We start from the raw sequence: 61,547 nt of genomic DNA on the forward strand, positions 1-61,547 counted from the left end.
AAAATGAAAGTTTCTGCATTACATTTAGGAGTATCTTATCAGTGAATATGTCATGGTGATGTCTATATGGCAGGACAGTATTCTTACAAGTGTGTAGATATTGTTTTGTCTTGTGCAATAGTGGCCATCCACACTGCATGTTTTTACCCCCTGGTGCAGATAAGGTGCTGTTGAAATGAAAAAAATGCTATTTTTGTTCTTTGCTCTTTTGTTCTTAAAAAAATAGCAATTAATAATTATAATATCAGATTTTCAGATCAAGATAAGAGAGATATTTCATACTGTATAAAAATTTTAATCGGGCTAGAAAAAAAAAATTATTAGAATAGGAAAAAATAATAGAAATGGATTTAATAATAATAATAGAATAATTTGATATCGGTCTGGAGATGTGATGTAATTATATCTTCCATACAAAAAGCACAGAAGAAACCATATGAAATAATGATGCATATCTTATAGAAATAAAAGATCATTATTTAAAATATATATAAATGATCACTTAAAATATATATACTGATATGGGAGACTCGTGTTTTGCAGACTACCTTATAGCTCTGATAGGCCAACACTGATGTTACACAACTGTATTTCTTGAACACCAAAATAAGGATCATAATAGGATCAAAGTACACAAATTCCCTTGTTTCTTAAAAATACCTACGTTTATAGACATACACACCTCCTTGCCCTGCCGCAAAGCATGCACACATGTCCCCTACACAGTACACACATATCTAGATGCACACAAAGATTAGCACAAAGATTCCAGGTACAGTAACTATCATGCACTGTGTCCCTGACCAATGCTTTTTTATTATTATTACACCACAGATGTGATGGGAAAAAATGAATAGAAAAAAAAACGATTGGCAGAAAAATGTTATTTTCTTAATGAAGATTATAATTCTTAAGTAAACATTTTCTCAAAAACTTTGGGTTGGCTTACAAAACCAGTGAATGTTTTGTGATTTAACACAAAGTTCATGGGAATGCAATACTTTTGTAAGCATACAGAAAGTTTCTCTGGGAAAGTGTTGCCATTTTTGGAGCATGTCTAAGCATCAGATACTTTAAATTACACATTGCATTTATCAGGAAATTAAAATTCCATTTTTATTTTGTCATTTTATATTCAACAACTGGTTGACAACAAAAACAGCAATGGTTTAAAAGCTGACAATGTATGACTGAGACTAAACATAACTCTCTTTCTGTCTCTCTCTCTCATAAACACATAGGTACACAGAGTCAATTCAGTGATCCTCTCACTGGAACAGCAGGTGAACGTCTTCAGGTACACCATAATTTCCTTTGTGCTCCTCAAACAGACGTGTGAGTTCATCCATATAGCGCTGGTGAAACACATCCAGTTCTTCTGGTGTTGGTTTCCTGTTTTTCTCTACTGGAATCGGCCTACCCACTTGAAGAAGATTGAAAGGACAATATATATTACCTTCATAACTGAAAACACAAATGTGAAATGACTTTGAATGCATTTGTTGCTACAGATGAATGAACTGACAGACAGACAAATGGCTAGCTAGATAGCAAGACAGACAGACAGACAGACAGATAGATGAGAGATAGATCTGTGAGGCCCAGCAATCGATTCAACTCACGTTTGCTAATATGACTGTGTTCGACATTTCTCTAGGGTTGCTAAAAAGCAAACAGCATGCTTGAACTATCAAAGTTTAGCAATGGTTTGGACCTGTTTACAGTAGGCTAAAAGTGGTAACAGATAAGACTTGTGCACTGGTACAGTACAACAAATAAAAGGCTAAGAAACGAGAGAGAGGTTATTGCATCTGTCTAGCTTAGGCTGCAAAAAGGTAATGGAACAGATTCGGAATATGGCTTTAATTTACTCTTAACCTTTACCTGACAATGATGATATTTGATTAATATTTGATTGCTCTTACCAACAGTGTTGATGGGTTTTCTGTAGGGCATTAAGCCGAAGCTGTACTGGAAAACTCCTCGTGCATGGAAGAGCGGCAGAGAAATGCCCATAATGCTTTGCAGACGCTCTTGAATATATCGCAGCCAGGTGCCACGAGGGTTCTCCACCTGGTCAAACACCTCATTCTCTCCAAAAGAATATATAGGTACCAAATCTGCACTGGAGGAAAAATTAAACATACAGGTTTTAAACCAATTTCTTTGCTCCTTTTGATAAAAATATAGAGAGGAAATAAATAAGATATAATGTATGCAAATCATTATCACTAAATAAACCCTGACCTGTTTATCTTTGGAACACAGTTTAAGAGAGCTCTCAGTCCCTCCATTGAAGCTGTGTGTACGGTATACTGTCCATGTCCAGAAAGGTAAGAAAAACATCATCAAAGTAGTCCATGTCACATCAGAGGGTCAGTTAGAGGGTCGGATTTTTTGAAGCATCGAAAATACATTTTGGTCCAAAAATAGCAAAAACGGCGACTTTATTCAGCATTGTCTTCTCTTCCGGGTCTGTTGTGATGTCCGGTTCACGAACGAATCATTCAGTTCACCAAATCGAACTGAATCGTTTTTAACGGTTCGCATCTCTAATACGTATTAATCCACAAATGACTTAAGCTGTTAACTTTTTTTTAATGTGGCTGACACTCCCTCTGAGTTCATCTGGCTCGGCTCGGTGTTCATCTTCAGTTCTCTCTTCACAGCAGTTCAGTCAGTGTACTGTTTGAGTGCATGCATTACTCCGGGATATTGGTTTGTTTGAACTCAGATGGAGTGTCAGCCACATTAAAAAAGTTAACAGCTTAAGTCATTTGTGGATTAATGCGTATTAGAGATGCGAACCGTTTAAAACGATTCAGTTCGATTTGGTGAACTGAATGATTCGTTCGCGAACCGGATATCCAGACTGCTTTGTTTTGAACTCTCTCACACAACAGACCCGGAAGAGAAGACAATGCTGAATAAAGTCGTCGTTTTTGCTATTTTTGGACCAAAATGTATTTTCGATGCTTCAAAAAATTCTAACTGACCCTCTGATGTGACATGGACTACTTTGATGATGTTTTTCTTACCTTTCTGGACATGGACAGTATACCGTACACACAGCTTCAATGGAGGGACTGAGAGCTCTCGGACTAAATCTAAAATATCTTAAACTGTGTTCCGAAGATAAACGGAGGTCTTACGGGTTTGAAACAACATGAAGGTAAGTTATTAATTACATAAATTTGCTATCTGGGTGAACTAACCCTTTAACATCACTTAAACTGGTCCAGCAATGTGATTGCGCGGACCACTTGGGAGGTCTTTTCTATAAATCTTTAGGCATTTAAATTTCTGTTTCTGAAAAAGATGTTTTCCGTTATTTTAATAGACAAAGGTTATCACCAATTATGGCTTTTATTGTTAATCTTTGTTTGATTATGGGGAAATACCATATACATAAATAGAAATTGGCCAAAGGAAAGCCTATTTTTAGATATAAAACATTATATTACGTTACTTCTTGGAGTGAAAAATGTAAAGCAACATGGTAAAGCCTTTAGGTTATTTAAATGATAATCTCAAACCTTTGTTTTTCCTATTTGTTAAATATCTGTTTTCAAGAAATTATTATATCATTATATTCTGATATGTAAGTGATTTCTGGCAATAAAGTAGGCTATAAAAAATTTGATCAATTACATCAATAAGTTCTGTCAATGCTTTGGCAAGGTAAGTTTTTTCTTTTTTTTTTCTTTTTTGCCATCCGATGAAGCGGAGTTAAGAGGCCCATTTAAAATATTGGTACAAGTAAAAAGTGAACGAAATCAGTATTTTGTTAGGGCAGCATTTGTGGCATTCGAGAAATCATGCTGCGAAAAAAATTGGTCCAAAAGGTGTGCATTTTTTCGCCAATGCGTTGTTAAAAGATCAGTGTATTGTGTAACACATAAAACTTTAATGAACGTTTAAAAACTATTGGTATAGTAACAAGGTGTTTTATAGTAGTATAGTTATATTTGACAATAATAATGTAGAAACTGACACTTTATATCGACATTTCAAACAAAAACAACAATAAAACAACTAAACAAAAACAGCTAAAGACCAAACTTAGTCATTGGTAAGATCTAAACATGTATCCAAATCCAAATGTAATAAAATTAATTTATGTGCGATGATAATTGCACAAACCTGTTTAAATATATTTTATATAGGGCAATAAAGACATCTAGTGGCTACATAATGATATTGGAGATGATAAATGGTAACAAAAGAACAAATATATATGTATATATTTATTGCAATGTTTCGACCATCAGGTCTTCGTCACAGTGATATAACTGCTCCATGAGAAATGATTTGTGCATAAATAATTTCTTATGGAGCAGTTATATCACTGTGAGGACAATACGTTTGTTCTTTTGTTTCAGTTTTACTTTTTGTCCTGCACCTGAGCCCTCTGTGGGTTTGTGGTATGTGCGCAACTTTTTTATACTTTGGTTAGATGATAAATGGTGCAAAAGTTATATCTTCACAGTCAATTTACAAATAATGACAACTAATGTGAATGTAACAAGAAACTGCAGTCTGAAAAGAAATGATCCTATTAACTATGTATAATGTATTTACTATTATTATGTACTATTAACTGTTTAGGAAAAAGCTCCCGCTTACCCATGCTCTATTGCAAGCTTAATGAAGCCCTTTTTATTGGCCAGGTGTACGGTGTAGTTACCAGGATGGGCATCCAAAGCCTCAGGGGCACCACCAACTGCAATGACCACAGCGTTCCCACCTCCCTTCTGCCGGAGCAGATAGCTGGCACTCTCCTTGTCCGATGGTACCAAGCCTGGAACACACACACACACACATTTAAAAAAATGTTAGAACAGTTGGCATAGATGTATGTAATAATATAAATAATAAAATAATAATTGTAAATGATGCTATTTATACACATTTTGCCTTGTGTAAATAGTTAAACAGTATAAAATGATAGTTTGAGGCACTTTACATCTTAAAGATTGTTTTCCCTGTGATAAGGTTTGCCTAATGTTAATATTTTTTTTTGATCAGGGCAGCTGACCTGCACACATAATGTAGTCTCTGAAGAAGGGGGCTCTGAACCAGAGAGGCAGCATGAGAAGATTGCTTCTCAGCCCAGGGAAGAGTTTGCTAAAACCTGTTGCCTCCGTGCAGAAATTCGTAAATGCACCAGCCACAAGAATACCATGAGGATGGAAACCCAGCACATAGTTCTTTCTAGGGTCCAGATCAGCTGTCTTCACCAGCTAGTAAAGAGACAAGGAATTTTAAAGAATGTGAATAAGTTTTCATGTGGTTTCTTTCATATAAAAGGTCATTGATCATGTGCTGTTCATGTGCAATGCAGTGCTCTATTATGACCTTACACACTGATCTAGGATCTGCTAATACTTAACTATTAATACCAATCACTACACTGAAAGTGTTTACAGAACACTAAAACTATTTATTAGTGACACAGAACAGTACCAGTCAAATCAGACTCAAGCCAGCCTGATTTGTGTATGAGGTAGGCTATAGTAACTTTGGCTTGACATTAACAAATCCAGGAATTTCCAAGAACCATGATTGGAATCTCCAACCCAACAGTTTTTTTCAGAGAAAACCAAATAATTGTTCTCTTAGAAAAGGATGAACTGTACTGTCAGAAACATGTTGAAAACACGTTTTCATACATTCATTGATCCTTTACTATCCATTCCACATTTAATATCCACCAAAGGCGAGAGTTGCAACTTGGTTGTTTAGCGAGGGTTGCATCCACTAACTACTGTATGTTCTCTCTCACACACACAAGATGTTTTTTTTTTGTTTTTTTTTTATGTGTTTCTGACAGCTAACCATGTAAAGTTCTACTGCTACCAGAAACTAATGAAATGAAAGCTGAGATGGGAAATAAAGTAGAGTATAGGTAGGTCTCGTTACACAGCTGACATGTATTGTTTTATCAGGTTAGAAGTGTAATAAACTGACGCTTCTAAATCCTGGTTTGATAATGTCCAATATGCTGTTGTTTCTCTGTAGGGTGTCATATGAGATAACATTTATTCTCATCATTACCATTATTAAGACAGTTACCAATAATGAAATAACACTGCACTGCACTCAGACACTTCCTTTTCTTAAAGGAAACAAAATTCCCACCATCTCTTTTAATATACATGTGCATAAGCAAAGGTTTGCTTTTTCCAAGATCCCTGATATGCTTTCAGATTAGGAGGTTGTGTAAGGATGATGGAAAATTTGCACCGGTGGTTGAAGCAAGGTTTCATCTTAATCAATTATTCACTTTGAATAAAAATGCTCTGTTTAGCTACAGCAAGGCCTCTTTAATACTAATGACGCATTTAGTCATGTGTTGTGCTTCTTGCGAATCCTGGGACAAAGCCAGATATTATGGTGAATTACCAAAAAGGAAAATCTCTTGGAAAAAAATTACAATTGTAAGTAAATGGTTGAGCTCATATGATTCATACAAAGACCATTGAATAATAACTAACTTAAATGATAAAGAAAATATAAAGCATTTAAACCGAATTAAAATACTCTATAATCATCATTACGTTGATTCTTTAAGTTGTTTTCATAGAGATAGGTATTTTTGTCTCACTTCAAGATCATGGCCATGACCCTTGTATTGAACAGGGGTTTAAATCCCCCACAGTGTTTACAGTTACTCATTCACTCCGAACACAGAGTGTCTTCTAGGCCCACATGCCATCTCTGTTGTTCAGAAGGTGAAAAGACTGTCATTATGGCCATGTACATACAGATAAGACAGATTAGTGTATCAAGGGTTAAACTACCAAAGCAATAACATTTCCCTGATATGCTAATCAAATCAGTTTAGTTTTTGATGCACTCTGTTGAGAAAAACAAAGCCTTTCATCAAGATTGACAAGATTTGTATATATCGACAAGTATAGCGAGTTTGGCCACTATAATATTGCAGTACTTATCAGCTTAATTTAAACTTTCCAAATACAAAAAACAAGTTATTTTACAGACAAAACTTGTGGTAGAAATTTTCTCTACTGATTATTAGTGCACTCAGCATTAAACCTCAGATGCATGAAAAATAAACTCTATACTATTCAAAGGTTTTTCAAGAATATTTAATGAATAGAAAGCATTTATTTGAAACTTTTGTAAAAAAATAAATAATAATAATAATAAAAAAATAGGAAAAGTTACTATCACTTTTAATCAGTTTAATGCCTCCTTACTAAATAAAAGTATATATAAAAAAAAAAAAACATGAATTAATAAATAAAAATCGTACTGATACCAAACTTTTTAATTGTAGTGCATAATGTTCACTTCAAAACCGGAATAAAATTATTCTGATGCTTTTTCTTTTCCCAGGATAATGTTTTGTGAGAGGCACAGCAATTTAGAATGTGTGTTGAAAACCATTACATATAACGATCGATTGTAATAATCAAAACTAAACCATTAATGATGATAATTCCACATACATGGGGCAAACATTTGACAAACAATACCATATCTAAATCAATGCAAAATATTTTGCTATATTTAAATTATTTAATGCGTTCCTACAAAGAACATTTTTCAAACAACACGATATTTTCATGTAAATCAACACACTATATTAAAATATTACCATTAGCTTATTAAAATTCGGTAAAATTTTGGGCTTTGCAATATTTTTACACAATAAATAGACAGTAGATGGCAGTATTACATTGCTCTCTCATTATTTAAGACTGCAAATAACTGTTACTCTGTATGTCCAAATGGTCCGGCCTTGTTTTCCTTCCAGGAGCAACAACAATGCATTGGTTTCATTCGATAAAAGCTCTATTATGCTGATGTTCATTAATGCATATAATAGCAAAAAGAAGACACTGTTGACATATAATGCAATTCTGTTTTATAAGCTACATTTTAAACCCTGATCATAGTCAAATCAGTTCATTCACAATTTGTACAAGTGACAAAATCAGCTTCTGATCATATTTAAAAGGTCAACCAACAACCAAGCAACATTTTTGCTAAACTTCATTAGATCTGCCTACTCACCTTTATAGGGAAATAATCTCTCATGTACTCCCACACATGTAATTGACACAGAAAGGGCACTTTTCTACCTCCTCGTGAAGGTGTGTCCCAATCGATGTACCACCAGATGGCATAAAGCAGACTGATGAGCCAGAAACGAGTGTAGCAGAGTAGGAAGAAGAACAGTATAATACAGATGGGGGCTGCAAAAATTAATAAACACACAGGTGCATTAGACATACACATGCACAAGCTGAAAGAAATCACATCAGCATAAATACATGTACTGTCAGGATCTTTCCAACCAAAGACTTTGACCTGGAGGTTTTGACCTGTGTTGGTGCTTTGATAAAGGCCTACAGTCACAAATATAACAAAATATATGCTTTTTTCAACACATAGTGATGTGTTTTCAAGAAAGAGGCATTTGCATGACATAATACTCTTGCACTCATATTTTATTATTTGAGAGTCAATGGAACCAATCACAAATCAGCATACAGATACTCTACGTAATACTCTTGTTCTCAGCTTTTATTACATGAGAGCCAATGGACCAATCACAAATCATCATAAATGCACATTTTATCTAAATGCAGAACATCAATAAAGCTATAATATCTTTCTTAAGGTAGAAACACTGTAAAAGGGATTCTATTGAGTATCTATTTAAACTTAAGTTTAAGTATTTACCTTAAAAAGCAATGACTCTTGCAGTGCATGTAAGAGACAGGACACAGACTGTGATTAGATTTCATTCAAGGTCAACACTTGATGGCTTTGCAAAGAGACTATAATAAAATCACATGCACTTACCGAGCGCCAGGAAAGAGAAGACCCACTGTAAAACGACAGCAGTCTGGATCCTCCTAACCAGAGGCACATTAGCTGGAGCAAAATGAATCTTCATGTCTAAACTAGAAGTCAGCAAGAGCAGGCGAGAGGCCGAGAAATCAGCTCAGCGCTAGGATCTCCACTCTGAGATCAAAGTCTGACACCATGTCTTGGTCTGCTACCCTCCTCTTTTCATCTGCCACCTTATCTGACCAGCCACTGCAAGTGATAGGATTATAGACCAAGAGTACCTTGATATTACACCAATGAGACTTTTGACCCCAGAGACAAAGGGGTGTGTAAAATTAGGCCTTACAACATGTTTATGAAAAGAAGGGACTAATATATAATATATTATACTATATTAATTGTAAAAGACATTATTATTAAAATATATATTTTTGTCATTATATATATATATATATAATAATTTATGAAATAATATACATAATAATAATAATAATAATATATAAATAATGCAATATATACATACATTTATATTAATTGTAAAATATATTATTATTAAAATAGGGTTGATTATTATAAATATTTTTAAAATGATTACTTGTTCATGTAATTCTTGAAAAAAATGCCAAAATGTAAAAAAAACAAAGTATTATTAAAGCACATACAATTCTAATGTTACAAAAAAAAGTTTAAATAAATGCTGTGCTTTTGAACTTTCTATTTTATCCGTATTTTCTACATCAAAGAATCCTGAAAGAAATTATTTTTCTTTTTTTAATATTTTTGTTTAAAAAATACTAATATTTTTAATACTGATAACGATAAGTTTCCTGAGCAGCATATTAAATAGCCTATATTTAACGCGTAGTGACTGCTGAAAATAAAACTTTGCCAACATAGGAATACATTTTAAAATATAATAAAATAGAGAATCGTTATTTTAAATTGTAATATTATTTCACGACATTAATGTTTTTATCAAATAAATACAGCCTTGGTGAGCATAAGAGACTTCTTTCAAAAACTTTAATTAACATATAGTCTAAGCCTATACAGAGAATAAGAATAAGAGTAAGCATAACGTGTTTGAGCTATTCTTGAGCATCTTTCCTGATTTCCAACAGAGATTGTTTTCAGAACGCTTCTTAGTGGGCGGGGATTCGGGCGTAACTCCGCCCATTGTAGACGTTGCGTGATGATGACAGTGGCAGGTGATTCAGCTCTTCTCTGTGGATGCTGAGCAGAGGAGGCGCGCGGGAGGGGCAGCTGTGTCTTCACTAATTATGCTATTCTAACGAGCGCAAGGGGATCAGGACGGAGCAAAACCAGAATATTTCACAGGCAAAAACCCCTCAAAAAAACGGTTATGCCTCTTTTACAGTGGACTTATGTCCTGTCATATTTGACAGCATCGTTTTAAGGAAAAACATTGCGAATCGGACATTTTGTGATACGAGCGCGTTTAGTTCCACAAACTGAATATAAAACAGCTTTGAGGAAAGGAAGATATTGACATAACAGAAGGTAAGACGTTGGCAAACCATCATGGCATGGCCCTGTATCTCCAGAGTCTGCTGTATGGCTCGGTTCTGGAACCAGCTGGACAAGGGCGACATCGCGGTGCCGTTGGTTTTCACCAAGTACTCGGACGTGTCCGAAATGCAGCATCTTCACCTGCAGCAGCCTGCGTCGAAGGTCGCCATAGAAACGCAGCCGCTTCACAGCGAGCGCGAGGCGGTGACCAAAGGACCTGCAGCCCAGGAGGAAAACATTTCAGGATCTGTGATGCGCCAGGACTACAGACACTGGAATGTTCGCCCTGAGCCCAGCTGCAAGCCCAAGAACACGTATCATTGCCCTGAGGTTCCTTTTAACAAAAAGACCCAGTATCAGAAGGACTTCAGAGCCTGGCCTATCCCAAAGAGGGGAGATCATCCTTGGATCCCCAAACCCTCTCTGACCATCTCAGTGGGCAGTGACCGCATCCCTGACAGAGCCAAACACACCTTAGAGATGATGGAGATTGGGGTGGAAAAGAGCGAGATTGCTGACAAGGTGCATGAGAAGGAGATCCTGTCTAGTGAAAGGAAAAAGAGACAAGTCAAGAAAGTGACCATGGTTTCTGAAAAGAAAGCTGGTGTGAAGTTGGATGGGCAGGGCGTGGGAGATGCCCCTACTACAGAGGGTAAAGGGAGGGCAGCTGTGGATGCTCTCAACCAGCAGATCAAACAAGAAGTGTCCTCTGGCAGCTCCTACAGGTAAAGCTGACTGATTATCAATGAATGATTGTACAGTAGTGTTAAAGACCAGGGGTCTGGAACCCACTCAGGGCCTCAGCAAACTTCCAAGGGGGCCTCACGATAACTAAAAATAATTTTAAATAAGACAAATCAATTATTAAAAGAAGTTAAAACAGCTAAAAATTTAAATCTTACAATTGTCATTTTATTTAGGAACAAGGATTTGCTTTTACATGAGCAACATGTTTGAAAGTGTGATGGTATTGTAAATCCTGCAATGATGACGATAATTAATACAATCGCAAAATGTCATGAAAATTTGTATAATTTTCTAGTTATCCAAAGGTCTCAAATATTGAACTTGCTATTTGTAAAATAGTTTTAAATATTAATTTACCCATTTAAACATCTGAAATGATGAAATGTAAGAATCTATAATGATTTCAATTGTTATATGTTATAATATAATTCTTATAATACATTATTCTATTTATTTATTTTAATATATTGAAACCGATCCTTGTTTCTAGAAATAAAAAAGATATAAATTCAGTGGATTTGTCATTACAGTAGAAGTATCTTGATGGGATATTGATCCCTGTCATTGACAGTGAGTCAAAAAGGTTGAGAACTGATGTTCTACAGTGATTCAGAGGCTTGGTTTGACAGTAAAACCTAAATAGAGCTGTTATGCTAAATAATAGCAATGCAAAATAATACAAAATAATGCCTCTAAAAAAACGACAAATGGATTAAGTGGGCATTAAGAAATATAAAATACCACTAGACCAGTATAAAAACAATTGAAGTCAGTGTAAAGTACCAAATGGAAAGTGTATTGTGGAGTGAAAAAGCCAAAAGGAGGTCAGCTGTGGGTTAAATCTTGTGTATACTGCTGTACTAACACCTACAGATGGCAGGACATGCAGGGGGCTGGAGAACACTGGAGCAGAAGCTGTTTTTGGAAAAGGCTTTCATTTTCTTCAGGGTTAGCTTTAGGGTAAAGTGAGGCCATTGTGGCAAAGTGATTGCATTAGGATTAGTTTGCTTCCAGAATAAAAATTCCCTCAACCCCATGTCATCCAAGATGTTAAGTCGCAAAGAAAATATGGTTTTTGAGAAAAATATTTTCTCCATATAATGGACTTCAATGGTAACCAATGGGCTGAATGTCCAAATTGCAGTTTCATTGCAGCTTCAAAGGGCTCTACATGATCCCAGACGTGGAATTAGGGCTTGTATAGCGAAACAATCAGTTTTCTTAAAAAAATAAAAGTGTATATATTTTTAACCACAAATGCTTGTCTTGCACTAGCTCTACTTCATGCATTACATAGTCACTTTAGAAAGGTCATGTATGATGTAGTGGAAGAACCGACTTAGTGTTTACAAAGCGAACGTGCATAGAAAGTCAAATGTCCTTTACAAAAAAAGGTAAACCAACAATGTCGTTGAAGTCAGGGGAGAAAATGAGATGGAGTTTTTCACCTTACTTTACCTTTTTGAACCAGAGTACACATGAAGAGCTAACCGTGCATGACCTTTCCAACGTGTCCACCACTGAAGTCCATTATATGGAGAAAAATCCTGGAATGTTTTCCTAAAAAATCTTAATTTCTTTGCTACGGAAAACAGAAAGACATGAACATCTTGGATGACATCGGGTTGAGTAAATTATCAGGAATTTTTTTTTCTTTAAGTGAACTAATACTTTAATAATCCATTTGTTAAGGTGTAAATAAGTGGTGAAAAATGTTCAGGTTTGTGCAACTCAGAGAGCCCTAAAATAAGCTTTTATTTTCCAGCTTTAACATATAAAACATGGCTTTTTTACTTGCTTTTATTTGCCTGTCTTTGTTTAAAGCAGATGGAGCTGAAGTTTGTATAGTGCTCTGCTGTTCCTGGTCCTACTTGGTATTCAGCTGCCTTTCAATCACTTTTTTTATTACAAACTGTGAACTATAAATGTGTAAAGAAAGAACGTTCTCCGTATTCCCTCTCCGATTTGAGTTCTGGATCTCATTTGAAAAGTCTGTCATTGTTATTGTGGAGTATTTGTGTCCATAATTCACCCACTTATTAATGTGCGCTTGCAAATCACTCCTGCAGCTGAACAAGATTGGGTTTTTGATACTCTGTACAGTTATAATAAATATCTTTTGGTGCCTTGAAGGTTGCTTTGGATATAGATTATATGGTGTTAAATTAAGCCTGAATTGCATTGGAATCTTGCCTTTAGACCTGCATATATGGTGTTATTTGTTGGGTGAGAACTTTAATCTCAAAATGCCTCTGAGGACACATTTAATATTTCCTGTGTGGATTTTTTTCTTTTTGACTTGGAGTCATCAGTTCAGTTTGCATGACAGTGCATGCATGAATTGTTATAGTGTGATTCTTTCAACTGGAAAGCTCAGGATTAGTTTGACTTAATCTCATGTTTAGTCCTGAGTTTTGCTTTGTTGCACTGTCATGCTACAAAGCAGTGACAGGGCTTAAGATGTATGACACAAGCTGATGAAACTGGATATCAAAAATTATCCTCTACTTTAAGAAGCCTTTGAAAAGCCGTCTGTGGTGTTTTATTTTGAGCCAGAAAATATTTAGGTGCGCCTTGACAGGTTGCTGTAAAGAGGAAGTTGCTTCCTTCATTTATCTCTCTACTGTCTCTTGCTCTCTCTCTCTCCCTGCAGATCAGTAATCTTTAGTCTGCAGTTGATATTTCTTGTGCACAAAATATTGTAATAGCTCATACATTTTTGCAGTTTAAGTGTCTAGTAATTATTTTGTATTCGGTAATTGTTTTGGGGTTGTTGTTTTTTAGGTTTTTTTCACTGTTGACTTGACTTGAAAATAGAAAATACCTACGATTCAGAGTTATTGTTAACTAATGGTGCATCCCAAGTTATGTACTTATGCACTATTCTATGCTGTTATGTAGTATAAATTAGGGGTCTAACGATATTCAAACCGAACAGAAAAAACACGGTACATTGTGTACCGCGATGCTCTGCTGAGACACTTCATGTACAGAACAAATCTGTCATATAGGCTATATAAAATTATAATGAGAACATGTCCTGTAAAAGAATATGCCATGTTTCAGCACGTTGTTATGTGAAGAATGCGTCCACAGTGTGCAGCACATGCAACACAAACAACAATGCAAAATATGAATAACTATAACTAGTACTGTGATATGCACAACATTATAATGAGAACACCATTATAATAAAACACTCACATCTTTTATAGTTTAGTTGCCGTGTTTTATAATTTTTATATTTATTATACTTTGTTGTGTGAAGAATGCCCCCACAACAGCAGTAAAACATTCAGAGCAGCACAGACACGTTCACTTGTGCATTCGGGTCATTTTGTGCAGATATGAGTGATAATATTAAGGTTATGTACAGTAGTATAAATAACTAAGTGTATCCTAAATCTGATGAGTTAAATCCCGTTGATTAACAATTACCCCATGGCATGGCAACTAACTGAAAAATAAGTTTAAATAATAAAATGACCAAAGCTAAAACTGAAATATACATTAAAGCTAAATAAAAATGTAAGAAAATGACAAAAGCATACAAAATGTCTAAAACATTGACTAAAATTAAAATGAAATCTGAAAATATGAAATAAAAGGTAATTCAGAGTATGAGTAAATACTATAATGGTATATAAATAATACTTGATATAGATAGGCTTTTTGATACTAGCGAAAAGAAGAAAAAAAAATTGTATTGCGTGTGTATATATAAATATATATATACATATTCTATCATGACAACTCTCTGAAGATTTTAGCATGGTGATATGGTCATGTTTATATATTTGGTCTTGGCTATGCTGCTAAATTGTTGCTGCTGTTGGTTATTGCTGTTGTCGTGGTAGATTATTGCTGCTGCTGTTGCAAAGCAAGTACAGGAACTTATTGCCGATACTGTGCTTGTACATAAGTACATAACTTGGTGCTGTGAGCATTTAAGACATACTGCTGCTGCACAAATAGCATATATAATAGCCCATAGCATAGATCTATACAGGTGGAACTGGGGAAGGTGGAGGGGTTTAAGAGGAACTCTGAAAGTGTGCTGCGAAATGCTCTAGTGAATGCTAACTAGCCATTTATATGTAAAGCAGCAAGCTCACTGGCTGCGCATTAGGGCTGGACGATTATGGCCTAAAATCAAAACCTTGATTAGTTGAACATTTTATTAACGATTAATGAACGATTATTTTGTTTCGGTTTTGTTTTTTTGCCCTCATAGTTCACTGACAAGGTTTGTACTGTAAATATGATTGACTATCAGCAGTTATTTTATCTATGTTCGTTACATTTCTTACTAGGGTTGGGTATCGTTTGAATTTTATCGATTCCGATTCTTATCGATTCCTAGTTTTGATTCCAATAAGATAAAAAATCCAATATAAAAATCAAACATTTAGATGTCAAACATTTTTACAAAGCATTCTGTTGCAGCTGAATAACATGAGCAAAAATAAGCAGCCTACAAAACACTGCAAGAGGAATTTCGCCTGTGATTCAAAAAAATACCATAGCAAAAACAACTAGATTTATATAAATTTCTAATATTAAAGTGTTAAAGACAAGTAATAAGATAGGTCAGTAATAAGAAAGGAACATACAAATCAATTAGCAATATCATAAATAAATACAACTAAACTAAATTTCAGGTACAGAAACTGTAATTAAAAGTTTAAAAACACTGCATAGTTTTCTTTTTATAAATAAAATAAAGATTAATCAAGTAAAGTAATTAAATATATTCAGTCAAGATCAGTGAATGATTTTCTTTTGTTCTTTGATTAACATTAATGACAGGCAGCGTTTATTAGGCTGTTGTCTCTTTAAGCAAAAATACTGTACTGTGTTTTCTTTGTCATCTGTTTACGTTCATGTAAGAAAAAAACGGCTGTGTTTATGATGATATACTGATGTAGTTTTCTGTATCGTAGTTTTGACTCGGAACAACCTTTTCTACAGTTAAAATACACAGAACAGTCCGAGAACGGACACAAACCGGGACCCGCAGCGCGACCGCCGACCGCTACTCTCTGTGCACGCTCTTGTGCTTCATGTGCGCTGCACCTGCACGCATGCATGCTATAATAAGTTTTGAGATTCTAAGCTACTTTAGTGATAAATCACAGGACAGTGCTGTCAACTAGTTTCTGTGTTCCTCTGTGCGCGCAATCTTCATAGCTCCTGTTTATATGAGTGTTGGTGCCACAATGCAGCTGCGCGAACATGGTAGCTCAATATAAGAATACACATCCGTTCATCTAATCGCTTGAATGTCCAAACCATAAAACAAATACAACTGACAAAGTTTAGTGAAGACGCAAGGCTCACCGCTCACGCGCCATCACTATGTGTTGAACCGGCGTTCACCTCCGTGTTTTGCTTATATGCCACTGACTGGACGGGGCAGAGTCATGTGGCTACACACGTGCTAGTAGGCTTTTAAGGGGGAAGTGTTAACAGGATTAAAAAAACAAAATAACCGTCATGGGAAAATTACGTCGGTTGGAGGTTATGAATTTCGGTTTTGATTATTTTTCGATTAATCGACCAGCCCTACTGTGTCACGATCGGGACACAGGAAAACACAGAGAGAGATCCAAGTGCAGGTTCTAATAAGGATCTCTCTCTCAGAGAGAGATCCTTATGTCTTTTATTGGGGTAATCCAAATCGTTATCCAGTCCAGGCAGGGGTCAAAACCAGAGTAGCAATCCACACATAAACAAACACAAAACAATCAGGCAAGGACAGGACTAGAAGTAGCGTGAAAACTACAAGGACTCCGTGATACATACTAAAACAGACAGGGTATAAATACACAGGGAAATGACAATGCTAATGGGGAATTGGCTGAGTGCAATGATTAATGACCAGTGACAGCTGAGTGCAATGATTAGACAGAGATCGTGGGGAATGTGTTTCATGAAGTTACAGACACTGTGGGGAAGGAGGACATCTAGTGGTTACCCAGGGAACACAAACCAGACACTGTGACAATACCCCCCCTCTACGGAGCGGCTACCAGACGCTCCAAAATGAGACTGACAAAACAAGAGACCAGGAGGGAGGTGGACAGGTGGAGGCTCAGGGGGAGGGACGGAGGGCCAGGAAAAATGGGGAAACCAGAGACAAGAGGAACATGTAAATTGGGGAACAGAGACCAGACGTGCAAACACAAAACAGGGAGACCAGGAGGGAGGTGGACCGGCGGAGGATCAGGGGGAGGGACGGAGGGCCAGGCTCACAGAGGGGAACAGGGACAGGAAGTGAACAAAAAAAACAACAACAACAACACAACAGGAGACCAGGGTGGGTCAGGGTGTTCAGGGACCCAGGACAGTGCTGACCGGGCAGGATTCCACGGTGGAACAGAAGACCACCATATCCTTGTGGTCGAGACAGAGACCCACCAGGGCGGCGCAGTGGACCACCACATCCATGTGGTCGAGCCAGAAGCCCACTAGGGCGGAGCAGAAGACCACCACATCCGTGTGGTCAAGACAGAAGTCCCCCAGGGCAGAGCAGAAGACCACCACGTCCATGTGGTCAAGACCGACGCCCCCCAGGGCGGAGCAGAAGACCACCACGTCCGTGTGGTCAAGACCGAAGCCCACCAGGGTGGCGCCGAAGACCACCACAGTGGGAACGAATTGACAGGAGAGCAAGTCTGGTTGGGCAAGTCTGAAACAGAGAACATGAACAAGTTAAGGGTAGCCTCCGTGGCCACCACAGGATCAGTCGAGCGCTCAGAGAGTTCGGCTGAGACGTGACTAGGCTCATTAAGTTCCACAGAGGCGAGGAGAGACTCAGGTAGTTCAGCCGAGACGAGGAGAGGCTCTAGTAGTTCAGCAGAGACGTGGAGAGGCTCTGGTAGTTCAGCAGAGACGTGGAGAGGCTCTGGTAGTTCAGCAAAGACGTGGAGAGTCTCTGGTAGTTCCACAGAGAAGTGACGAGACTCTGGTAATCCCATGGTGTTTATACTAGATTCCAGAAGATCAATGCTGACTTGACTCTGCTCATGAAGATCATTGGTGACTTGCATTTGTTCATGAAGATCATTGGTGACTTGCATTTGTTCATGAAGATCATTGGTGACTTGCATTTGTTCATGAAGATCATTGGTGACTTGCATTTGTTCATGAAGATGAATGGTGACTTGCATTTGTTCATGAAGATGAATGGTGACTTGCATTTGTTCATGAAGATCAATGGTGACTTGCCTTTTTTCATAAAGACCATTGGTGACGTGCATCTGTTTATGAAGATCATTGGTGACTTGCATTTGTTCATGAAGCTCAATGGTGACTTGCCTTTGTTCATGAAGATCATTGGTGACCTGCATTTGTTCATGAAGATCAATGGTGACTTGCCTTTGCCCATGAAGATAGTCGGTGACTTGACCTTGCCCATGAAGAACACTGGTGATTTGCCTTTGTCCATGAATTTCACCGGTGACTTGGCTTGACTCCGGAGTGTCGACGGTGACTAGCCCTGACTCTGGAAGGTCAATGGTGACTAGCCCTGACTCTGGAAGGTCATCGGTGACTAGCCCTGACTCAGGAAGGTCAACGGTGACTAGCCCTGACTCTGTAGGGTCAACGGTGACTAGCCCTGACTCTGGAGGGTCAACGGTGACTAGCCCTGACTCTGGACGGTCAACGGTGACTAGCCCTGACTCTGGACAGTCAACAGTGACTAACCCTGACTCTGGAGGGTCCACGAGCACCTGACTCGACTCTGGAGGGTCCACGAGCACCTGACTCGACTCTGGAGGGTCCACGAGCACCTGACTCGACTCTGGAGGGTCCACTAGCACCTGACTCGACTCTGGAGGGTCAACGGGAACCTGACTCGACTCTGGAGGGTCCACGGAAACCTGACTCAACACTGGAGGGTCCACGGGAACCTGACTCGACTCTGGAGGGTCCACGGGAACCTGACTCGACTCTGGAGGGTCCACGGGGACCTGACTCGACTCTGGAGGGTCCACGGGGACCTGACTCGACTCTGGAGGGTCCACGGGGACCTGACTCGACTCTGGAGGGTCCACGGGGACCTGACTCGACTCTGGAGGGTCCACGGGGACCTGACTCGACTCTGGAGGGTCCACGGGGACCTGACTCGACTCTGGAAAGCCCACTGTAGCTGCCATCCTCTGCAGTGGCTCCGGGCTGGCGGCCACCTTGTGCAGTGGCTCTGGGTCGGCGGCCACCTTGTGCAGTGGTGCTGGGTTGGTGGCCATCTTGTACTGTGGCGCTGGCTCAGCAGACGTGACGTGAACAGTCTCTGGATCAGCAGACGTGACGTGAACACTCCTGGGAATCTCTAGGATTTTGGACAGCATAGAGAAATAATCCAAAAATGTTTCAGCGGCCATCCTGGGCAGTGGCGTTGGGCTGGCGGCCATCTTGCATCGTGGCGCTGGGCTGGTGACCACTTTGTGCTGTGGCGCTGTGCTGGCGTCCATCTTGCCTCGTGGCGCTGGGCTGGCGGCCATCTTGTGCAGTGTCGCTGGACCTGCGGCCATCATGGGCAGTGGTGCTGGGCCGGCGGCCATTCTGCGCAGTGGCTCTGGGCTGGCGGCCATCTTGTGCTGTGGCGCTGGGCTGGCGTCCATCTTGCCTCGTGGCACTGGGCTGGCGGCCATCTTGTGCAGTGGCGCTGGACTTGCAGCCATCATGGGCAGTGGCGCTGGCTCGGCAGACGTACGCTTCCTCTCAAGGACAGGACTAGAAGTAGCGTGAAAACTACAAGGACTCCGTGACACAGTAAAACAGACAGGGTATAAATACACAGGGAAATGACAATGCTAATGGGGAATTGGCTGAGTGCAATGATTAATGACCAGTGACAGCTGAGTGCAATGATTAGACAGAGATCGTGGGGAGTGTGGTTCATGAAGTGACAGACATCGTGGGGAAGGAGGACATCTAGTGGTTACCCAGGGAACACAAACCAGACACTGTGACATACTGCGCATGCAACATGAACCAATCGGCTTTTAACGCTGTGAATATCATCAGACTGCCAACAGCCTGCACCATCTTTATATATAGTAAATCATATAAGTACATTTGTGCAATATGATGTACAACAGACATTGTATAGCATTAAGCAGTAAATTAATATACTTTTATGACTTTTCTCCCTTCATGCCTTTCCTTTTATCCCTTTTCTTGAGTAGGCCTAGTGCAGTAATTGAAGATGCTGTAACAATTCAAAGACCGGAATCGATCAGTATAACAGAGGAAGCAGCAGAGAAAGAGAATGAGAAAGAGAGTTTTGCCTTACAGGGCAGAGTTAGAGGGATAATCTCATTGGGATTCACTTTGGTGTCCAAAGTGAATGTCAGAAGGAATATGTCATGCTATAGGTACAGCAGGAAGATGGTACCTCTATTGATCTGACAGCAAGGCTGTTACTAGAATAAGAAAGGACAATAAAAATATAAATTATATAATCTAATTATTTGCAGTGCTAATGGATTAATAGAATGAGTCAGTTTTACAGTGTTCATTAATCCAAAATACGCTGTCTATTTTTGGTAACATCAAGCACTGTTGTCATCTAATAGGTCTAGACTACAAAATAATCAGGATGTTGTTTTTGGATCCAAGTTAAAAGCAAAACAGCTTTACATGCTTCTGTTAAACACCACGTTACTCCAATGTGCCAAGTCTACCCATGGTGCACTGCTCTGGCTCCCCACAACACAATTCTCTAGTGCCAGCATATCACCATAGTGACAAAGGCTGCTCACAAAAGTTCAATGCCTGGGGAGAGGAAAAATATCAACCTCACTGTATGCTCAAATCTACAAATGATTTTTGATGACAGCGGTTAATTATATGAGTGAGCTCATCTGAAAAAATACTGTGCTTTTTCCATTAAATTAATTCTGTTAAATTACAAAATAAACTGGTGTAATACAGCATTGTAGAACAGTGTTGATGCTCATTATCAAATGAATGATTTGACAGCTGGTACCAAGCACTTATTTACAATAAGCACACTAAACTCATTGTTAGGAGTCCTGTTGTATATGTGTAACAGCCTTCTCTCTCTGTCTTTATGTTTTTGTCATTCTCTATCTGTCTCTGTATAATGACATGGGTATGACACATGTATTACAAGGAGAGGGTGACTTATGAGGACATAACCCATGTCCCTATTTTTCAAAACGCTTATAAATCATACAGAATGAGTTTTTTTGAGAAAGTAAAAATGCACAAAGTTTCCTGTGAGGGTTAGGGTTGGTGTAGGGCCATAGAATATACAGTTTGTACAGTATAAAAACCATTACGCCTATGGGATGTCCCCACTTTTCACAAAAACAAGTGTGTGTGTGTGTGTGTGTGTGTGTGTGTGTGTGTGTGTTGCTGTATAAACTCTTGACTCCTTCTTCTTCTGTCATGTTTTTCTGCTGAGGTTTCAAGCATTCTGATTGGACTTAATTTATCTTATGTAACAACTTTCACTTTTTTTCTTTCCGCTCCCCTTTCTTTTCTCAACAGGGAGAGAAAGGAGGCCTCCCTTTAAATCAAAACACTAGCAGTATCATCAAATTCACATTCCCAAAGAACAATTTATCAGAAATACATGATGTTTGCACATGGTCCTTGCTTAGGCTAATTTTCTAGCTAGGTTTTCATTTATCCTTAACACACAATTCAATTAAATGTTTGCACCTTTTGCATACTTTTAAAGATGTTTCCATTGTAATAAATAATTAATACTTTTATACTGATTTTTCATAGTTTAAGATTGAAAGTTTGGGTCTGGGACATGGGTCAAATTTAACAACAAAATTGATACACAAAAGGCATTTGAAAAGCATGTTTTTACAACTGAGAGAGAGAATCATTTTCTGTTGACGATAAAGATTCACATGTATTTCACCTGAAATATTCTTTTAAAACACATTGCATGGGCCATGTTTCTCACATCCCGTTTTCTCTAAGGAGGTAAATGCTCCCCCCACTTGCTGTCCCATGACTTTGATCATCAACTTGGTGCTCACATAATAATGGGCCCTCTCTGTTTAGAATCCTTCTTCATTCTGAGTGTAAAGGAGTTTGATCTAGTAATGTTATCTATTCTGTTCTCCAGTAGATAAGTGTGAGAAATCAAATGCTCTCAGGGCTTTTTTTAGGCTTTATTATAATATATTGTAATGGTTGATACGGTTTCATACAGAGATGTATTCATTTGCTCCTTACTCTCATAAACTAAAGCAACTAATTGATCTAATAGGATGATAATGGATCACTTTGCCTGGCATTTCCGTCTCTTCCTGTCCTGTCAATCGTAATCAATACAGCCTACCCCTCTGAGGCTGTAATATTATGGAATCAAAAATAAAGAGAAAGAGGTCCAAAGGAATTTTTACAAATTAAAATGAAGTCATGTACATTTTTAAAGTGAATAGCCATTATTCCATCTTTGCTCAGCTAGAGTAAAAAAAGCTCACAAGACATCTTAATTTGAATCTGGAATTCATAAAACAATTGCACCAGTTGGTCTGAGTGATTCATTAGTAAATCAGTTTGTTTTTGAATGATTTGAGTTTGTCTGAGACAAATCTGATTTGTGCTGGTCTTAAGTGAGAGAATTCTGTCTGTATGTGTGCATGTGTGTTAGATGCACTGCAGATAAGTTGCATGTTGGGTAATCTGCGATGCATATTCCAGTGAAGTACATACCATTTGTCCGTGTCATCTCAGTGAATAAAGACTTGTTACTCATTTTAAAGGAAGGGCCTCAGGAAAAACTCTATGTCATGCAAATGGGGGAGGGGGATCTCTGCATTATGTCAATCTAGATCTATAATGCAGTGTCTATATATAGCAGGACCAAACAGTTATTCTATATGTAGTTTTTGTTGTATCGCATAGCACCTTGATGTAATTGAAATATTGTTTTCTTGATCTGTTTGTTCTGTCAGAACATAAAAATGAATGTTAAGCCCTGTTCACACCTAAAAAACGATAACTATAAAGACAATGATATTAGCGTCCACACCAGTCAACGATATCGTCTGTTTATTCTAAGTGCACATGCGTCTGCCGCTTTAAATTCTGGAGCTCATTATGGATTCTGATTGGCTGTCAATGTTGATTTGGCTGTCAGTGTTGATTGGCTGTCAATGTATCTTTCATCAGCTGGAAAAAATCGTTCTGAAAATGATTCCAACTATATCTTTTCTCTGTGCCTTTATTGTTATAGCTGTGGTGTGGACTTTGCTATTCTTTAATATTGAGAACTATTTTTAGAACTATATTCATCGTTATCTTTATAGTTATCGTGCATGGTGTGAATGGGCCTTCAACCATATAAAATTAAAGTTTGAATTAAAATTCAAATTTTGTTGCTACTGTAGTCATCTACTATATGTCGATGTACTTCTAAACATTGACAGTGTAACTTTTGTCAGATAGGTGCATTTCTTTTCAGAAAAAAATGGATCAAAAATATTGATAACTTCTCTTAGACTTGGATGGTTTAGCCATTCACTCACTACACTCAGTTTCCCAATAATTGTGATGTTATCTGTTTCTTTATGTCAGGACTGAGTTCAAAGCCTACACAGACGTAAAACCCATGAAGCTCATCAAGGCCCAGTCTCAGTATCATCCTCCCAATGGGAAGACTGATCAGGAGACCAGCTACAGCGCCACCTACAGGCCATACCAGGCCACTCAGCAGCCAGATGAAAACAAGGCCCTGGAAAGGAGGAGGATACGCACACTGTACCATGAACCTTACAGAGAGAGCCGAAAGGTACGAGCCGTGGAAGTTAAGGAAAAACAACACAATATTCAGATTAGCTGCTGGGTATTTAAAAGGTTAATCACATTTATTCTGCCCTATTTTTGAATGTTTGGTTACATTCTTATTTATAAGTGTATGTTTGTTGCAGTAGGCTGTAAAACAATTATTGGGTTCAGTAACTTCATGATGTCAGCAATGTATGTGCTCAGTGGCTGGAAAATAACTGAACATCAGTTTTCTTCTCAGTAGTACTTCTTCAAAGCTGTTTGATATAACTTTGGCCTCAAGCTTTGAGTGAATCAGCATCAGTTCTTTATTTCATTATGTTGAGTGACCTGTGACATGACAGACCTTTCCAATCATTCAGTCTGTTTAAACCTGTCCCTTCCTTACAGTCAACCTCAAGCTCACATTCAGATCTACCTTCATCCAATCAACAGTCAATGGAGAGAACCAAGTCCTCACTCTACTTTTTTTTTTTTCCTTTTTCAAAAAAAAAAAAAAACAATTTCACTAAGATGTACGTCACAACACTGAACAAAATATATTTTCTGCTGGCATTCCCAGGGTTGAATTAGCAGGAAATATAATCTATGGAAAATAACCAACAATATCATTGTCCAACATGTCCGTCCAATCCGAATCCCATCTTATTTTATTTCCCATTAAATAACGAAATGTGTCACATAACGGTTGTAAAATACCATTTGTGTGCCATTTTATTTCTTATACAGGTGGAGAAAACCAGTCTTCCTCGCTCCAAACCCAAAAAGAGCACAGCTGCCACACCTGGCAAACTGCTGAAGAAGTCCAAGGAGAAGCAGGTGACATCATTGCGTGGTTCGAAGAAGAAGAGCTCCGAGAACCAGCCGGAGAGCAGAGCAGGGCAGGGCGACAAGGAGAAGAGTAAAGAGATCAACAACAAACTGGCTGAGGCGAAAGAGTAAAAACCATTGCACTTCTTCTCTTATTTAATCTCTTCCCGAAAGGGTGAAAGCAGAACGAAGGCTGCAAAATTATTTAATAAGAGGTTCTCATTCCTTTTCTCTCCATTGCTGCCCCCTCCCTCTCCCTCTCCCTCTCTCTCTCTCTCTCTCTCCCTCCCTATCTGATGCACCTCTCATTTTATTCCTCACTGTATTTTCAAAAACCCCACACCTCTCTTTCTCTCACTCTCTCTTTTTCTCTGAGAGGTCAGTGGGCTGATTTGACAAAATTATCAGGGTTGGATTTGATGTTTTTCTCCTCTTTTGCCTCACAATCTCGCCCAGTAATATCAAAGCGTTTGCATTTACTATAGCTTCACCCACTCTCCTCATCTCCACAATGAGGTTTCCATAGCAGCCACTCTACTGTTTGGCCAGTGGATGCTCTTATTTTGCATGGAGCCATTGGCTCTGTATGCACTTACCATCAGATGCACAGACTGGTGGGTTTCATTTATCAAGGGTTTTGAAATGAAGCTGATATGTATCCGATAAGCCTTTTGAAATCATGTTTATGTAAATTAGGCAACACATACAAACCACAAAGGCCAATTTCCCAATCAAAAATCTTTGATAAATGTGCATCTTTGGTTTTAAGACTATATTAATCTGCTTGCTTTGCCTGTTTTATGCTATAATTTTATTGATCAAACACCCCAAGCTCCCAAGTGATATGTTGTGATCTCAGATCACTTTGGTGCTGTGATGATTTGAATTATTTTGTTTTCTTGAGAACCCTTCCATATGATGAAAATGTTGATTAATCCTTATAGGAGCAGGATATATCTAAATAGAACATCGGTATCTCTAAATAAACATCTGTCAAGGTCATATAATAAGCAGACCTTGTTTCGGCCCACTTTGTTGCCTGGACAACCAAATAGATGTAGTAGTACAGTAACATGATATTGCATTATGGGATTTATTGTAAATTTTTCTTTTGATAGAATAGGATTTAAATGTTCACTGTGATTTTTTTTTTTGTGAAAAGCAAACCAATATAATTTTTATTTTTATTTTTTTACAAACAAAAATATGTTTATGTATGGTTTTGAGGTTTCGGTGGAATTCTATTCCTTCATGCACCATAAATTATATAAGGACCAAAATATAACATTTAACATTATCTTCCACTGCCCAACTGTTTCTTTTTCTCTCACATGCACACTTCCCTTCCCCCCTAAGGGAGCCCCCGAGGTAGACAGATGGGGTTCACACAAGTAGAATGAACTCAAAAGGTCAATAGATCAGCCAGCTTTAAAATCAAAGCCCTTCTTTATGTGAATGCATATTCAACTTATTAATTATTAATGACTTTTCCAGAGTGTCTCCTTCTTTGTTTTGATCCTGCATCCCCCATTGTTCAGTAACTGAAATGACCTGTATTCTTGCCTAATTGTTCTGTTTGTTATCATGTGTCTATTGATGTAATGGTAAGTCGAATGCAATCTGTCCGGAATGCTATTTGTTTACTCTTGATTGCATGATCATGTCAACTTTGTTTGTTTTAATCAAAAGTTGGCCCCAAAAAGGCTTCTTCCCAAGATGCACATGTATGTATAAGGGGAAATTTCAAGTGTCGTTTACTTGTTTCTGTCTGGTAACAAAACTGGCATACAAGCCCTCATCACAATCTCTTGTCAAGTGAGCCTGTAATGCAAACTTAAAACTATCTTAAAATAAAAAAAAATCTATCATCATTTTCTCACCCAAATAGTGTTACAGACCTGAAAAAAAAAACATTATATCACAGAAGAAGTAAAGTCATTCATATTAGGAATGACTTTAGGGAGTCAGTAAATGATAGAATTTCAATATTGGGTTGACTACCCCTTTATAGTTTAATGCTGATACATTCACAGAGATGATTTTGTGTTGGCAGTGAAATCTTTTTATATATAATCTGATCAGGCATTATGTAACAGCTCATAATCATGGCATTGCATGTGACATGACAATGTCACAGATTCATGTCAGTTTGTGATGGAAGAACAAATATGTTGGTAGTTCCTGGGACTGAATAGCATTTATTTTAGAATTTAAATACCTTTAATTTGCTGGCATCATGGGAGTGCATTGTGTAAGAAAATGCATTGCATTGTTTTTTTATTTGTTTTTTTGTTTGTTTTTTTAACCATGTACCTCCCCTCTGCAAATCCTCTCTGTCCCTGGTCTCATCCTTTGACGTCTACTTCATTTTCAGTATGTCAAGTATGTGATCTCATTGTCCTGTTTGCCCAATCTGCATAGTAATTGTTATCTATTGCCAGATTGAAAAAAAATTCAATTCCATTGAATACACTTATATCCCTCACAGGCTCATTTCCATTCCTGTCAGAAATTAAATATGGCACTAACCCTGGCTGAATTCAGAATAGCATACTACTCTCATTATATTTAAGAATGCTAAAAATATACAGGAATAGTAAGAATAGCATGTTATTCAAGTTCAGCCGTAAACTTTTTATCTTTCATAGTGTGCACCATTAGCAGTCTAACACTAGAAAGCATAGATTCTTCTTCATGTATGAGTTTGATTGACAGCCATTCTGCCATGACTTTCACTTTGACATACCATGTAAAATTTTGTTCAAACTTCGAAGACAGTTGAGATTTATTATAACTATGTTTACTATCATTTATGAAAATATATAATACATTACAATGCATTATGAAAACTTTGAATGTATTATAACACAGACTTCAAGTCCAGAAACACAGACATTCTGTCGGACTTGTGGAAAGTATTCGTATAGAATGAAAGTATCTATTTGTTCAGTCTGGCTGAACTAGAATAGCTCATTCTCTTCTGCACTGTGCTCTGAAGCTGACTGTGCCACATGGGTGAGGGCCTTTTCTTGTATTTTGCAGCCTTTGGTGACTCACTTACTGTTAATATAATGGGAATAAAGGGAAGACATTGTTGGGAGACAGAGGAGGAGCAGCTAACGGGTTGTACATGTCAGTGAGTGTGTGTGTGTGTGTGTGTGTGCTTAGCACAGGTGCTATATATAGTCCATGCATACTAAAAAGGAGAGAAAAAAATGTTATGTGAAAGGGCCTCAGAATCAACTGTGATAATGTGAATTGTGATTTCTCTCTTGCTTGCTCATATTAATTGAAATTAATAAATGCAAACGCAGAAACGGAGGTGTCGTGGTTCATTTTGTTTGAGATGTGGGAGCGTTTGGGAACTCAGTGGTAGGTGCATCTGTATTGTTTCTCCCTGTACTTCTGTCTGTCTCTCTTGTCACTGTCATAGAGACGTTGAATCCACATGGAAGAGAACTATTTTGCGATTCTCATATTTTGTGTGTGACAGGCTCTGGAATAGATTCTGGCATCTTTTAAGTTGTGCATATTGCTGTCAGCTGAGAGTTGAGAAATATATGTTTGCATCTTGAGTGAATCAGATATATTGCGGCCTTCAGTGCCTCATATGTGCAAACTAATAAAAGGTGCAAAACTTCCTATTCCAGGACCGAATATCATAGATTTACCTAAAAACTGGAATTATTCCATTCTGAATAGACTGAAATCGTCCTTGAAAGATCAATATGTGTCAGTTACTGTGAGTCTATAATGACTGGCTTTAATGATTATATTGATAGATTGATTGATTGATTGATTGATTTACATAATGATTTTGTGCTTTGGGAATTAAAGGAATAGTTCACCCTAAAACAAAAATAGTTGACATTTACTGACACTTGTGTCATTCTAAATGTGTATTACTTTCTTCCTTCTATTGAATACAACCATTCTTGACAAATTTTGACATGTAGTGATATTTGTATGGGGGAAAAGCATTCTGCAAATCATTTCCACACAAGTCATACCAATTTGGAATGACATGAGGGTGAGTAAGTGATGGCAGAATTTTTATTTTTGGTTGAACTATCCCTTTAATTACTTTAATGTTCAGCTAACGAGTGATCTTGTCATTCGTTTGAAGGGTTATGCTAAAACAGTACCACTACATTCAGCTTTGTCAGCCCATCCGAGATATTGGTTGGGTGCAGACACTAAAGCAACACCTGTGGCGCTGTGCGATGCCCGACCCAAGGTAATTCTCGCCTGAGATTAGTTAAGCTTCATCCGCCTTCATGCGTACTTCAGCAGCACAGTTATTACTCACTGAGAAAAACTGTAGTGTTGCTAGTGCTTTGTACACAGGTGTTTGCATTGAGAAATTTAGTACACCATAACTGTTTAATGTTCTTCATCTTTTGATTTGCTCCCATGTGTATTCTCTTCCATATGGAAAGTGCTGGGCCAAAGGAGGGTGACTAGGACAGTTTGACTGCTCATGTATGTGCATTTTAATACATGCATGTTCTGTTTTAATGTTTACTATCATCACATACAGTCTTGTTACTGTGTTCTTGTAGAAAACTATTTCAGGGAAAAGGCATTTTTTCTTAATTTATTCATCTGAGGCATTGCTATCAACAAAAGAGTTTGAAGTGTCACATCTTTTTTTTTCTTTTTTTTGGTACTTATAATTTGATGTACTGTTAATCTCTTCTCCTTACTGCAAGAACAATCCATTTACGGTGAACTTTAAATGTCATTCATAGATTAATTCTTTTTTATTTGTTTATTTTCAGGAGATTTATGAAATTGAACTTGATATTTAAATCTTTAGTTTCAGAACAGCATATTGCATTCTTGTTCAGTGGTGTCTGTCTTGTTGTTTTCATGCTGCTTTTATTTCTGGACTTTTCCTTTGAACAACCTGAGACCACGGTTATAATTCATCTTTTTATTTGGAGGATGGGGTCCAAATGTCTGAGACATCAAAGGAGTTTGGGTTTTGGGGCATTTACCGTGTCCGATACTAAAAAAAGTGTGACACACTTTGCAAAAAGCGTGGGAATTGTCTATGCTGCTTCGCGATAAGAAATTAAATTCCTCTGTCCAGCTGTTGTTGAATTTGTAGCTGTATTTAGTTGTTGTGTTTTTTCGCCCTTTAAGCACTAAACGCACGTCTACATGCACAGATGTCAACAGCGCAACTGAGTTGTAGGTCGCCAGGTTAAGGTCACAAATGAGTTAAAAAACTGTATGATCTGTCTATTACAATAACAAAATGAGAGGGGCGCAGGAGATGGGTATGATATACAGGAGACTCCTGGAAAAAACGGGTGTGTTAAGAGGTAGCCTATATGGGAAAATGAAGAAACTGCCTGTAATAGACTGTGAAAACTTGCGTTTTATATTTTTTAAACTAAAAATACAAAGTTAAATTGAAATAAGATGTTTATTATTATTATTGTTTAATAAATTACATCCATTTGGAAAACGCACTTCTCATTGGGCGGGCCACAGCTGAAAGCCTCCTCTGTCATTAATAACTCACCCTCATGTGTTCTAAATCCATAAGACCTCCGTTCATTTTAGGAATACAAGTTAAGATATTTTCGATGAATTCTGAAACCTCTCTGACCCTCCCATATCAGCAATGTAATTACCACGATCAATGTCCAGAAACGTAGTAAGGAGATCTGTAAAATAATACATGTGACAGCAGGGGTTCAACCGTAATTTTATGAAGCTACGAGAATACTTTTTGTATGCAAAGAAAACAAAAATAACAATTTGTCTCCTCTGCGTCACCCTAGTGCCATTTTGTAGCTAAATCCACATAAACAGCGTATTCTATTCTGTGTCAGCTGCGTCACACGAACACGTTGTAAACGTAGTAAACGTTATTTGTGTGAGGCAGCTGACACAGAGTAGCATTTTACCGATCTCCTTGCTACGTTTCTGAACCTTGATCGTGGTAATTGCATTTCTGTCTATGGGAGGGTCAGAGAGGTCTCCGAATATATCTAAAAATATCTTAATTTGTGTTCTGAAGATGAATGGAGGTCTTCTGGGTATAGAATGACATGATGGTGAGGAATTAATGACATAATTTTCATTTTGGGGTGAACTAACCCTTTAAATCTGTCGAAATCAGTTTTTGAGAATTTTATGTTTACCCATTCAAAGAGATAGCGTTTCAAATTTTCAAATATGGCCGCCGAGTGATATGCCTTGTCTTAAAGGAACTTTGCTATTTCTTCTGGCAGAAGGATTCCATTTAATGTATTTTCTTAATCCAATAGCGTTTTAATTAACGTTTGCGTCCTTAATAATTTAAATACGTTGAAATACAGCGAAAACGCAAATGACCTTACAGTCTCAGCTAAATGGGTTAAATGTCTACCTCTTGCCTACAACGTCCTTTTTCCGCGACTAAACGGATATATTTAGCATATATGTTATTGAATGTAGCCTATTTCTCATCAGAATATTCATTCAAGCATTTTTTGACCGTTATGGCTAACTATAAATAATATTTCTAAATAAAAATAATGAGTATAATGTGGTCTCAAAATGCTCAAAGCTCGTTTCTTCTAGTGCGGGCTGTAATCTTCCGGATAAAACATCACCTCATGTTGTGTCTCTCTCTCTCTCCCCCTCTCTCTCTCTCTCTCCCTCTGTCGCCCTTCCGCTCCTCCTTTGGCAATAACACTGTGCTGCTCCTCAGAGAATCTGAGTCTGGCCTCGGACGAGTAAGCGATTATTATTCCGCGGGAACCTCTGGAAGAGAACCACTGGTGGAACGACCAGAACCACGTCGGGGAGTAGTCCGGTTCGCGCCGGATGTCAAGTACTGACACAAAGCACATGTGAAAGAGGAAGGCAGCTATAGACAGAACAATGAAGTAATGAGAAATATTTTAGAAAATATTTTTGCAGACAAAATAAGAGACGTGTTCAATTAGGCTATTATGTCACAGGTTAAGATTAAAAAAATGAGCTTCCTAATGAGAAAAACATCAACAAACCTGTGCTCCCAGACTGTTTGCAACAACTGAAATGGTGCTATTTTCTGTTTCATGCTATTTCTCAAAACATAGTGTTGCCAAGTAGCAAATATCATGGTTCATTAAGTGCTTCCTTAAATTATAACATACTGTTTAAAAGTATAATAAATATGATTAAATCAGTGCCTATCTGGTTGTTTTCGTGCTTTCATTGTAATATCCATTAAGAAATATGTTCCTCATACAGTTTTTAAATAATAATAAACAATAAATGAATAATTTTTTACATACAAAAAAAATTCATTATGACAACAATAGGAGTCAATGGAAAGTCCCCATCATGATGAAAACACTGGGGGCGAGGGGCTGTCATTTCCCATTTTCCAAGTCAGCTGTCTTCATACTAATCGTCTGAATAATTCAAAGTTTAGAGGGTATTTTGGACAGAGATCTATTGTAAAATTAATATCTTAAGAGGCATATTAGCACAAGGATCCATAGTTGCTCCTGTCTGCTGTGAACTGTGGGAATCTTTGTTAAACCTGAGTTAGAGAGAGAGAGAGAAAGTCCTGAGGGTTGCTTTTCTGGTTTCACAGGGCAGATATTACACAGATAAGGAGACAAAGATCACACTTATATCGGAATACATTGTAGATCGTGATCACCAGCTGGTTGGGACCAAACCAACTAACCATGAGCTAAGCGAACCCTACCAACTAAGCTGGTCTTTTCCACAGGGATAACATGAGTTTAAGAACAACAGTTCTTGTTATTATGGAGACTCTTGAAATTCTAGATGAGATGAAGGCTTGATCCCATCTTCAGAGACACAAGGAGGCAGATTAGATTAAATAGAACATGGGCTTTTATTTAAATTACAACACTAATGCTTCATCTGCATTCTTATAATTGCATTTACTGGAATAACGGACATTAACTTTGTGTCCTGCCTTTTAGCAGCCCATTGCCCTCACTAATAAACACTGATGTGTATATCACAACATGGGCTAATTAAGTTACACATCCTATATATATATATATATATATATATATATATATATATATATATATATATAAAAGATAATAAATATAATATTTATGAAGAAAATAAATGAAGAAAATAAAGTCTGTGTGTGTGTCTGAGTACTGGAAGGGTTCTCTAATTAACAGAAACTGAGGGAAACAGTAATTAAGAAAAGAGTGATATTTCTGTTGGTTTACATATTGATCCTGATGCAACTAACAAATCAAGATTTTAAAATGCAACCTAAATCAGTCAAAATGACCATTGTGTAAAAAGTCCATTGTGTAAGATATGACCTGTTTTTTTATAGCAAATATAAATTAACATGCAAACATAAATATGTTCACATATTCACCCACACCCATGAAAACACACAAATACACACAGTTCTACAGCTCCAGGAGGCAAAACTGAGACGTTGCCACGGAGATGCCTTACTTTTTTAGCATCTAGATGAATAATAATTGGTGAATTGAAGATGTGTATGACTCCCCCATCTCTGAAATACACTTTTTACACGACATGTCTCTTGAGAATTCAGCCTACAAAAGATCGAGGAGGCCTTGTTTACTAGTTCTCTCACACAGGCTCCATGCACTCAAAAGTCTCCGCAAATAGTCACATTATTTTTAGGAAATGTTAAATCCTCCCTACAAGGTTGAGAATAATTCATATTTGGAACATATTCTGTTTACAAAGGCCTCCATATAGCCTACTCATATTAGATTTTCATCTGTCCAAACACATAACATACAGACAACAAACAGACCAAAGCTAGTATCAAATTGTACAGCTGATACAACAGAGTCCTCTAGTGGCCCATTTAAGAAAGTGGCATAACATCACTGGAAAAGGGTGTATATAGTAGTTTGTGTGTGCAATTTACCTAAATGACTTAAGTAGGCCTATATTCAATCAATTTAAATATTTTACCAGGGCCACAATAGATATTGGGGAGGAGAAGACACAGTGTTGTTTCCGTTCTGAAGAACAGTTGTGTATGCGTCTGGCACTGGACCTCTGAGGAGCAGTGAGAGATACGTGAACCCTGGCATTACACAGCAGGTTTCTAATAACTGCACAATTAAATAAAATCAACGTCTGTGATGATAGAGCAAATTTTTTGAAAGCAGCAAGTTCTAATCAAATGAAACTAGCCAATGCAAAAATTATATTCCCAGATTGAAAGGTATTATTCAGGTGCATCCACCCGTTATCTAGAAATAGATAGTAAGGACTCTCTGATGAGTCACTGATGAGCCACAAAGTAACCTGAAAACTACTCAATCCTGCCACTAGGTCATTGGTCATATCAAAATACCTTTAAAAGATAGTAATCATTGTGACAAAATGAATATCATCCAAAAATCAGAACATTTTTTGGTCTTTTTTTAAAGGATTTTTACATTTTTACAGTACATTATTTAATTGTATTAATTTTTTAAGATTTTGTTTTTATTATTTTCATGTTTTTATTATTTATTGTTTATTAAGTATATAAATATATATATAACTGTGTATATGTAACTGTGTATATGTAACTGTGGTGCTATCAAAACATTGCTTTGGTTTGTTTAAGCATCTTGATCTGCCCAACTAGAGCAGGATTGGCTCAAACTATGGCATGAATTTGGGGCGAAGCTATCTGTTTGTGCCAGACATCTGTTTGAAAAGAGTCATTAGGTGCAGAAATTACACACTTTCCCCTTTTTAATGTAAAAGCTCAGTCTGGATATTCTGCTAAATAACTTATTTGACATTCTGTGAAAATAAATTTAATTTAATTTATGCATTTAGCAGACGCTTTTATCCAAAGCGACTTACAGTGCATTCAGGCTATCAATTTTTACCTATCATGTGTTCCCGGGGAATCGAACCCCCAACCTTGCTCTACCAATTGAGCTACAGGAACACAAATAAGAAAAACGATACAGATTTCAAAATGATATAAAGGTGAGTAGACATGTAGACAACTGTCATTTTTAATCTCATTAAAAAAAAACGAGAAAAAAAAAACGTGACTTCTGTTTTGCTCTCACTTAAAGTTGTGTGACAGTGTAATGAAATCTCTACAAAAGCCTTCTCTACTGTACCTGCACAGCTGTGCCCTGGTCTACTGGGGTTCAAGTCTATGTATCCAGACCAACAGTCACAGATGCATGAGCCAAAATTGTTTATACAGTAAGCCCATCAGTCTGCCCATCAATCATCCAGAAAACACTCATCTAAATCTTTAAATAACAGGAGACCAATCACATCTCAAGTCAACATGTCACATAATGTGGAAATTCTATTACACACAAGGCACAGTAACTACTAACTTCATCATAGCCATGGCAACATTTCATGACCTGTTTGGGCATGTCATAGACCTGTGTTTGGTCTTTTGTTTTATAAACAGTGACAACACACTGTCCATGGCAGCCACCCACAGCACGGCCTCTTCTGGGTATATGAGGTTGGAGAGGAGATCACATTGGTCATAGACACAGATTAGTCATATTACACAGATGATAGTCTGATCATATCCTGAAAAAAGAAAAGAAAAAAAAGAAATTCAAAATTGTCTGAAATTGACAAACTGAACAACTGTATACTTTCTAATACTTTCTTTTTTTATTTTCCTTTTTTCGTTTGATCAAAATAATATTGCAATATTATTACATTTGCAATCATTACAACCATTTTATTTTTGAATATATTTAAAAATTGAATTTATTCCTGTAATGACAAAAAAAGTGTTATCAGTGTCATATGATACTTTAGAAATCATTCTAATATGATCTGGTGCTCAAGTAGCATTTCTTTTTATTAAAAAGTTTTTGCTCTTATAAAATATATTTATAGAAACCGTGGTACATTTTCTTGAGGGTTCTTTGATGAATCAAATGTTACAAATAACAAAATTTATTTGCAATAATCTTTTTGTAGCACCTTACTGTAAATGTCTTTACTGTCATTTGATCAATTTAATGATTCCCTGCTAAATAAAAGCATTAATTTCTTTAAAAAAAATCTTACTGACCCCCGAATTTTGATAGGTAGTGAATGAACTATACACATATATTCATAAACAACATCCCATTGTATATAAAAATCACAAATGACCCAGAGAAATTAATGAGATGAATCTAATTAAATTGAGAGTTAATTAAGTTTCCAGCTTTACTGATTTTTTTCTGTTTGATTCATTCGAATTTTGAGACTTTCGTCCTGCTCTTTAAGCCTTGCCCAATCCACACACACACAGTTCGCGACCACTAGATGGCACTACAGTCCCACTCACGTGCGCATTCCATTGTGTACAGTTTTATGAATGTTACATTGTGTTTTCTTCAACGGCACGTTGTCAGTTATTCCTTCCTTGTAGGCTATTATTATTATTATTATTATATAGGCTTACAACATTAAACCAAACATATATATACACAATCTAGATACATTGGTTAATTAAAACAGCCCGTAGTACAATCCGTGCCGTTCAGCCTTTTTTTCATGTGAAGAAGACCATGATTTTGATTTGTTTGATTTGGAAAATGGGTTAAGTACAAAGCCTGGTTTACATAGGCCTAATAAATAATAGTCTGTAGCATTCAAATTCAAGTAGCCAACATTGTGAAATGGAAACATTTGGTTTCGTGCCAAATGAGAGAGTAAGGAAGAAGATTATAGGGCCAAAAAAAAATAATAATAATAATATATATATAAAAAAAAACTTTTCCAGAATAAAGTCATTATCTTATAATGCGAGATTAAAATTGTATGTAAATGTAGAAATTAAATATTGAGAATAAAAATAATTAAATATCGAGAATAAAGTCGTTCATGACTCAGAAAATAGTTTAGTAATAAGTAGCCTATATAAAATGTTCTAGCTATTTATGCGATACGCTTGAATGCGGAATAGGCTTTAGCCTATAAAACACTCGTTTGTGCGATCACTGATGGCTTAAATGAGCGACTATAATAGCCCTTTTGATAATAATAATAATAATAATAATAATAATAGGAAGGAATAAATTGACAACGTGCCGTTAAATTACAGGAAAAAAAAAAAACACATGGTAGGCTATTGTCACAAAGTTCTTGTTTGGCCAAATTAATATAAGCTATTATGTGTCTTAAGACAAGTTACGTTAGAACAAGTTCAATAAAACATCTTTATTGTATTTCTACGGGCAGAGAAGAATAGCCAAACCAAAAAGAAACAAAGAAAACACAATGTAAAATTCATAAAACTGTACACAATGGAATGCGCACGTGAGTGGGACTGTAGTACCATCTAGTGGTCGCGAACTGTGTGTGTGTGGATTGGGCAAGGCTTAAAGGGCTGGAGGAAAGTCTCAAAATTCAAATGAATCAAACAGAATCGACTCAGAAGAGACGTGGATGAATGCACACACGTCGCCTGATCCACAAATGCACATTTTAATCCCTACATGCACAAATTATGATAATTTTTAATACAAACTATAACATTTGTATTCACAAATATGTCTCTATTTGAACAAAATGCGGCACATTAATGTAATTCTTAACCCTGACAATGTAAAGCATTGCATTGTTTTTTCGCTTTGAGTGCCTAGAAAAGCGCTATATAAATGTAAAGGAATTATTATTATTATTAAAAGCATTTGTTTCAGTGTAGTGACGCACATTGGCAAATTTTTCAAATCGTTTACAAGTTAATGAATTGCATTGAGCCTTGTTCGTTAGTAGTTGTGTGTGTGTGTGGGACGTGAAATGCTGAAAACTGTGAAAATGAAGTCTCAAAATCCAAATGAACCAAACAAGATCGACTCGAACTAGTATGGAATTACATTTGCTTCAATAATAATGAACGAAACTTTTTAAAACTGAACGTAACTTTTTCAGAAACTATCAAAAATATGCCATTACAAAAGAAGAAAAAAATTAACTCAGTCGCACAAATTTAACAGGTTCTTCAAATATGCTTCATTCTTTGTTAATGTTTTTCAAAGATTCGTTTTCGCTAATCATGGATTCTGAATTCATTGCCACAGATTTCGCTTACGTTTCGCAGTTTTTCGTTTGGTGTTTTGACACAAACCTCTCGTGGGGGCGGGGTTAACAGTGATCTACTCTGATTGGATAGTCAGCTTTTGATGGACAGGTGCTCTCTGACCGGGAAGTACAGACGCCACTCAGTGGCGCAAATATTGGAAAGCTCTCGTGATTGTGATTTGTACTACTAAATATGTAAATAATATTTGACCTTCAATCGTCTCAGTCTGTAAAGATGAGCTCTTGTCCTTCAAGGCAGCCTGAAGTAAGCTTGTGTTACTGAATAACTCACAACAAACTGTAGCACACTGTAACATGAAAAACTTGCATCGATGTTATTGGTTACTTCAGTAACCAATACTGAAGGTCAACCTAACGATTGAAGGTCAAATATTATTTATATATTTAGTAACACAAGGCACGACGCATTGCATACAAATCACCGCGAGAGCTTTTTTTTTCTTTTTCTATTTTTATTAATGCAGAGAACAAAAACATACAAAGGTATAAACATACATCACATAATATCCACCACAAAAAAAAAACATAACGAATAAAAAGAGGGCCAAAATCTAAACAAAATTAAACAAGGAGATCAAAGGCAGAGCAAATCTAACTGTCCTTATAGCTTTCTTTTAGACACTGAGATTACATTCAAATAGTTTCCATTTCTTTTAGGAAAACAGAGAACACAGGTTTACAGTTAGAGAATTTGCATTTGTGAATGTGAAATTTGTTTAGGAAATTTTTTTAATTAATAACAAAACTGTTATTTTCGTTTGTGGGGTCAGAGTCATAATACCCAAATATAATGTTTTTAATATGTACTGAGAAGCCTGGCAAAATCTTACAGTTGACAAACACACCAATATCATCCCAAAGTTGCTGAGTGTAGTGACATGACCAAAATAAGTGTACAGTTTCTTCAGAACTCGAACAAAAAAAGCATGTAAGATCAATGTCAGATTTAAATCTTTGTATACACTTCTTTACAGGGTAGAACCTGTGTATGAGCTTAAAATAAATGTCTTTCACTTTGTCTGTGAAAAAGATTTTTTTGCGTTAGAGACCAGATTTAATCACCGCGAGAGCTTTCCAATATACACACCACTGGGTGGCGTCTGTACTTCCCGGTCAGAGAGCACCTGTCCATCAAAAGCTCACTATCCAATCAGAGTAGATCACTGTTAACCCCGCCCCCACGAGAGGTTTGTGTCAAAACACCAAACAAAAAACTGCGAAACGTAAGTGAAATCTGTGGCAATGAATTTAGAATCCACGATTAGCGAAAACAAATCATTAACATTAACAAAGAATGAAGCATATTTGAAGAGCCTGTTAAATTTGTGCAACTGAGTTAATTTTTTTCATTTTCATAGTGTTTTTCTTCTTTTGTAATGGCATATTTTTGATAGTTTCTGAAAAAGTTACGTTCAGTTTTAAAAAGTTTCGTTCATTATTATTGAAACAAATGTAATTCCATAAACTAGACCAGTGGTTCCCAATCTTTTCAACTCGCGGCCCACACAACCAAACACATATGTTTACGCAGCCCAATTCAACAAAATTAATTGACCCCACTATTTTTGGGTTAATAACTTAGTAATCAGAAGCTAGATTGTTACCCGTCTTTATTGAATGAAATGGAAATGAACAGAACTTGTGGCTGGCACCGCTTGGCACAACTGCTGTTGTTCTGTAGCATATGCAGCAAAAATATCTAAGATAAGTTGGCGGTTTATTCTTAAACCAATCAGTGAGCTCGAATAGTTTAAGCATAGTTACAGTTTAATATTTATTTTTTGTTATTTAATTATATGAAATGATGTTATTATGTTATGACTAAAAATATATGAAAAATATTATTATTATTTATAAAAATATAAAAATATATGAAAAATATTATTATTTATTTTATTAGTAATTGGCGGCCCACCTGCAATACCATCGAGACCCACTAGGGGGCCGCGGACCACAGGTTGAAAACCACTGAACTAGACAAACTAACTATTTGCAAACAAGTCTGTATATGTACAAATCGCTGCACAATCATTTAATCCCGAATCAGATGAAAAAGGCATTTGTTTGTGGCTTGTAAAATACGTGTATAAAATCGATGTAGTACATTGATATTTTTGCGTGCATCTATTAATAATGTTGAGTCCCATCCCATCCCATATTTCTTTATCAGCCTGTCACTTTAACAAGTGAAGCGTGCATTCGTGCTTGAACTCACCTCAACGGTTTATCAGTTCGTCATCCTCTGCTCATTTCCTCGTCAACGCCCACACAGCTTATACAGGAGCCAATCAGAGAGCAGCACACGTGACGAGCGTTCTTAGCGATGACCTCATCCCTACAGTGGGATGACGTCAAATACAAGATGGATGGAATCACGACTGTTTCATGCTCAACGCAACTCTAAAACAAAGTCCAGTGTCGGAGCTCCGGGGCACCCAAAGCCACCGAACTAGGGTGAGTAGAAATGCTGAACAACTTTGTTTCGTCGTCTAAGTGAAGTAGTTGAATGTTGTTTTGGTAAAAACAGGCTTTCCTGAAGTAACGCCGAGGAGATTTTGACAGAAGCGGCTGCTCTCAGTCTGTTGTGCAGGATGCGATGTATGCGCAGTCGGTGTCTGGAGCACTGTGTGCGCGCAGACGCGTGTTCTAATCGTTTCTCGTATCTTGTGAATAGTGGAGGGAAGAGACGCAACCGTTGCCTGTATTTTGTGACTTGTTTGCTAATAGGGTCACAGTTTGGCAAGGGTGATTCAACAGATGGTTTTATTTTAAACAGAGCTCGAGATTTAGAGGAAGGGACATGCAGCGAAATCATTTAATTTTAAATATTAACATATTTATTGCCTCGTTTTCATACGTGAATAGTCTCTCTATGCGACGTAAAACTAACTGTAACTAACGTTAGACATGTAATCAGCGGTCGTTATGCGCATGCGTAGACGCTTACTGTATTTTATAACTTTCCTTGCTTATTGTAATTCTGCAATGACATTATTTAACAGCTTACGAAATAACTTAAATATGTATATTTTTCTAATTTGAGCATTTTAAATGTCAACTTTTTTCTTCATATTTGTTTTGCTGTAATGATTTGTAGTTGAAATCATGTATCATGTGTCAGTGTTTAATTTTACAGCGTATTAATAAAATAATAGTGCTTGCAGTCAGGCTTCTTTGTCAATTTGTTTATATATATATATATATATATATATATATATATATATACATATACATATACATATATATATATATATATATATATATATACATATATATATATATATACATATATATATATATACATATACATACATATATATATATATATACATATATACATATATATATATATATACATATATACTAACACACACAATATATTGCAGTGGTTGTCAATCACTCCAGGGTGCGCCATTATTCAAGAAAATATTCAAAGAATATTAAATATTAAAAATATTAAAATAAATAATCATATCTGATTTCCGATGTTTCAATAACTATGTATTTTTTTTTATTAAAACAAAGTTGTTGGAAATGTGTTTTTTATTTGAGAGTGACTAATGTGATGTAAGCTTACATGTTGTGCCTATCTTAGCATTTGTCAGCATTTTCATGTTTAAGCTATTATGTATGTTTCATGGTAATAATCTACAGTAAGATAAATAATTTTAGCATTATTTAATGTAATGGGTAGCATTTATTAATGTAAATTCATTTTAATTTCCACATACTAATATATTGTTAACATTTCAAGTTGAATTTCACATAAATTAACAATACACTAAAAGTGTATTATACATTTACATAAAAATACATAAATTAATTATGTAAAAATTGTTGTTCATTTGAAGTTTGTGATACCGGGTGCATTAAGTAATGTACTGATATTTGTGATCAGTACTGAACATACTGATATTTGCGAAAAGTGTTACCAAGATTATTTTTATGTAGCTTAATTGAAATGGCAGTTGTAATGACTTTTCAATGTCACTAAATTTGTATTTTCTTTTACTCCCCTTCAAAGCCAAAATGGAGGGCCTTGGGCACTACTGTAACCCTTCCCATGGTATTTCACTGCTGGGTGCCCTCAACGAGCAGCGGTTGAAGGGACAGCTCTGTGATGTTGTGTTGTTAGTGGGTGATCAACAGTACCAGGCCCATAAAAGTGTCCTTGCAGCATGCAGTGAATACTTCCAGTCTGTGTTCTCCAGAAGGGACTCAGAGAACCGCTCCATTGTTCAGCTTGACTTCTGTGAGCCTGATGCATTTGAGATTGTGCTAAACTACATCTACTCATCATCTCTGTTTGTGGAGAAATGCAGCCTGGCAGCTATACAGGAGTTGGGATATAGCCTCGGCATTCCCTTTCTAACCAACATCATGTCTATAAGACCTCAGGCGTCATACTCTGTGTCAAGAAAACGGATGTCGCTCTCTGAGGAGGAGGATGGCGCTTCTCAAAAGAGAAGTGTTATTGTACATCAAGGTCAAGGTGAGCAGCCTGGCATGGATGTGTTTCAGAGGAAAAGTTTGACTCTTCAGGGAAAACTGTTTAAACAGGCCACAGAGCCACCTTCGCTCACACGTGATTTTAGCAATCAGAGCAAATCCTCAGGACACGTCAGACCAAGTGAAAAAGAGACAAACAGTACCTCTTACAGCAGAAATTCAAACAAAAACACAGACGATGGTGATTGCAGATCTATCATCTCCTCACCAACATCCATTCTGAGACATCGAGCTGAATACCGATCACCATCTATGAGGCCAAAACTAACATCCTCAGTGTCATTCAGTGAGTCTGTACAGCACACTAGCCTACAATCAGATCAAACTGAAGGTGCCATTGATGGAAGAATGGAAGTGTCTCATGAATCCAGGCCAGTAGGTGATCATCAAGGTCCACACAACCAAATCGTAGACCGAAGTGGGCCACTTATTAAAAGTCTGCTGCGCAGATCATTGTCAATGGATAGTCCCGTTCCTGTATTTTCTCCAGCTCTGGACCTTAAGGACTCACAAATTCAAGAACAGTCTGTAGTCAAGTTATTTACCACAACAGCAAGGTTGCCTTCCCCTGAACATGAGGATAGGGTGTCAAAAGATATGCCATTTCTTCTCAGGTCAAGACAAAGAAATGCATACGAGACGGACGGCACTCAAACAACTCAAATCAGGATTAAAGCGGAGCCCAGCAGTCCCCTTGCTGACCCTTCTGAAATCGTTCGCATTACTGTTGGAGACAATCTGCCATTAAATTTCAAAGTCTTTCATGCAAACTATGATGAAAGCTCCAGAGGGTACTTCGGTCCCTTGATGAAGAGGAAGACTAAGATAGATGGAAGTTATATGCCCTTTAAGAAATCTAGGCCTGTTAATGAGCATCATCTGTTGCATCAGGAAAGCACATTTGGTGAGGTACCTTACAATTCCAACATAGACAATAATAATGAGGAACCTGGAGAACTTCGGCCAAACAAAATGTTTAAGTGCTGGAACTGCCTGAAGGTTTTCAGGTCTAATGCAGGTCTGTATCGCCATGTGAACATGTACCACAACCCAAAGAAGCCGTATGCTTGTGACATCTGCCACAAACGTTTTCACACAAACTTCAAAGTCTGGACTCATTGCCAAACCCAACACGGCGTGGTGCAAAATCCCGCAACCTCTTCTAGTTCCTATTCTGTCCTGGATGAAAAGTTTCAGAGGAAGCTAATTGATATTGTCAGAGAACGGGAAATAAAGAAGGCCTTGATTATAAAGCTCCGGAGATCCAGGCAAGGCTTACAGTCGCAACCCTTCGGCAGGAAAAACAGGCGATCGAGGTCCTACGGATGCCCCTACTGTGGTAAAATGTTTTTCTTTCAATCACATTTAAAACTACATATGAAAGGACACTCCGCTGAGCGGGCTAACCTTGACATGGATGCCGAGAGAGACCTTCAATACAAGCAGCAGCAGCAGTTGACACATATTAAAGAAAACCAAGATAAGGATGTCTTTTTTTGCCGGCTCTGCAATGAGAAACTGCCCTCTTTGACTGAATTAGAAGACCATGAGAGAGCATGTAGGTATGCTACCGTCTGCCCATATTGTGGACTTCGATTCTCCAACACAGTTGTCAAGAAAGACCATGAAGCTCACTGCAAGTACAAAAAGCTGTCCTGTCTTGAGTGTATGCGCACGTTTAAGTCTTCTTTCAGCATATGGCGTCATCAGGTGGAAGTCCACAAGCAAAATATGATGAGTGTGAAGGAGCAGTTGACTCTCGGTCTCCAGGAGAGCAATCATGACGAATCATCCAACGTTCTCGGAGTTCCTCCTTCTTCTCAGGAGTTGATACGTGACTCCAGAGAGGAAGCAGTGTTCAGTGACTCGTCAGTTCCACCAATGTATGATTCTGAAGACTCGTCGTCTTATGTACCAGAGGACTTGAGCACTCACGGTCCAGGGGAGCTTCAAGTCAAAGAGGAACCTCTAGAGGAAGCAGTATCAGCCAAGGATGGCATGAGCACCACTTCTGTTGGATCTGAGGAACCAGGCGTTTGGCCTTGTGAGAAGTGTGGGAAGCTTTTCGGTGGCCACAAAGACCTGGAACGACATCAGGAACTGCTTTGCCACATCAAACCCTTCATCTGCCACATATGTCACAAAGCATTCAGGACCAACTTCCGCCTCTGGAGCCACTACCAGTCCCACATGTCCACACCTGAGGAGCCAGGGATGAGAGAGATTGACAGGGTTCAGTCTTCTCCATCTCCTTCTCCACCTCTCACAATTTCCATCCCAGAGCCTCCAGCTTCTCAAGAACCTCCACTCAAAGTAACCCATTCTGGGGTGGATGCCTCAGAAGAGGAACCCAGAGGCTCCATGTCACCGTCAACCAAACTCAAGAAGCCACAGCAAGACAAAAAAGGTGACGGTGAGCCTAGGGAACAATCTCACTTCAAGTCCGACAGCACAGACGAAACTATTACCCCTCAGGAATCTGACACGCTATTTTACCATGCTCCAACTCTCTCTGCACTTACCTTTAAACGGCAGTACATGTGCAAATTCTGTCACCGGACATTTAAGTCCGCTTTCAGTCTGTGGAGTCACGAGCAGAGCCATACATAAGAGTGCAGAGTTGCACATTTGTAGCCCTAACCATTAAAGTTGTCTCCTTTAAACTGCCAAATGATTTACTTTGGGAGACACTTGCAGACAAAACCCAGGGATTTATTAATAGAATTTGATCATACTTAATATACCTAATTTCTATAAACAGTATTCAAAGACTGTCAAGAGTTTCCTGAATGCATCTTTGATTGTATGCCAAGAGTTGCTCAAAACATAAATTAGTTTTCTAAAGCATTTCCCTGTATTACATTTTAAGTTCACTTTTCAATGATCATGAAAGGCCATTATATTCTTTCACCTTAAGAACTCTTCTAAATTAGTTTATTTTATTGCAAACAAAAAATGAGTGATTAATTTTTTGGATTTTTAGTGGCCTTTATGCTGTTAGCACTTTCAAATATTTCCAAATAAACATTGTTCTCTATTAAAAGCACAGGCCTATGCAGATAGGGCATTAATAGACATTAATTCCCTCTTTTCTGGCCTAAAATGATAGCTTAAATGTATTTATGCCCCATTTAAGTTAAGTGTTTAGACATTAAATGCCCAATTCAGCCCTGCTTATGCTGTTATAGCTTTTAATCTTAAATTGATATCAAACTATACAATAAACTTTGTGAACATTGATAGAGGTGAGGAAAATGTTAATCATTTAATTTTGATATAGCTAGTTAAGTTGTATTTATAATTTTAAGAATATTCTGTTAATGTGTTTTTGCCAGTTATGTAAACTTACCTGTACATGGTATTTTTGTTTAGAGGATGTGGATAATATTCAGTAATTGCATTGAACAAATCGAAGGCTTTATATGTACAAATAGCAGGTTTGGAGTGATGTTCTTTAAGCAGTTTAGTGTGTACCTGCAATGTGGATCTTCTAATATTTTTTGTTGTACAGGACATGCAGTATATATGTGGGAATTACTTCTCATAAATGTGTAGAGATGAAGTCTGAGTAGATTTTCGTACTGTATCAGTACATTGTGAGCTGGACCATAGTGTAAGTTCAACTTACCAGAACTCTGTACTCAGTGATTAATGAAGTCTTGATGCAATGACGTTGAATGGTTGGACATTCCCGATGTTCAGTGGACCTTTTCTGTGACCGTATGAGCCAGAAAAGGTCTTTATTCTAAAATATTAAAGCACAAAAACAGCAATCTTATTTCTTATTAGCAAGTGTTTGAAATATCAATCAATTAAGGAAAAGTCTTCTTCCCTTACATTAGGGGATGTTTGGCTTCACAAGCTTATGGCCTTTGTTGAACACAAAATCTAAATATGTTGCTTGCTGTTTGCATTTTCCATCAGCTACTGACATTTAGTCTATATTTTGATGGATAAAATGGTAATACATTCCTTTTTATGTTACACCCCTAAAAAAAAGGTATTGATTAATGAACAAGTTGCCCATTACTCAGGATAGAAGTTCCTGATTTAGTGTGCATTTAATTTGTCCCCAGTATTACATGACATAACATCAACTTCTTGTTTTGAGTAAAGAGTTTAACCATATTATCAGCAGATCAATGTGTCCTGATGATAAAATGATTATTTCAGTAATTGATAAACTTCTTAATATGGTTTAATGAAAGATTGTATGACATTGAATGAATAGGGATGACAGAACAGACCATTTAAACATCATCCTGGTTTTTGTTTGTACAACACACACATTTTCTCTTATGAAAAGTATCTCTTGTAGTATCTCTGCAATAACTAATATTTGTAAGCACTTGAATTGTTCTAATGTGGCTTTAAAAACTATCAGTTTTTGTGTTAAATCATTTTCTACTGTTTCTGTGCTTGCTTTCTAAAATAAATATCAACATGTGCAATAATTTGTTTGTGTTCTGATTTGGACACTGTGTCAGTTACAAAATTTACAGACACTATTTGGGTAAAGTATGAATTCTTATCTATTGGATGAAAAACAGTATGCAGTATATATACAGTATAGAAGTTTATCTCACATAAATATGTATTAAATATGTTTTTGTTTTTTATTGAAAAGGCTAATTTTTTTAATTGAATAGACATTACATTTGTTACTTAGCTTTTGAGTTTAGGTGAATGCATGGAAAAAAGCACGTACTTATCAGCGTAACAAAAATTCAGACAAATTTGCAAGAGAAAAAAATAATATATAATTCAGGGAACATAATTAGATTTTATTAAAAAAAAAAAAAAAAGTATGAATAATTTGCTTGCGTGAATTAGCTGATGGAAACATTGTGAACAGCATAATTATACAGGAAAAGTGTAGTGATTTTACTTGAAATCCCATTGTAATGATTTTCTATTTTTACAAGATCATCATAAACATCCAAGAAGCATCTGGCTTCAGCTGCTTAACTGTCTTTTACAATGCCAGTGTGTCTTTGATCAGCCTCCTCATGGTAGTGCTCACTGACGTGCCCAGAGAATCAGTGATCTGGTACGTGATCTTGTACAGATACGGCTGGACGTCTTTCAAACTCGTATCGAACACATTGTCCACCTCCGATTGTGTAGGCATCTTGGGAAGATACTCATGACGGTTAATGACTTCCACGACGTTGATGACTTTCTCGCCGAGCTTCTCGCCAACCTTCTCCCTGCAGATCTGGCGCTCTTGTTCGTTGGCCAGGTTCACCACGTTCACCTTAATACTCCAGACCTCCCACGGGATGCATTCGTCTGAAAAGGGCCAGCGTGACTTCTTCTTCTGGTAGAACTCCAAAGAGATCTGACCCATGCCATCACTCCCAGAATTACCAAGAGCATCCTGGGTAGAAATAAGGTTGTGGTTATAAAATGTGTAAAAACGCTTTGTTTTACCTTAGTAATTGCTGGAACAAATATTTAGGAACCAAATATAATAAGGATGCAAAATATAGTCTTTGTATACTTGGACTATATTTCGAATCCTCTGTTAGAGGAGTTAAATTTATTTAATTTTTTTAAATAGAGAGAATTACAGTTTTTCAAAGCAATAAGATTTTGAAGAAGGCAAGAATCCACAGTTTTAAATGATTTGGTTAGAGTTCGTTTCCATAGAACTATGGAACATGAAATTAAGAGCAAAAGAATACTTTATTGAAAAGATATAGGCACCTCTGAAATGAAAGAATTTAAAGAAACAGATATATTAGATTAATTCATATAGCATATTATGGTTAGGTATCATGTCTTACAGGTGTGATTATAAATGCATAATATAGATATAATATGAGAACATACATTAATTTTCCATCTGGAGATGTAAAAATCTACCAACTTGTTTAGATATACTGTCTTTGTTTTTATGTTTTGGTGCTGGGTATTATTAACACAAAAGAACAAAACTGAATGAAAAGAAAGGAGAAGCATAAAAATGGAATAAAATACTGAGGGAAGAAGTATGCCCTTAGAAAAGAAAAAAAAATTGTATATGAATAATGAAATGAACCATGATTCAGTAGCGTTATACCATGGTACTAAAATCACGTCAGAGTATTCTGGTAGCCTACTACCATGGAGCATGTCCAAACATGGTGTTACCATGGTACACCTTTATAGTGAGTTAAAGCCTAATAGTCTAATAAGAATATATATATATCTTAAATGAACTTCTGTGATTAAAAGCACCTTAAATTCGGCTACCGCTTTCCTGATAACCCTGTCCAGCTCATCAGAAGACACTCGCACGAATGTGAAGTCGATGAAGTCGCAGTCCACGTCCTGAGTTCCCACGGTGCCGATGGAGTACGTGCCCTCTTTCTTATAGTGAAATTTCCCCGTGCTGCGGTGCAGAAGGATCGTGTGCAGGAGGGCTAGCATGGCCTCATCCACCTGCCTGCCCTCCACTGACACCTCCAGGACTTCTGATCGACAGTTCATGATATTCTATAATAATGTTCTATAGCTAATAAACCAAAAAGATTTTCGAATGATCTGTTGATCTGAGCTAAACTGTGTCAAATAGATCTAAACATTCAGTTATTCTGCCTCTAAAAAGCGTCACTTCAGACTGTCTGAAACAGGTTACAAAAAAATATAGACTTAAAAATATAATTACGAAAACCAAACGTCATTTAAGCGTCTGGCGTTTATATAACATATTTACCTTAGGCACAAAATGTCGACGCGCGTTATTTTTTCTTGCAATGAAGTGCTTTTGTTTTGTAAACACACGTCAGATGTACAGGGCGGGATAAGGAACAGCGGAGTTTGGCGTTTTGATAATCGCGGGGTTTGGTTCACATTATGTTTTCGAGATAAAATAACAGGTTCAGCAGTGATTCATTACGGAGTAAGAATTGGACTGAAATGATCGTGGTAACAAGGCTGCGATTTTATCTTTTTCTCATTTCTGAATTAGTGGCGATATGCATTTGCAACAGGCTATACTTGTCAACATCCGTTTTTTTATTATGATTGTATGCATAACAGTTCCAAGAGAAAAGTATAAAATCAACGGCATTTATCAAGTGGTGAGTTACATTACAATAAATGCAAACAATAAATGTTCAAACTTGTACTATATAAAGTATATAAATAACTAAAATAAAACAAAAATAGCGATTATAATAACAAAAAGTCAATATTATATTTAATAAAAAGACCTAAAACCGTATTGGTTAGAAGTAATAATAAAAATAATTAAATAAATAAATGGAGCCATTTAATAATATTAATTTTATATATAATATTGTATGCAATAAACTTTAAATATATAATGTTTATTTACGCTAATGTATATTTAACTTGTGTCATTGGCGTCATGGGACTTTTATTTTGAAGATAATCTTCAGTGTCTGTTGTTTTGGAGGGGGTATCAAAGGGAAGAAAAAAAACATTAAGTACACGTATGTTTATATTTTGAAATCTAATTTTGATTTCACAGAAATATTCTATCGATAGTAAATGTTTCCGACCAAATAAGAGTATTTTATATGGCTACAATTAGCTGTCATTTGTATAAGATTCATCAAAGCGGTTCCCTTTCATAGGTCACTTCGATGCTGCGGTGACGTCACCGTATGGAAACACCTCTCGGTGTGACGAATGTCTGAAGCCCTATACCATCCCGCCAATCCTATTGGCCAAATAGCCCCACGTTCATCGTATACCTGGGTGCCGAGCGCTATTTCGATCAGATTTAATTTCCTTCAGGAAAGCGAATCATCTGTACCCTAGGAATCATCTTGCATTCTCAGCGGTTTTCTCCGAGCAGTGTTAACTCCTCTTCGCGGACGCGATGAATTTTCGGAAGTGTAAGGAACTGTGTACCAGGTTCATCAAGAAGGGAGACTCTCATGAAAGGTGCGTAGTGTGCTTGGGCTTACATCACGCACAGGCAGCACTCAGCGGCCTTTCCTCTTGCCCCCACTGTGATGGCCTGTGGCTTAGAGTACTGCGCTCGAGGGTAGAAGTGTTTTCTAAGGTTGCCCCCGCGTCTAACCCCCGCAGTGTCACTTGTGCAGCTACCGAGGCACCGCATGAGGCGATGGCTTGGGGAGACATGTGTGACATGGATTATGAGGACAGCGCTGCGCTGGAGTTTTCTCCACATCGCTCGCTCTCCCCTACCCTAGTGCAGGAAGCGAGCTTTGTCGAACACAGCCGCCGCCTTTTCGCTAGCGGCAGAGCTCGATGTTCATCTTGTTGGATTAATTCCTGCCGTGGACATGCTTCAGGATTATACACAACGAGACGCAACGACTTTGACGCATGAGCTTTCCCTGCTTACGAACGCCGCAAGCCTTTCGTGCCCGGACATTTTAATGTGTATGAAAACGTTGCAGAAAGCGGAAATCTTGAAACCGCTAATGTTGTTTCGGGCCGCGTGGGAACGCTTGCCTGGCATTTCACAATGGGTGTTACGCACAATTCGTCATGGATACACCATTCAGTTTCTAAAAGGCCCACCTCCTTTCTGCGGAATTCTTCCCACGGTTGTGAAGCCAAAGGAAATAGCAGTGCTGCGACAGGAGATGTCAGCTCTGCTGAGCAAAGGGGCTATAGAGGAAGTACACCCCTCTCAGATGGAGTCAGGTTTTTACAGCCCCTATTTTGTTTTACCAAAAAAAGACGGCGGGTTGCGACCCATTTTGGATTTACGCCGTTTGGATCCTGCAGCCAGGACGAGCAAATTCAAGATGTTAACGGTAAAGTCTATTTTGTCTCAGATTCAAACAAACAAATGGTTTGTCACGATCGATCTGAAGGATGCATATTTTCATATTCAGATCATCAAGAGACACAGGAAGTTCTTCAGATTCGCTTTAGAGGGCAAATCGTATCAATACCGCGTTCTTCCCTTTGGCTTAGCTCTGGCTCCCCGAACTTTTCCAAAATGCATGGACGCAGCTCTGGCCCCGTTGCGGCTCCAGGGTGTTCGCGTGTTGAACTACTTAGACGATTGGCTGGTGTTAGCACAATCGCAGACTCAAGCACACTCTCACCGGGATCTTGTGCTAAATCATCTAAACAACCTGGGCTTATGCACAAATTTCCAGAAGAGTGTTTTAATTCTCTCTCATCGGATAACCTTTCTGGGAATAGACTTGGAGTCTCGCGCGATGACAACAAGACTATCTCTCCCGCGTGCTCAGTCTCTCGCGTCATGCGTGCATCGCTTCAAAGCGGGTCGCACAGTGACGGTGAGCTTGTACCTCAGACTTTTAGGTCTAATGGCAGCGGCATCCCCTGTAATCTGTCTGAGCTTACTTCATATGCGCCCCTTTCAGTGGTGGACGAAAAGTCGGAACATTTCACCCCGTTGTCTTCCGCATCGGACGATTTCGGTGACACGGAGGTGTGTTATGTCAATAAGACAGTGGATGTCAAACGAATTCCTTCTAGCTGGAGTTCGGCTGGGGATTTGTGCTTTCCGAGAGACTGTACGACGGACGCAGCTTGGATGCGTTAGCTCACAATTGGCCCAAATCCAGCTTGTATGCTTTTCCCCCGATTCGTCTAATTCCAGCGGTGTTATCCAGGATACGGCTGGACAGAGTGGAGCAGCTGGTGCTGGTGGCTCCGTGGTGGCCCACACAGCCGTGGTTTGCGGACCTGGTCAGTCTGTTAGCGGGCTCTCCATGGGAGATTCCCCTCAGACAGGATTTACTATCGCAAGCACAGGGAATGATTTGGCACCCAAGGCCAGATCTATGAAAGCTGTGGGCATGGCCTCTGAGCGGTGTGAGTTAATATGTCCCGGTCTTTCTGTTGAAACCACCGAGACCATAATGAATACTAGAGCAGCTTCTACGAGACGCTTACATGCTTTCAAATGGAAACTGTTTACGGCCTGGTGTGGAATTCGTAATATGGATCCAGTTTACTGCCCAGTGGCTTCAGTACTGGAGTTCCTTCAGGACCGTTTCTCTGATGGAGTAACGCCAGCCACTCTGAAAGTTTATATGGCAGCCATTTCAGCTAACCACATATATATAGATGGTGCTTCAGTGGGCCATCATCCCCTGGTTTCTCGTTTTATACAGGGTGCGCGACGGCTGAGGCCTTTCCGCCCTGTGCGAGTTCCTTCATGGGATTTATCCATTGTGTTGCAAGGTTTATCAGGGCATCCGTTTGAGCCCTTGGAAACTCTACCGGATAAAATCCTGACTCTTAAGACAGTTCTTCTTGTGGCTTTATCCTCCCTCAAGAGAGTTGGGGATTTACAGGCTCTTTCTGTTTCACCCTCGTGCATGGAATTTGCACCAGGCTCTGTGAAAGTATTGCTGCGACCGAGGCCTAATTATGTCCCTGAGGTCGCTTCTAACCCTTTTCGCTTTCAACAAGTGGTCTTGGAGGCTTTACCCCCTGCAGAGGCGGGGTCAGGAGATCGGAGTCTTTGCCCTGTCAGAGCGCTAAAGACTTATGTTGATCGAACAGCCCCATGGCGTGAGTCTGACCAGCTATTTATCTGTTTCGGACACAAGAATAAAGGCCATGCTGTCACTAAGCAACGCATGTCCCATTGGCTGGTGGAGGCAATATCTTTAGCCTATGAGCAGGATGGTCCTCACCGAGCACTTTTATCAAGTTTTACAGTCTGGATGCGAGGTCGGCTCCTGGCTCCCGGGTTCTCTCCGCTTGAGTAGATGCTTCCTTGGATCCCAGCTATCAGGTATGTCAGGCGTTATGGTATAGGGTTCCCATGCGGTGACGTCACCGCAGCATCGAAGTGACCTATGAAAGGGAACATCTCGGTTACGTATGTAACCACGGTTCCCTGAATAGGGAACGAGATGCTGCGGTCCCGGCCGTTCAATACCTTGATAGGATTCTTCTTCAGTTCATGAAATCTAAGCGAAATAGCGTGCGGCACCCAGGTATACGATGCGTACGCATGCGTGGGGCGGTGCCAAGTGCTATTTGGCCAATAGGATTGGCGGGATGGTATAGGGCTTCAGACATTCGTCACACCGAGAGGTGTTTCCATACGGTGACGTCACCGCAGCATCTCGTTCCCTATTAAGGGAACCGTGGTTACATACGTAACCGAGATGGTTTCTTTACTGACATGCATCCTCTACTGACATGCATCCTCTTTATCATCCCATCAACAAAGTCTTGCACAAAATACCTTTCTTACAGGCTCACGAGAGTCACAGATTACTAGAAAAGTACATTTAACAGCTTTTTGTTAAATCCGTGCTGGTCACAGAGGGATGATGGCCAGCCTCACCAGCAGAGGGAGGCAACAGAGAGCCTATCAGCTCTGGATCTCCTGCACCAGGAGGCAGAACCTGATTTTACCAAGCGAGACATGTTCCTGGGACAACATCTTTGTTGACCCTGGAACAACATTGTGATTAACCAATCAGATTTGAAGAACCAGTTTATAGATTTTGTGAAGTTTATGCTTAAAATCACTGTTTGGTGCTTGTACATCAGTGTCATTCATCTATCATTTCCTCTGATTTTAGGGATAACTCATGGTTAAGGTTAGGTTTAGGTGTAGGGATATGGTCAAGAATAAATTTTTGGAGTAAAATGTTGTTCCAGGGTCAACAAAATATGTTGACCTATAGAAACACATCTAACTCAGCAAAATCAGGACGTACCACCAGGAGCAGGCTCTGGGGAGCATTGTGACTTTCTGCTCGGCTCTAGATCATGCCCTCAAGTATCGGTGGGGAAGACCGCTGAGATCTTCGGGGCTCCTGGTATCTGAAATACTGAGGAAATCGATTATAATTTGTATATTGCATCATAACATCTTGGTAATATGTGGCACATATATTTCAAAAGTGGGATGTGCCCAAAGATGTCTTTGTTATTTCTATAAAATAGTTGTTTTCCCTGTTTTTAGCATGCAGCTGGCTGTAGATGTGCAGATTCCTGTGTGTTTTGGAGGAAAGGCACTGTATATAGACACAGGAGGAAGTTTCTCAGTGCAGCTGGTTGCTGATATGGTGGAGACAGCTGTGCAGCACTGCACCCACCTGGCAGAGGATACAGATCTGATTTGAGTAGCTGAGATGTTGGGATGTCTAAATGTAAATATATTCAGAAGAAAATGCTTAATGAGCTCTACATGTATAATTGTCAAATAATCTGTCTTTGTTTTTCCTCTTTAAAAAAAGACTTAGCTTTAGAGGAACTTACTGTTGAGAAGATCCTCTCTAACCTCTTCTTGGTCCATTGCCATGACTATGTAGAGCAGTTAGCTGAGGTTTACCTCCTACCTTACTTCCTTTCCGAGCATCCTGAGGTAAAAAAAAAAAAAATGCATCTAAGGACAGGTGCGGTAAGTAGTGATTGACAGCATCGCATTCCCATTCCGGCATGACTTTGAGGATCTTTCTTAGAAGACCTGCCTCCTGAATGGCAACACATCATAGTTTAGCGGTACTCAGTAACTCTTACTACTGAAAAAGAATAATGAATGGCAGACAAATCAATTTAATTATTCATTTTTTGCTGAATACTTAAAAATATCTTAAAAATATTTAATAAAAAATAATTTAATTTTATATGTACCTGTTTGTTCAAGATATTTGATTAGGATATATGTATAAGATTTGATTAATTTGAATACTCACATTTTGTTAAATTAATAATAATTAAATTCAAATATAAATATTCAATATATAAACTTAAGGCAATATTACTAATTTTTGTTGAAATTAACTTACTGGCATAAAAAATAACTAATAAAAATATCAAAAACACAACAAAACTTGTAAAATAAAATAAAATTGAAGATACTGAAAATATAAAATTGAAATCTAACACAATATATTTACAAAAACTGTAATAGTATATCAATAGTTCTAAAATAACACTGGCCTATGTATAAATATATATATATATTTGGATGTATTTGTAATATTTAAATATATACATAATATTAAGGATATATAAACTATATGAAAGAATATATATCATTTTTTCTATAAAAAATAATTACGTTCAGTTATCATGTGCTCTTAGGTTGTTTTGACCAATCAGATGACGACAAGGGTATCAAATGGCCAATCTAAGCTGCATTAGGTAAGACATTACAGATATGAATACACTGATGTATTGTATTGTTTTGCATATTCACCAACCTTATAACAATTAAAATTAACACCTCAGGTGAGAGGTGGGGTCATGCTGCGTTGCAGAGGCTCATCCTGCACTGGGAGGGACTGTGAAGGTAAACACAGACACTTTTAATTTGCTAATTGTGTGGGAAGGTGTTTGTGTTTTGTTTGTTTTTTCAATGTATATTGGATTTAGGCTTATAAGTCCACTCAACCTGACACAGCACAATGTGGCTTTAGAAAATAGAAGCCAACATTTGTGGTGTTCTCAGCCAAATGTGTCTTCTAGAGAGAGAGAGAGAAAGAGAGAGAGAGAGAGAGAGAGAGCATGTTTCATAAACTCTTTACCCTTCACCTCCGTGGGTGATGGAATGAATCACTTTGAACAAGTAGCTTGCTTTGCCTTTTGTAGCCAGACCTAATTCATAATGCATCCTGCATACTTGCCAGTCTATTACACTGTAGCAGCAGGCAGCTGAAAGGCACAGAGAGCATTTCCATCATGCTTTCTCGTCTCTTGCCATGAAGTTGAAGGTCTTCCTGCTGCCGCAGACCCTCTTGCTTTTTAAACCGAGCAGACAAGGTCAGAGAGAGAGAGACTGTGCATTTTGCAATGAAAAAACGAGTACTTTTATGCTTCTCAACCTGTCCAATCTGTGTTTAGGTTCGCCTCCTTGTACAAGTCCCCAAGTCAAATGGAGGCCACAATTCAATATCAGATTACAGTCAATTTAGGAATAACAGTGGAGAAAAATGTTATGTCAACTCATGTAAGAAAAAAGTATTATCACAGGAATAAATGTGTTTTCACTTTAATTTGAAAGTTTTTTTAATTTTGTTGTGTTTTTGATATTTTTACTTTAAATATGCCTATATTTAAATATGCATATTTAAATATGCCTTTTAATATATTTTTGTTAATTATTCTTATTTATAAGTTTTAGTTTAAATTTAGTTAGAACTTCAGTTAATTAAAAGTTAAATAAAACTAAATATTAGATCAACCCATCAGCTCACCACCACATAAATACACACTCCTCACTCACCCTCATTGTCAGATCTCGTGACTATCAGCAGATCAGTCCTCTGCCAAGTCACTAGCATTGACTCCTTCTAAACTAACCTCTTGTGCTTACCTTCTCTCCAGCAATCCTCCATCTCCTTCCAGTGCCTCCAGCTATCCACCTGTCCTCCGATACCACCATTTCTCACCATCACCGAGGTGTGTGCTCACAACCGGCAAAAATACATCCAGATTGCAAGTTTCCTCATCTTCCATCCATCTGCTATACTCTGCCTCTGTCAGTTCTTACCAATTTCAATAAATTATGTATACCCCTCAAGCCCTGCCTCCAGTCCGCTCTGTTACAGTAATATGCATATACACACATTTGTGATCTCACACAGGTCCAGGGTTTTAGGGATGCCCCAGATGGAAGACAAATGCCAACCCTGTTCCAAAGTGACCAAAACTTTCCGACTTAAACTGGATGAAGGACCAGGTTAAAGGCCATATCTTTATCAAATTATCAAAAGTTGGTGTGTGTTATTTCCCACCGCTTTACTTGGCTAATATTCTGTATTTGATATATGCTAAATTGTTTTCCTGCCACTTCAAGTGCTAGTGATTAGTCAAACTAATTGACAATCACCTGTCGCTAATCATGGCACCTAATTTGCACAGGCCCAAACTTTGTGCCATAATATGCAATGAACTAAATGTGTAATAGTGAATTGAATAATTTGGTCCTAATGAACCCAGTGAGAAGGTTTTGCGGTGTACATTGTGTTGTACAGGTCAAATCAGAATGACTTTCTTCGTTGATTTATGCGTGAATGACAGTATAGTGTCACGGTTTGCTTGCTCATTTTGTGTGTACTGCACTTATCTGATTACCTATCAGCGCCAGCTGCCCTGACGAGCAATCAGATCAGTCGCAGGTGTGTCTAGTTTATTAGCCCTATATGTAGGGCTGTGTCAGTCAGGTTCAATGTCAGATCGTTTGGTTTGCTGTCTCTGTTCTGATCTCTGTTCTGTGCAGTTCTGGTCAGTTCTGGTCCCGCTCTTGGTTTGCTCGGAGATCCAGCTTATATGTCTGCTTGAACTGTGGTCTGCCTATGTTTGAGGATCGTTGCAGCACATCACATTTCTGCCCTGCCCTGAGTCTACACTGCAGTTGTCGTGTTTCCTAGGACCTGCTTGGTGCCCGTTGTCTACCAGCAATTCTGTTTGGTCTACTGACTGTTTCATTATTACTTTACTTTATATACAACTTTATTACTACTCACTACTGGATTCTGTCGTATGATTCCTGACATAACGATCTGACCAAGTTATGGATCCAGCGAGTGTAAACGAACTGAGAGAAGCGCTTCACAATAAAAATGCGCGATTTGATCGACAAGACGAACAGATCATGGCTTCTGGTCGAGCAATACAGGCCTTGGTGGTACAGGTATCGGAATTAACCAAGCAGTTGCAACATCTTAGAGTTGAGCCTGCCCACGTGCCCACTGCGCCTAATCCACCACCCACTGTTCCCCCCACGGATCGTCCCGCCTACAATCTGGAGCCCCGTCTGCCTCCTCCTGCTGCCTATGCTGGTGAGCCACATCATTTCGATCATTTTTGACAAAATGCTCTGTTTTTTTTCTCTGCAGCGCTCATTATTTCCCAATGAGGAATCTAAAGTGGCTTTTGCCATTACCCTACTATCTGGAAGAGCGGCGCTGTGGGGAACCACTGTTTGGGAGCAGGGACATGACTGTTTAGAGTCTTTCCAGACTTTCAGCACTGAGCTCAAGAAAGTTTTTGATCGGACAGTTGCAGGCAGGGAAGCAGCCCGAGTGTTGGCAGATTTACGTCAGGACCACAGATCGGTTACTGACTATTCCATTGAATTCCGGACACTAGCTGCAGAGTGTAAGTGGAACAGCGAGGCGCAGTGGGACATGTTTTTGCATGGGTTGGCCGACCGCATCCAAAATGAGATATACACCCTGGAGTTACCTGCAACTTTGGATGGGTTGATTGATCTAGCTATCAGAATAGACACAAGGTTACAACGTCGAAGTCTTCTGGTGCAGCGAGGTCGAGTTCCAGACATGGCGGTCCATCCGGTCTTTCCTTCAGGTGATGCAGTTGGTGACTCGTTCAATCCGGAACCCATACAGGTGGGCAGAGCTCGTCTCTCCCGGGAGGAGAAGGAGTGCAGAAGAGCGCAAGGACTGTGCCTATACTGCGGAGCCGGGGGTCACTTTGCGTCTAAGTGCCCGGTAAAAGCCAACACCCGTCAGTAGAACGGAGGTTACTGACGGGTAGCATATCCTGGGATGAATCCTCTCGTGAAGCGACGCTCCTTCCAGTAAGACTGCAGTGGGCCTCCTCTTATCATCGATGTGAGGCTCTGGTGGACTCCGGTGCTGAGGGGAGTTTTATGGTCCGTGACCTGGCACTTCATCTGGGAGTACCTATAATTCCCGTCACTCACCCCATCTCAGTTAACGCACTGGGTGGACAACTCCTGTCATCGGTCACTGTTACGCCTGCCTGTTTACCCCTACTGGCTCTGCTACACAGTGCAGACGTTAGTTGGGCAACAGGTGTATTCCATCCCTAATTAACTCACCATAGGTATAAAGACCTGTGACTTGGAGTGAGAGGTCTGTTTTCTCTCACTTCTTATTTCCTTTGTGTCTTTGTTTTTCCATATTTATTTCTAGTGCCAGATATTGTTTATTTAGTAACCACACGTGTGTGTTTTTCCCCTAGACGTCGTTTTTTTTTTGATTGTTTAATACTGGTTTTGCTTGATTTGTTAATAAATTGTTTTTTGTTAAAGCATTTGGTTGTTTGCCTCTTTTATGTTGCGGTATATGAGCCAGCCGTAACATAAAAATGGGGCCTCGTCCGAGATTTGAGCGTTTGTTTTTGAGGGAGTATTTTATTGTCTCTTCAGGATTTCTTGTAATGATCGGCTTTCACTCCGGTTAGTTAGAGTGTTTCAGCTGGGCTGCTCGTGAGCGGTCCTTCCATCGGAACGCTGTTTGTTGTTTTGTTGATTTTGTTTTGTATTTTATTTGGAGTTTGGAAGGAAATCCTGGGTGGGGGTACGCTTCTCGCGCAGCTGAACTCATTTGGAGAACGGTTGTTACGAGGTTCAGCGTTTCAAGTCGCCTCGAGCCCGGCAGTCCTTTGAAGACCAGTTAGGATAGTTAGTTTCAACAGGCAGGCATATCGGAGATGAAATCATCCTGGTGAGTACTTTATATTTCTCCCTGGTGTTTGTTTAGTTTGATTATAAAGAGAGCATGTTTTCGCGTGTGGTTATGTGCTAGGTTTGCCAATTTATATAGGAAGTTGATGTTTGTGTAGAACGGTTAAAATATCAAATTTGATTCGGTTACACGAAGATCTTGCGTTGGGGACAATAGAGTTGATAGATGAGTAAATAAGTTTGTCACAGCTAGTGTAGCCTGAGTATGACCGATTGTTATTTACTGTGAGTAAATTAACACTGCATTGAGTGGTTATGCAGCGGTTTTCCTATTGTAATTGAGCATTCATTTACATTTGGGCTTAGGCTGTTTTCTGGCACTTTTGTTTTTTGGAGTTTTTATTAAATTATTTTGGATTTGTTGTGGTCAATTAACAAGTCTTCATTGTGTGAATTGTATGTTAAGTCCAAAATGACTTCCATTCAGGGATTGAGTGTAGAACTTTCTGAGAAGTTTCTAGATAAGTGCACCAAAGAACAACTTTTAGAGATCGCAGAGAGTCATGCAATCATTTTGACGGGAACTGATAAGAAGCGCAAGGAGGATTTGTTAGGAGCTGTTAAAAGCCAGTTGATAGCCAAGGGAATTCTGGTTGTAGGAGATGAAGCTGGTCTTGGTAAGGCAGCATATCCACTGGTTGGAAGAGATTTAATGTCCATAGAGAAACAAACCCAGTTTGAAACTGAGAGACTATCGTTTGAAGGTACTCAAGCATCAGAAGATAGGGAATGGGAAAAACGTTTTCAGTTAAAAAAAATGGAGTTTGAACAGGAGCGTGAGCGTACACAATTTGACCGTGAACATAGGCAGTATGAGATGAGGAAGTTAGAACTTGAACTGGAAGTAAAAAAAGCGGAAGTTTCAAAATCCGTTCAGGTTGTGCATTCTTCATTTGATGTTGGTCGAAACATTAAGATGGTGCCCCCATTTTGTGAACGTGATGTAGACAAGTACTTTGCCCATTTTGAAAGAGTTGCTTCTTCTCTAAAATGGCCAGAAGAAGTCTGGACTCTACTTCTGCAGTGTGTTCTGACAGGGAAGGCTCAGGAAGTGTTTTCTTCTCTTTCTGAAGAGGAGAGTGTAGATTCGAACAAGTCAAAACAGCCATTTTGAGAGCGTATGAGTTAGTACCAGAGGCTTATCGCCAACGATTTCGTGGTTATAAAAAAACCTGAAAGACAAACATATGTTGAATTTGCTCGGGAAAAAGAGGTTGCGTTTACAAGGTGGTGTCAGTCTCAGAAAGTAGAAACCTTGAACCAGTTAAGGGAGTTTATTCTTGTGGAAGAATTTAAAAACTGTGTACCAGGGTCTGTGTCTACTTATTTGAATGAGCAGAAGGCTCTTACATTAGCTAATGCGGCTGTGTTTGCTGATGAATTTGTTCTGACTCACAGAGTTTCTTTTCCTGATAGAGGTTCAAGTGATCAGAGTAGAAAGTTATTTCGGAATCGTTGGACGCCTCCAGTGAGTACATCGAACACAGTGGCAAGTGTGCCCCCTGTTAGTCAGAATTTTTCATCAGATAAGAAGGGTAAGGTGATCTGCTTTTACTGTCACAAAGTAGGGCATAAAATATCTGAATGTAATGCTTTAAAGAAGTCTGCCAAGCCAGTCGGATTGGTTGGACTTGAACCGCTGGAGATTCATGCTCACCAACAGAATTCTGAGATTAGGAAGGGGATCTCGAAACCGGTAGATGTCGGGGATAATTATACTGAGTATGCTCCATTTATTACTAACGGCTTTGTGTCTTTGCCAGGACAAGAAGAAAAAGTTTCTTTGAGGATCCTGAGAGACACCGGAGCTTCTCAATCATTCTTGCTAGAGGGAGTTCTTCCACTCTCAGGTCGGACTGCGACTGGGAAGGATGTATTGATTAGG

At 38.3% G+C, this 61,547-nt stretch overlaps 4 protein-coding genes across 5 annotated transcripts; 2 read left to right on the forward strand and 2 right to left on the reverse strand.

Annotated features, from left to right (window-relative positions):
• Window positions 1-896: 896 nt before the first annotated feature.
• LOC132132637 (2-acylglycerol O-acyltransferase 2-A-like) lies at window positions 897-9,069 on the reverse strand. Of its 2 annotated transcripts, none has more exons than XM_059545079.1 (6): window positions 8,839-9,066; window positions 8,112-8,225; window positions 5,039-5,243; window positions 4,627-4,801; window positions 1,926-2,125; window positions 897-1,423 (listed from the first exon to the last, which is right to left on the reverse strand). In XM_059545079.1, exons 1-6 carry the CDS (start codon window positions 8,905-8,907, stop codon window positions 1,269-1,271), a joined length of 918 nt encoding a protein of 305 aa, XP_059401062.1. In that variant the 5' UTR covers window positions 8,908-9,066; the 3' UTR covers window positions 897-1,268. The 2 variants fall into 2 exon arrangements, with proteins under 2 accessions (XP_059401062.1, XP_059401061.1); XM_059545078.1 differs by having other exon boundaries at window positions 899-1,423; window positions 8,044-8,225; window positions 8,839-9,069.
• A 954-nt stretch (window positions 9,070-10,023) lies between these two features.
• On the forward strand, window positions 10,024-31,875 carry LOC132132581 (microtubule-associated protein 6 homolog). Its single transcript, XM_059545009.1, has 4 exons — window positions 10,024-11,081; window positions 23,680-23,893; window positions 24,619-24,827; window positions 31,409-31,875. Exons 1-4 carry the CDS (start codon window positions 10,369-10,371, stop codon window positions 31,536-31,538), a joined length of 1,266 nt encoding a protein of 421 aa, XP_059400992.1. The 5' UTR covers window positions 10,024-10,368; the 3' UTR covers window positions 31,539-31,875.
• Window positions 31,876-40,085: 8,210 nt separating this feature from the next.
• On the forward strand, window positions 40,086-45,045 carry LOC132132188 (zinc finger and BTB domain-containing protein 21-like). Its single transcript, XM_059544501.1, has 2 exons — window positions 40,086-40,212; window positions 41,783-45,045. The coding sequence occupies exon 2, from the start codon at window positions 41,788-41,790 to the stop codon at window positions 44,875-44,877; it is 3,090 nt and encodes a 1,029-aa protein (XP_059400484.1). The 5' UTR covers window positions 40,086-40,212; window positions 41,783-41,787; the 3' UTR covers window positions 44,878-45,045.
• A 1,985-nt stretch (window positions 45,046-47,030) lies between these two features.
• On the reverse strand, window positions 47,031-49,012 carry LOC132132167 (autophagy-related protein 101). The gene is made up of 2 exons (XM_059544471.1): window positions 48,490-49,012; window positions 47,031-47,647 (listed from the first exon to the last, which is right to left on the reverse strand). Exons 1-2 carry the CDS (start codon window positions 48,739-48,741, stop codon window positions 47,243-47,245), a joined length of 657 nt encoding a protein of 218 aa, XP_059400454.1. The 5' UTR covers window positions 48,742-49,012; the 3' UTR covers window positions 47,031-47,242.
• Window positions 49,013-61,547: the final 12,535 nt, after the last annotated feature.

This window comes from Carassius carassius, chromosome 49, assembly GCF_963082965.1.
Source record: "Carassius carassius chromosome 49, fCarCar2.1, whole genome shotgun sequence".
NCBI lineage: Eukaryota > Metazoa > Chordata > Actinopteri > Cypriniformes > Cyprinidae > Carassius > Carassius carassius.

Excerpts from the sequence above, each read along its gene's own strand:
- LOC132132637 (XM_059545078.1), bottom strand. The coding sequence starts at position 8,932 with ATGAAGATTCATTTTGCTCCAGCTAATGTGCCTCTGGTTAGGAGGATC. Across the intron at positions 4,802-5,038 it reads AGACTACATTATGTGTGCAG|GCTTGGTACCATCGGACAAG; the intron begins GTCAGCTGCCCT and ends TGTGTGTTCCAG. Across the intron at positions 2,126-4,626 it reads AAGCTTGCAATAGAGCATGG|TGCAGATTTGGTACCTATAT; the intron begins GTAAGCGGGAGC and ends TTTTTCCTCCAG.
- LOC132132581 (XM_059545009.1), top strand. The coding sequence starts at position 10,369 with ATGGCATGGCCCTGTATCTCCAGAGTCTGCTGTATGGCTCGGTTCTGG. Across the intron at positions 23,894-24,618 it reads CTTACAGAGAGAGCCGAAAG|GTGGAGAAAACCAGTCTTCC; the intron begins GTACGAGCCGTG and ends TTTCTTATACAG. Across the intron at positions 24,828-31,408 it reads AAACTGGCTGAGGCGAAAGA|AGAATCTGAGTCTGGCCTCG; the intron begins GTAAAAACCATT and ends GCTGCTCCTCAG.
- LOC132132188 (XM_059544501.1), top strand. The coding sequence starts at position 41,788 with ATGGAGGGCCTTGGGCACTACTGTAACCCTTCCCATGGTATTTCACTG.
- LOC132132167 (XM_059544471.1), bottom strand. The coding sequence starts at position 48,741 with ATGAACTGTCGATCAGAAGTCCTGGAGGTGTCAGTGGAGGGCAGGCAG. Across the intron at positions 47,648-48,489 it reads AAGCGGTAGCCGAATTTAAG|GATGCTCTTGGTAATTCTGG; the intron begins GTGCTTTTAATC and ends ATTTCTACCCAG.